The sequence below is a fragment of the Lycium barbarum genome, chromosome 5, assembly GCF_019175385.1.
Source record: "Lycium barbarum isolate Lr01 chromosome 5, ASM1917538v2, whole genome shotgun sequence".
In the NCBI taxonomy this organism is placed as follows: Eukaryota; Viridiplantae; Streptophyta; class Magnoliopsida; order Solanales; family Solanaceae; genus Lycium; species Lycium barbarum.
In genome coordinates this window covers 1162420-1233481 of record NC_083341.1, presented here as the reverse complement: position 1 = coordinate 1233481, position 71062 = coordinate 1162420, and the positions used below count along the sequence as shown (strand labels likewise).

The following is a 71062-nucleotide window of genomic DNA, read 5'->3' as shown; positions in this document are numbered from 1 at the left end:
CATCTATAAAACCCTGTGGGTCCTTATCCAGCTTTGACCCGAAAAATTCTGGAGGATTCAAACTCATAAAATCACGGGCCCTTGCACTAACTGCTCTATCGCCTGGACCCGCACTCTGTCGCTGAGCCTGAGCAACAACTAGCTGGATCAATAACTGAATAGCCTCGGTCATCTACTGGCCCAAAGCACCCGGTGGAGGATCGGAGGCACTGGAGCTGGAGTGGAGACGCCTTTATGCTCCTCTAATATAGGCAGAGTATGAGAAGCATGAGATGGAGCCTCATTATGGGACTCACCCTCTTCTATATTTACCGATGGCTCCGGTTCAATCTGCCTTCCTGTCACAGTCTTGCCCTTCTGGGCGGTTATTGCTTTCCACTTCATTGGCATCGCTGAAATCATAACGCACAACTAGGGAAAAGAAAAATCTTATAATATAGCTCTATCGCACGATCTATGAAGAAGAAGGACTGCCATTATTCCTAAATGTCCCGCAGCCTCTCGTTTATAAGTGTGGCGAGCTTCACACCCATAAATAAGACTCTACTGGACACGGCTTGTAGACACACCCTAGGACGGAACTGCTCTGATATCACTTTTGTCATGACCCAACTAAAGGGCCATGACGGGCTCCCAGAGCTAGCCCCCCGAGCACCACCTTTCAGAATTATCACTAACTCAACCTAAACATAGACCATTCTCAACACAAGCTTATCATGAGATGATCTTCAATCACTTCTCAAAATATACATATATGTACAAGCCCACGAGGCTACAAATGATATACAAGACATACGCTAAAGAAATCATAAAACATCTACTACCCACACATATGTATCTACGAGCCTCTAACTGGAGTACTGAAATCATAAGGACAGGACAGGACCCCACCATGCCCCAAATATATATACAAAAGAGGATACCAAGAAGCGGAAACTCCGGAGTAGTGAAGTGCTCCTGTATGACTGCTGATAAAGCTCCTAAGCGTTTGTGCCGTCTCCCTGTCTACTTGCGGGCATGAACGCAGCGTCCATAAAAGAAAGTACGTCAGTACGAATAATGTACTGAGTATGTAAGGCATGTATAACAACATAGTAAAGAAATAAGAGAGCATAAGATAAAGAGATAACCTGTAACTGATTGCCTTTTAAGGCGGAGTCATGCTTGCTAACTTTATATTTAAAACATCATCATATCATATATACATACATAAACTGCCCGACCATATAGTTATGGTGTGATCATCATTAGCCCGCGTCCGAGGTAACCATCTCATGCCGCCCACTAGTGGTGTCTGCCCGGCCAACTAGGCACGATGTAACTATCATCATAGCTGCCCACTTACGCTCACCATAGTGGTGTATGCTCAACCAACTAGGCATGGTGTAATCATACATATACATAACATAAAGCATGCATGAGGGCCCAAGTGAAAGCTACAACTCTATCGGGATGACGTAAGGTTGGTAACCTCCGATTACATTATGGATCAAACATCATCGCTAGGTCTCACCTTGAAGGAACTAGTATCATGAGGTGAGATGTCCAACAATGAATAACATTAAGGAGATTATGAAGTAAGATCATTAAGTTCATAATAGCATCAAGTCATAAGCTTTGGAATCTCTAGAAGTAAAATCATCATCAGCATTATCGTCAAACACATCTTATCTCTTTCTCATAAGAAGCTCTTAAGAATCTTCAACTTTCATCTTTTGGGATATAAGAAGGTCATGAAAGTATAGAAAGGAAATCATAATGTATAAGTCATGCCTTTGAAAGAAGGGGACTAGACTTAACATACCTTTTACGTCTCCTTAAGGACTCAACGATCTCCTTCCAAGTTCACAACTCTACATTCAAGAGAATTCGTGCTAAATTAGATCATTTAAGACATGCTTAAGTCTAAACTAAAGTGACTAAGAGCTAACGAAAACTGGCAGCATTTCCTTTGTTTCGAAAACTTCCTCCCTATAATAAATAACTCCCAAACATCAATAGCAACACCCACAGTACTATAATTAATAGGCTTCTTCAAGTTAAATATTGTTCATCCTCAAAACTCCTTTCAAAGTCATTTATAACCATAATTACAACACAACACCATGTTCATTCACATATAGTACTTTCCAACACCCTTAGTATCATTCATTACAAGATTATACTCATAGTTTGCTAAGAATCATGACTCATGTTAACTTTCTACTTAAAATCTCATTATTTCCATATTTAAGCTCATATTCTAGTTTCTTCTCTCATCCAAGTCTTTCAACCACTCAAATGCTTTTAATAACATGGAATGGATGTAAAACTCACCTTTGATCATGTAAGGATGAACTTTGGATGAATATACTTCCCTTGAGAGAAACCTTAACTTCAATACTAGAGGAATTCTTGACTTCTATCTGTTATATCCCGTATTCTGTACATTCGGATATTTCAAGATAATTGCGAGAAGTTAAGGGCAAGGATATATTTTGATCTTGCTTAATATACAAGTTGTTTATGAAAATTTTGATGTGGAAATATTAAGAAAGGCTAAGGGTAACAAGGAAAAATTACAAGATGGTTTATGGTAATATTGAGGAAGGCTAAGGGCAACTTTGGAATTAGGAAAATAATTTTCATGAATTACTAAACAAAAATATAAATAATAGTCTTGAAATAAAAAGGGGCCATGTGGTCGTCCAAGTTGGGGTGGGCCTTGGCCCACATGGATGAATTAAACATGTGTATATTAGAAGATTAAATAGCCATATTTCATCTTCATCCTTAGAAATTTCAAGAAACTTGGAGACAAAGAAAAAAAAAAGAAGGCCATTCGACCAAGCCAAGCAAAAATTGAACCCTTGATCAAAAATTATTTTCTTCTAAAATTCCTACTAATTGGAAGGTCCTCTTTAACGTGAGATAGTTGTTGGAGCAATTAAAGCACTCCTTGTTGCAAATTCATAACCCTAGCCAAGTGAAAAGGTGTGGTGAAAAGGTAAGGCTTAATCTTCTTTTATATGTTATGGATGATTGTGTATGTTGTAGTATGTAAAAGTGGATGAAATTCATGAAAATATGGATGTTATGTTGTGGCCGTGTATATATAGTGTTGTGGCCGTGTGGATATTGTGTAGTGTAGAAGAGAATGAATCAATTTTTCCTAGTATTTTGGTTGTTATTGTAATGGAATCTATGATGAGAATGAAAGTTTAACAATTCTAGTTGAAGTTGTAAGTGTTGGAGAGTTGTTTTAGAAGCTAATGTGATCTTAAAACCACTTCTTGTATTTATGGAAAATAATGTTGCTAGCATGTGAATTGTTGGTGAGGTTCATGAATTTGAAAGAAGGAAATGTGTTGTTATTGCTCTTGTTGCATTTGGAAGGTTTCGGGTGGAGTAGAGTTTTGGTTGGATTGTTTTGAATATTGTGCGGATTGTTTGAAATGTTCTTGAGTCTTGTTTAAATGACTTCGGATTAGTATTTGAGTATGCGAGCATTGGTGTTGGTTTGATTGTATGTAGTTGAAGTGAATGTAAACGGAATGCCGTTGAATTATGTTAAAGCGGGTTACTAATGTTAGAATGCGTTTTAAATTGATTGTTGGTATGGTTGGAATGATTGTTGGTATGGTTGTTGGTAAATTTGGCCGAGTTGAATTCTAGGGGTGGTTGTATTTACAGGGGAAATACTGCCGAAATTTCTGTAGACAAGTACTAGCTTAGGATTGAATTCCTAAGTACTCGTAGCTAACGTTTGGTATTTAATGACGTTATTGTAGATCTTGGGGAGTCCGAGACTTGAGTGGAGATTAGCTTAGGAAGCGAGCAAGGTATGTAAAGCCTAACCTTTCTTTCTTTTGGCATGTCCTAGTTGCAAGTAAGCTATGATACGAGCCTCGGGGTAACTCCATTCTTCAGATCCGAGCATGCCGGCGATTTTTATTCACTTCTTGATGTTAGTATTCCTAATATAGTCGAGCTATGGTTTTTGTGCCCTTTGTATGATTGGATAACAAATGTGAGTAGAGAATTTTTATTCTTAAAAGCCTTATGTCGAATGATGTCTCTAACTTTCTTAGACGAGCTCGGATCGCTCCGAAACATTCTTAGGGAGTTCTAAAGCGTATTATGGTTGTAACTTTCGTAGGCGGGCTCAGATTGGGTTGATACTCATTCGTGGTCCCCGACACTTACCTTCGTATAACTCTAACGACTTTTGAGAGGATTTCACATGATTATCGTCTTAACCCTCGAGCGTCGGTTAGTTTACTTATTTGTTGAGTCTAAAGTAATAATGTTTTTAAATTGCATATAGTTTCTCACTACTCTGCTCGTGCATACTGTATTTACTTCTTTCGTCGAGTCCCGGTCCGGTTTGTCATCGTGCGCACTATGTTATATTCGGCAGTATGATGTGTTACGGTTTCCCGAGTCCCTCGCTACAGGGCCGGGTGCCACTTATATACGGCGTTATGATGTGTTATGGCGTATGATGTGCTATGATGTTGTGATGTGTTTCGGGGTTGTACGGAGATATGAAATCTTCTGGAGTATGATGTGTTGTGGCGCCAGCGTCGGAGTGGCGACCACGTTCCTGAGCCCTATACATGATTTTGATATGCATTATTTGTGTTTCAAAAGTAAGCTTTTGGTATACTGATTTTTGTACTCATTCTCTATACCTCTTATTTCAGTTATGATCTTGATTACTGGATTTCATGCTTTACATACTCAGTACATATTTCGTACTGACCCCTTTTCTTCGGGGGCTGCGTTTCATGCCCGTAGGTACAGACGCTCGTTCTGGTGACCCGACAGTTTAGGACACCTATTCTGCTATTTTTGGAGTGCTCCTTTTGTTCTGGAGCCCACATTCTGGTATAGACTCTTTCGTTGCATATATGTATGTTTGTATATATTCAGGGGTACGGCGGGGCCTTGTCCCGTCATATGATTCTGTTGTCTGTATTAGAGTCCTGTACACATACATGTGGGTTGTGAATAGTTACTGTTCGGTTATGTTTGTGTGCTTGATGTCTTAAGCGGTCTCATTCGCTATGACAGCCCTAACGGCTTATATGTATTCCTGTATGTATATATTTTGGGGCGATGTGTTTTATGACAGCCTTGCCGGCTTTTGTGTGATATATTTGTTTATATGCGACCGCTTGAGACGATGTCTGACCTTCGTATCTGGATAAGCCATTTGTATGCCGATTTTAGTTAGTGGGTGTGTACGGGTGCCCAGCTCGGGCACTAGTTACGGCCCACGGGGTTGGGTCGTGACACTATCAACCCTAGTGATCCTCTTTTGCACTTGATCCTTTTGATTTTTGGTAATTAATCCTTGTTTTCTCTTGATATTGGGTGAATATAATGGAGGGAATATTCTAGAGCTCTCAAGACTTGTGGAGAAGGTGGAAACTGAAAAATAAGAACAAAGGTCGTCTGTTTATAACTAGAACTGAAAAGTTCCAGTGATGCGGTTCGATGAGCGTGTCAACGACCCGTCGACGTGTCGACTGTCCATCGACTTACTCCTGCAGATCTTTGATTGCAGAAACACATTGACGGTGCGTGATGACGGTCCGTCAACATGTCGACGGCCCGTCGACGCTGACTGATGTCTGCAGATCTCCCCGTTTCAGTTCAAATTGCGTCGATTCGATTCGTTCAACTTCTAATCCTGTAAGTTACCAGGAATACCTGCTGGTACATTTATACACGGGGTAAGACACTTTCTTTCCCCAAAACTCAGGCACGGGTCTCCATTCCTAGGGCGTACCCGACTAGGAACCATAAGTTCTATTATGACGAAAATGAGAGACGTAACACAATTAATCAACCTTTATCCCAGGAAGAGTTATCTCAGACAATATCTTACTTAGCCATGAACTAGTTAAAGGGTACACTAGGAAGCATATTTCTCCAAGATTTATGATCAAAATGGATATCTAGAAAGCTTATTATTCAGTTGAATGGTGCTTTATTCAACAAATTCTAACAGAACTTGGATTTCCTGATCAGGTAGTGAGGTGGATTATGTTGTGTGTGCAAACTATTAGCTATAGCTTCCAAATAAATGGTATTATATCAGACACCATGGCTGTAAAAAGAGGATTGCGACAAGGGGATCCCATGTCTCCCTACCTATTTGTCCTCCTAATGGAATACTTGAATAGATGTCTCAACATTTTACGAGAGGAACCTGACTTTAACTATCACCCTATATGTCAAAGGTTGGGGATTACCCACCTATGCTTTGCTGATGATCTCCTTTTGTTTACAAAGGGAGCTATAGGGTCTGTCCAGTTGCTGAGAGATAGGTTTACTATGTTCTGAGGCTTTAGGTTTGAAAGCAAACAGTCAGAAGAGCCAGGTTTACTTTAGTGGTGTGGAAGATTATACTAAGGAAGCAATCATTTCTTTGCTTAGATATGAGATAGGAGAGTTGTCGTTCAAGTACTTAGGTGTGCCATTATCTACAAAAAAAACTCACGATAGCACAATGTCAACCTTTGGTGGACAAGATGACTGCCAGAATCACATCTTAGATGGCTAGAGGATTGTCTTATGCAGGCAGGGTTCAAATGATCAGATCAGTCCTGTTTGGCATCCAGGCATATGGGTCTCAACTATTTCTCCTTCCCCAAAAGGTGATCAAGCTTATAGAGGCAACTTGTCAAGGCTACTTATGGACAGGAGAGGCTACTATATCTAGGAGGGCACTTGTAGCTTGGGAAAAGGTCTGTCTACCCAAAGTTGCAGGAGGGCTGAATTTTATCAACCTCATAATATGGAACCAATCAGCAATATGTAAGTTGCTATGGGCACTCAGTCAACAGAAGGAAAAGCTATGGATTACTTGGGTACACACGTACTATATCAAGCGCCAAGACTTGTTCACAATAGAAGTCCCTAAGCAAGCGTCTTGGATGGTTAGGAAAATTTTTCACATGAGGAAATTTTGGCCTGCACTTGCAAGCCAACAACCAGTACTGGGCAGGGGCAAGTTCCTGATCAAAGGGGCATATAAACTACTATCTGAAGCTGCTCCTGCTGTTCCATGGAGAGGACTGGTGTGCCATACTGTGGCCTGCCCAAAACATGTATTCATCTTATGGTTGGCTCTCCTTGGTAGGCCGAGAACAAAAGACTTACTACTGAAATGGGGCCTTAGTATAAATGGCACATGTGTACTATGCAATAGCCATCCCGAGACCATTGAGCGCCTCTATTTTGAGTGCCCATACTCTCAGGAGATCTGGTCGAAGGTGCTGCAATGGTTGGGCTGGCAGAGGGTCATTATTACATGGGAACTTGAGTGGCAATGGGTACTTCAACACAGCAAATCGAGAGCTCCCAAGAACGTACTACTGAAGGCTTGTTTTACAGCAGTTATGTATGAGATATGGTGTGAAATAAACTCCCGAGTCTTCCAAATTAAAAGCGTCACAAGAGATATGATGATACATACAATACAAACTGACATGTGCATACGAGTTAGGGAGAATAGGATACTATTTGATACTATTTATTCTTTATAGGAGAGCCGTTTCTTTGGTAACTATTGTTATAGCTAGGAGATATGAGATGAGCAACCGGGATGTGGTGCGCTCTGGTTCTGAATAGTGACTACTTTGGTGATTAATAAATCGTTAGTTAATTGCCAAAAAAAAAAAAAAAAAACTCTAGCAAGTTGATGTTCTTGATATGATAGTAAAAGTGGTGTGTAAATCGACCCTAAGCAAGATCCAAAGACGTTAATAAGTTCCTTAGAAGGATTAAAACCTAAATGATCGTCAAAGTACCATTAGAAGAACCTCGAGCATAGGAAGATGGAAGACTCAAATCATTCATTAGTTATCGTGATTGATTCGGAGTGACGAAGCTAGTCTTCCTCCTCCCCCTCAACTACTACGCCTCAATCGCAAGAGAAAACATAGATATTAACAATACAAAATTGCAAAAACCAGTAACTAGATGATTGAATATTTTTATCGTCTTATGCAGTAAAAAATAGTACTTGTTCATAATAGCTGCAGAACCAAAAACAAGCCATGCGGCAACAAATTTTCGCCTAGTAATACAATTCAATCACTGCCTTTTCTTGTACTGTGCCATTCAAAGCTAAAAACTGAACAGCAAGAATCTGTAACAACCATGTATAATATTGTTGAACACCAACTTCCTTGCGAAGATTCAATGAATCAAGATTTACACTTCTGAAGAGATGGCCTTGTATGTATGAGACTATGTATGAATTTCTGTACGAAGTCCTACGAACCTGTGAGTTGAAAAAAGGTTCTTCTACGACCCCAACATGACCGCATGAATCTCAGCCCAGCTAGAAATGGTATAGAGAACACCAGAGAGTCCGTTCCAACAAGATGATTCTTCTCCCGCAGCAAAAATCTTCTGTTTCTCAACAATACCAGGAAACAACGGAATAAAAGAAACACCAAAATAATCCCTGACTCTCTTCAGACTTGTGCTTGGATTAAGCACAATGCTGATATCTGCTTGCAGCAAGCAAAGCAAATCATTTGGGGAATCCCCAACCTGAACTGTCAGATTATTTTTGTCATTGTTGTAGTTATTCAAAATTTTCCTGCAGGCTTGAAGTTTGTCGATGGGGGTTTCGACTTTCTTAACAATTTCACCAGTGGATAGATTTTCTTCATGTATAAACTCATTTGCATGCACATTCAGAACATCAAGACCACCTGTTCAATACAAAGAATTACCATTAATTTGAAAACTAAAAAGGGACCCATTGCATCATTAGCAACTACGAAAAGGAAAAGTTTTCGGAAAGACTATGATCAACCGCAACTTACAAGTTTACCATAATAGAATTAAAAGGGTAATATCTTAACAGATTTGACTCCCTAGTAACAAGTCAAAGCATATGAAAACTTTTCTTCCAGATTGATTGTCTATGATGTCTACATCTTTGATAAAAAGGAAACGATAAACCAATGAAGGTACACATCACACAAACATCAGGACAGGAAAAAATTTAAACGATATAGGGAAAGAATAGAGGGGGGGAAGCAGTAGTAGATATGATGAACGGGGTATGTTTTACACGTAACGGAAGAAAGAAATTTAATTGTACGTGCACATGAGGAATTCCAAGACACGGGATTATGGGTGAAAAGGTATACTATTAGCAATTTACCCGACGAATGTTATTCCGAAAGACTTAATTTGTCCAACCAAAACACGATCAATGGCTATATTTTAAATACCTGATGAAAAGGCAGATCTAATAAGGTCACCACACCAACAATAGGAGAGCACATGAATGTCTGCATTCAACTGTTCATTTTGTATTATGCTCTGGAGAAAGCTTTTATAACCATCCTGGAGAAGCATCAGTTCCCCGGCTCGCTTTATGTCTTCAAGTTTCAAACCTTTCAATACCCCAGATTTACTCACCCTCGTGTTAGCTCTTTTCTCAAAATCCGAAAGCTGCTCAAGCACTTTATGCAGCCTTTCGTAATCAAAATTTTCGGCTGTGAAGAATAGGAATAAATTCTTAGAATCAAATTCATTGGGGACAGTTACATTTTTGGACCACTCAGAGAAATAATAACCAGCAAAATGTATAGGTTTTATATATTAAGTAAAAATAAACATATAATATACATAACATATACAAATTCATTTCAGCTGCACAGACAATATCAAGAGCAAGATTAAAGTGTTTTACCCTTTTCAGTGAGCAACATCGTGTCTATGCATTGCTCGTATTCTTCAGTATACTGCTTAGAAAGATCTCCCCATGTACTTCTCAGATCTGCTGACAGCATTCGAACAACCGTGCCAATATTTTCATCAGATTTTGGTGCTGATATAATTGCCATTTCTGCCAAGATGGCTGAAGAATTAACAACCGTGCATGTCTGATCGAAATTAAAGAATATCACAAGCCGGTATTCAGCAGGATTGTGCTCTCTCGATATAATAGGGATGACAGATTTCTGATCAAGTGGCTGCGCTAACGGGAACCCCAATACAAGTTTCATTGCTTTTTCATAAAGCTTCTCAATAATGTCGAGCTCCTCGCTTGTAAAAGTGACGCTTAGTTTATCCAACCACTCCTCATTTTGCAGAGCCAATTCCTATATTCAGAAAATAAGTGAGCCCAAGTGCAGTAAAAGTAGGGGTGGCAACCGGACCGGGCCAACTTTAGTGGGCTGGGTTGGGGGAGGAAAGGGGTGTCTGGCCCAGCACCCTACCCGGGTGGGGTTAAATGGGATTATACGGGCTGGGACGGATCATGAACCGGGTTTCTTAAAAAATGTTTTTTTTTTTTTTTTTTTTTAAGTAAAAGTGTATGACAAGCAAGGTACAGAAAAGCAACGAACTTCGAAACCTTGAGAACCATAACTGTCAACTATACTCTTATATGGATAAGTTGTTTCGCCCTGATCAAGAAACGGCAACAGCTCTTTACCAAGGTCGGCATAAAGCCTAACACAAGGAACCATAGCACCAAGAATATAATCTGCCAACTTAGTTCTCTCAAACGGTGTTGCAAGTGAATTAGCAGCTTTTACTCTTTCAACCTTGTCTGATGTTGTAGCCAGTAAGAAACCTGTGTACTTGACTGTTCCTGGGTTGACAGCGCACTGCTTGACCATATCGGAGTCCCACTGCTAAAAGTGATTCATGGCTTATTAGCTTATAGAGGTAACTTGGAAATACTTTGATATATATATATATATATATAGCACTTCACATATGCTATAGACACAAAGGGTAAATAGCATGTCTGACCTATATAAACAAATTTCCAGCACAAATATTAGCTACTAAGAGTCCACAAAGATTAAGTTGAACATTCAGCACTGATTTTATTAAGTCACAGCAGGAAATGCCGTGGAGTAGAACTATCATAGAAGCTTTACAGGATAGAACACAACGAAGAGATATTACCACTTTGCATAATGATATCATTTTATTTGATAATTGCTGTTGCAAAAAGGCGTGGGGCAGATGTTGGTCTAGTTTAAGCTTGTCTTTTGGAGCCCATTGACTTCAGACCGAATATAGTGAAACGATATGAGACGTCGAGACGCATCCACTTCACTAATACTACACGAGAAGCATCCATGAGAACAGTGTCGACATGCATTCAAGTATAGATCAAAAAGAAGGGTGTAAGCCCATATTTTAAACAACCTCTTTCTTTTTGGTTCCATCGTCAAGTTGGATAGACTTGATTAAACTCTAAATGGCTTCCACAGTTCTTTGTGAATGTCATTCAGACAGAGGTTAAAGTTAAACGACTCAGTATTTAAAATCACATATTTGCTGTACCAGCACATTCCCACAGGAAAAATTGTATTACAATTATTTTGATCAAAGATGAGAACCATAGGAGAATCATCTGCTATACAGAGTCAACTATTATACCAGAAATCCACCATAGAGTTATATATACTAAAATTACCTAATATCTTTAATAAGCAGCAAACAATCAATGTACTAAACTAGAATTAAAGGTGACCAAGAGAAAGAAGGTTATATCTTACTTGAATAACCGTATCATGATTCTTGAGTGCTTCAATGGCATTCTTCCGCATTTCACTGAGGCCGACCTTTGCATCATCATCATCAGTACTCTCTTCTGCAGCTTCATACCTGCAAAACATTTTTGTTTTTTTCTTAACCTTCCACAAACCTGATAGACAGAACAAAAATATTAAATAACTTATACATAGGTAATTACCAAAATCCATAGTAAAACAAATATATTCCCAACAAAAAACTCAACCATCTCTTCCCCATGCATGAATGATTAGCAGATGTTGAACATAAATTAATTATTTTCTTGCACATTCATTGGAAACCAAATCATAACCATGCCACAATCCAAAAAATCACATAAATTCATCCGGCTCTTAGTAAGTCCATTTCATTCCACCATAATAATCTAAAAAATAAGCAGCAAACAAGTTAAACTACAAAAATTACAAAGTGAAATACACCATTTCTTAGAACATTATCACCTAAACAAAGCTTAAGGGTTAAAAAAAAAAAAAAAAAAAAAAAGAAGAACAAGAAGACTACTCCATTTCCAATAAAAATCGCAGTTTCCGCTTCCCAAGATTCAAACTGAAAAACTAACATTTCAAGAAATATACATATCATTTCACCATTTTGATTACAAGTTACTCCATTTCAGTCCAAAGTTACTCCCTCCGTCCATTTTTAGTTGTCCACTATAATAAACATGGACGACCACTTTTACTTAACTAGTTTATGAAACCAAGATAAAATTTATCACTAAGTTCCTACTTTACCCTTGTTATTAACTATAATCATTTTTCAATGAATTTCTGAAGACATTGAATTTTTTATATTAATTATATTTAAAAGGGAGATATAGCAAACTTATCATTTTATTAATTACTCCCTTCATCTCAAATTATTTGTCATGATTATTAAAAATAGTTGTCTCAAGTTATTTTTCGTTTTAGAAGCTCAAGGCGTAATTAAATCTTTTTTCTCTATTATACCCTTAGTTGATTTTTTACATCAATGGTTATGACACATAAATAGAATAAACATTTAATAGAGAGAGATTATAATGTAGACATAAATAATTGTAAAGCAGGTCAAATAGTTGTCTCAAGTTATTTGTCGTTTTAGAAGTTCAAAGTATAATTAATTATTTTTTCTCTATTTTACCCTTAGTTGAATTTTTTCATTAATGGATATGACACATATATAGAGTAAATATTTAATAGAGAGAGATTATAACGTAGACACAAATAAGGATAAAGTAGGTCAAATAATTGTCTCAAGTTATTTTATCGTTTTAGAAGTTCAAGGCGTAATTAAATCTTTTTTCTCTATTATACCCTTAGTTGATTTTTTACATCAATGGATATGACACATAAATAGAATAAACATTTAATGGAAAGAGATTATAATGTAGACATAAATAAGGGTAAAGTATGTCAAATACTCTTCATAGGCGTGTAAAACAAAAAAAAGGACTGATGATTTGAGATAGAGGAAGTACTTCTTGAGGGTGTGCCAAGTCAAACATAGACGAGTAAAAATGATTTAACGGAGTACTCAATAAAAAATTTCTAAAAATGAAAGTAAAAAACATTTACGCTTTAGCAAATGCTTTGAGGTAGTAAGAATCTTGAGCTATAAAATGATGGAAACTTTCAAGTTTTAAAGTTTCAGAAGCTAAACAAACAATGAAAGGTGTATAAAGAGCAAATATCCTCTCTTTTTTTAAACTTTAACCAACATTTTTTTGCTATGTCCACAGTTTCTTCAATGGGTATATTTGTCATTGTTGAAACAGTGGAGAAAAAATGGTGGGTTTGTGGATTTCTTGAAATTTTGATCAAAGAAAAGCTTTGGAATTTGTAGGAAAAATGGAGTTCTTGAAATTTTGAGTTTAGTACTGTAGTGAGTGTTTTGGAATTTGGAGAATTGTACCATAAATAGTAAGGGGGTGATGATAATGACTTTGTCCAAAAAAAAAAAAAGGTGACAAAAGGTAGAGGGACACAAAAGGGTCAACAATGACAAATAAAATTATTATTTTTAATGTGAATTTTTGTACATAAATATTACTCTTCGTCTCAAAATAAGTGTCGTTTTTTTATTTCCGAGAATAATTTTAATATTTGAAAAATTAAGATTTAGATTATTGAAAACTATATGGACAGTATTATAAGTTGGAATTTTTCTCATTGATGGAAAACTACGTTTTAAAATGTTGGTTACGATTTATATAGTTTGAATCTTGAGAACCAAGAAGTGACAGATGATTTGACCGAGGGAGTACATAAATTGTATTTTTTATTATTAAAATATTTGAAAAGTGAAAACAACCCAAAAGTATGGTTTAGTGGTGATGAAATGAAATGAATATTATCGGAGATCAATGTTCGAATTTAGTAGAGCCGAAAAAGTTACGTAGTTTCTTTCAATTTGAATATGTCCAGCTATTGGTGATAGTCAGAATGTGCGTAAGTTGATCTGTATACTTGTGATAATTAAAATGTGTGTAAGCTGATCTGAATATCACTTTATAACAAATACTTGAATGACACCTGTTGTAAATGAAGAAAACGTGATTGAGGTTCAAATTTTAGTAGAAACAAAAAGAGTCACGTGATTTTTTTCAATTTGAATATGTCTAGATACTAGTGATCGTCTGAATATCTATAGCTGATATGTAAATTACTGTCATAACAATATCTGAATGAGAACCGTTGTGAATGAAAAAAATGAATTGAGATTGTGTCGATCTTATTTTACCTATCAGTTATTAAATTCATGTCAATTCTACTGTAATTAATATTGAAGTAGTGATATTACCTCTTTTTCCATTAATGACGGATGATGTTCGGCCAAAAAATACATATATTTAATCATTATTTGTCTCACATTTTACTACTTTTAATCATGTTTCATTTGAGATAAAGCGGTATGAAGATGAAGAAATTTGAACAAAAGCTGAAAATATAGAGTTGGGCGTGCCACCCAACGTGCCACGGCGGGTGGCACGGCCAGCCTGCAAAACCTTCAGAGACACACTTTTGGCGTGCCGCCAACGTGCCACCTTGGTGCCACGCCATTTCTCAATTTTTTAGGATTTGATTTTTAAAAGCCCAGGCCTTTACGTACCCCATAAATACACCCTTTGCGCGGTTTTTACGTACTTTATCTGCAGTTAACTAAAATGGAAACTCTAAAACTCCTATTTAGCTCCAAAATTACACAATAAGCAAAAAAAAAAAAAAACTTTCAAGTTTTAAAGCTCCAGAAGCTAAACAAACAATAAATGGAGTATAACGAGCAAAAATCCGCTCCTTTTTTAAACTTTAACCAACATATTTTTGCTATTTCCACAGTCTCTTCAATGGCTATATTCTTAAGTGCTGCCATTGTTGAGAAAAAATGGTGGCTTGTGGAGTTCTTGAAATTTTGATCAAAGAAAAGCGTTAGAATTTTGGGGAAAAAATGGAGTTCTTGAAACTTTTTGAGTTTACTGTAATGAGTGTTTTGGAATTCGGAGAGTTGATGTACTACAAATAACAAGGGGTTGATGATAATGACTTGGGTCCAAAAAAAAAAAAAAAATGTGGCAAAAGGTATCCAAAGGGTCAACAATGACAAATAAAATTATTTTTTTAATGTGAAGTTTTTGGACATCTATTTACTCATTCCGCCGCGAAATAAATATCGTTTTTCTATTTCTGAGAATAAATTTAACTAATTTTAATATTTTAAACATTAAAATTTAGGTAATTGAAGACTATATGGGGAGTATTATAAGTTGGAATTTTTCTCATGTCAATATGATGAAAATATGTGTTCTAAAATGTTGATTATGTTTTATATAGTTTGAATCTCGAGAAGCAAAAGTGACAAATAATTTGAGACGGAGGGAGTACATAAATTGTATTTTTATTATTAAAACATTTGAAAAGCGAAAACAAACCAAAAGTGTAGTTTAGTGGTGATGAAATGAATGAAGATTATCGGAGATGAAGGTTGGAATTTTAGTAGAGCTGAAAAGGTTACATAATTTTTTTCAATTTGAGTATGTCTAGATATTGATGATAGTCAGAATGTGTGTATTTTTTTTTCTTTTTTTTTTTTGTTTAAATGTGTATGTTGATCTGTATAATGGTGATAATCAAAAGATGTGTAAGCTGATTTGTGTACCACTTTATAACAATACTTGAATGAAACATGTTGTGAATTAAGAAAACGTGATTGAGGTTCAAATTTTTAGAAGAAACAAAAAAATTCACGTGATTTCTTTCAATTTGAATATATTTGGATATTAGTGATAGTTTGAATGTCTGTAGCTGATCTGTACATTACTGTCAAAACAATATTTGAATAAGAGTCGTTGTGAAAGCAAAAAGTGAATTGAGATTGTGTAGATCTTTAGTTTAACTACCTGTATTAAATTCATGTCAATTCGAATTAATATTGAAGTATTGATATTACCTCTTTTTCCATTAATGAAAGATGATGTTCGGTCAAAAAATACATATATTTAGTTATTATTTTTTTCACATTTAAGTACTTTTAATCGCGTTTAATTTGAGATAAATGGGGTGTGAAGATGAAGATATTTTGACAAAAGCTGAAAATATAGAGTTGGCGTGCCACCCAACATTCCACCTTGGTGCCACGCCAACGACATTAGAATTTGTCAATCTTTTTAGGATTAGGTTTTTAAAAGCCCCTCCTTTTGGTACCCTATAAATACATCTCTTGCGCAGTTTTTACATAACTTTCAACTTAGAGAGAACTTGGAGCTGCCGTGAAGGCCAGAATAAATGGGTTTTGCTTGGACCTGCCGTGAAGGCCAAAATAATTGGCTTTTGTTTTTTCTTCTTTGTAATACTCGTTTTTATGTTTTTATTCGGATGATTTGTTGCTTTTCCTCCATGTCTATGTGAACTTAAACTCTTTAGTTCTAGGGTTGAAAAAATACGTTCTAAAATGTTGGTTATGGTTTTATATAGTTTGAATCCCGAGAAGCAAAAAGTGACAAATAATTTGGGATTGAGGGAGTACATAAATTGTAGTTTTTTTATTATTAAAATATTTGAAAAATGAAAACAACCCAAAAGTATTGTTTAGCGATGATGAAACTAAAAGAAGATTATCCTAGATCAAGGTTCCAATTTTAGTAAAGATAAAAAAAAATGTAATTTCTTTCAATTTGAATCTGTCTGGATATTGGTGATAATCAGAATGTGTGTAAACAGATTTGTACATTACTATCAAAAAAAAAAAAAAATGAATGAGAATCAATATGAATGAAAAAATGAGATGACATTGCATAAATCTTTTGTTTAACTATCCGTTATTAAAATTCATGTCAATTCGAATTAATATTTACGTCGCAATATTATCTCTTTTCTCGTTAAGGATGGACTTCCTTTTTAGGCAAGAAGAACACTATTTGAATTAATACTAACAGAAAATATGACACTACTATTCTTGTTCGATATTGTTAGATTCCTTAAACACTGTTTTCTTATGGATTGATCAAATGAGTTACAACCGGAAATGAACTAAGTACAATGTATTTATACTAATGATGTCTAAGTATAGCAGCTAACTCTAACTAATTTGCCTAATCACTAGCTGACTGCTTATAACAAGTGTACCTAAGATCAATTTATACTAGTGACACACTGTTTCTCCAATCATAAAGCCCCCCCCCCCCCCGAAGCCTTTGTTTGTCTTTCAACAATCTAATTCAGATTAAAAAAATAAAAAATAAAAAAGGGGCCCCTTTGAAGTTGCGAAGGCCTATGCTATAGTAAGAAAAAAAATACGTTGAGGTTACGAAGGGTATTTATACATACATTATATGATATAACATGTAACATGAAGGAAGAAAATGTATGCATCACATAGAATGAGAAGGTTTTGACCCATAACAATGTTCATAGAAGCAGAAGCGAAACTAGAATTTTAAATTTATGAGTTCTGAATTTTAGAAAGCGTCACTTATTGAGTTCTTGATAAATTATTTATACATATTAAGTGGACTCTTTTAACACAAATACGGAATTTGAGCCAAAGCTGTTGGCTTCTGACCCGTAAGCAAAGCTGTAGCTCCACCCCTACTTAGAAGTACTTTAAAACTGCATAAAGGGTTCTTCATTTGAGCCACCTCAACTTTAGTACTGCTTATAGTAACTTCGTCCTATATATATACACAACAAATAGAGGGCATTGAACATAGTACAAAGGGCTGCTCTAAATCATGCAGGACATTGATCAATTTTAAGAATCCCAAAAGCACCAATAAAATGTATACAATACGTATAATAAGATCACACATATTTTGAACCCATTGAATTTAGATACTGAATTCGCCTCTGAGCCTACCACCTTTCGTCCCCGAACCAGTTGTTTTTCTCTTTCGGTCCTGTTGGCCCTGCTTCGCCATAGAGTTCAGTTGGAAATAGCTCGACGAGACTCTCAACTGAAAATCTGAAAAAAGAAGGAAGGTGGTTGATTATCTCATCCACTTCATATCCCGATTTGTATTCAATGGTCGGACCCCATTCCCTCATGTATTGTAACCATGGAGGTTCTACGACAGTTCCTTCTCCAAGATACTCAGCAGCAATGATTTGATACTTACTGCTAGAGTCTACACAGTATTTGCTTTTAGCACAATCATTCCTCACTCCAATACCAAGTTTAGTAGAGCCTTGAATGTAACAACCGGGATGTGGGAAACTCGCGTGGCCATTTCTCGATGCATATACGACTGACTTATTCCCCTTGATGAACTCCAAATCACGTGCATCAACCCATTCACCGCCACTATGTTCTGAGAAATAGACACTCCAGAGCTCCCCTGAAAAGTTGCTAATACGAAGAGTATAATGCTCCCAATCACCAACATGCTCGCCTACTTTGTTCATCGAAAGATTTAACAAACCTACTTTAAGTGTAGCCGGTCCATTGAAAGGGCAAAAAATCCACATTGCAATATCTGTGAACGTTCCTCCTCCAGCCGGTTTAACATGGACATATAGCTCCGCAGTGTCAATTTTACCACATTTGACAGTATGTCTATTTTCTACGTCTTTACTAGGCAAATCAAGCCAATATTTCCCATCATTTCGTCCGCCCGCAGGTAAATTCGAGCCTTTTGACTCAATAGCAATACCGTTGTCCTTACCGTCTTTAAATAGAAGCGCACCATTTTTGAAGAACCACGGAACGGATGAGGGCAAATAAGTTTCATCTGGATGGAAGTAAACCGTAGGTCCATAGTGCTTGATGAGAGCATCAATTTGCTCAAGATTTGGCATTGCCTGTAGAGACGAGTCGAGATTTTTCAAACATGCAACAGTGAGGTCATCGCCTTTAGTGAAACTCGTACTACAGAAGAACGTCCCGACAGAAACGCCTCTACATAACATGCCCCTCTTGCAAGGTCTAGTTTTCCAAACTTGAAATTGGCTCTTTGAAAAAAGAGAATTCGAACTAAAAACAACTTCACATGCCTCACATTTCTCTGTAAGATCAGCGCGAACACATCTAACTTCATCAACATTCGGTTCGGTAGGTTCAACAGTAGCCACAAATCCCATTGGTTTATAACCAACTGGTGCATTTGGAAGCCAAACATAACCAACTTCCTTATAAAGGGCGTTCGCGCTATAAACTAAAGTGTAGTTCATTGGCTTCTCAAGAGCAGGAAGCGATTTTTTCGACTTCTGGTTAGGAGATAAATCTTTGACGGCTAAAACATAGCCGGTTATGTTCTTCTCACCATCTGGCTGACAGTAGTGGCCGACGATCGAGAATCCTTGTGGAATTTCATCTGGTTTATAGAAGGAAACTGATTTTGATTTTCCAAATAATGGGTTACAATTCCAAATTTTCTTGAACTTGGTAATTTGAACAACTTCAATTTCACCTAGGCTGACTTTTCCTTTAGCAAATCCTTTACCTTCACAAGGACAATATTCCCATTAAAGCAAACTGAAAAACCATAAGCAGAAGTTTTAACTGTCAAAGTGTTTGTCTTTTAACACCTTCTCTCTTCTCTTTTAGAAATACTTGATACCTATGTTGCTCGGAATCTTCAAAAATGCGGGCAGGTGCGTGCTGGATCCTCCAAAAGTAGTGCATTTTTTGGGGGATCGTACACGACTGCGGCAACATTTCTGGAGAGTCCGAGCAATATAGCTTGATAAAGACAATATGGCATAAATTTCTCAATTTGACTGTTCCTAATATCCTTTTACCCAATTCAGCAAAAATTGAAGATGGCACATCAATTTAACAGTAGAATCTCCTTCCACAACTCAAAGTTCAATACATAAATAGCAAGAAAGGACTTTCAACACTTCACCAGAAGAAAAAAAAAGAAGTCATCAGGAAATTATAAGCTCCAAAATTTTCTTTTTTTCACATAAATGATCACTCATTCACTTCACAGAGATTCTTGCCCCATAAAAATGTGAACTTTACAACAACTACGCCTAAATCCCAAGCAAAGTTAAGGTCGGCTACATGAACCCTCATTGACCATGTTTCTTCATTTAAATTATCTTAGTCCAACATTATACAGAATAAAAATAGAGTTTTTTAAAAAAAAATACTACTAGCAATAAGAGTTTATTTTCTACTTGCATAAAAATGTGAACTTTATTAACCATAAAATGTCAATTTTTCATTTTTAGCCAAAGTCAACCATAGAACTAAATCCAAACAAGTTGGGGTCGGCTATATAAGCATTCATCAATCATGTTTCTCCATTTAAATTATCTCAAGCAAATTATACTAGAAATTATTTTATATTGGCATAAAAATATGAACTTCATTAACAAAAAGATCAATTCTTCATTTTCAGCCTCAGTAAATCATAAAAATGTAAACTTTACAACAACAACAACAAGGCCTCAATCCCTATGAACATCATGTCTCCTCATTTTATAATCATCTCAGGTCAAATATTATACAGAGTAAAAATACTATTAGAAGTTATTTTCTACTGGCATAAAAATGTGAACTTTATTTACAAATAGATCAATTCTTGATTTTTAGCTCCAGTCAACCATAGAACTAAAGAGAGACAAAGAAAGTCAACTGTGAACTTACTGAAACACAGATCTTCAGTTATAGATAATAAGACAATAATAAAAAAATAAAAAAATAAAAAACTCTTTTTTAGTACCAACCAAAAATATCAAGACATTACCTTGAGGCCATTGTGGAAGTGGTGAAGGCAAAGTAAAGCTCTGTGGTTCAGTTTCAACATAGTTGTAATCACTGACATTATCCCAACACCAACACTCACTCCCAAACATTTCTCAAAAAACAAAAAAAAAGCTAATTTTTTTTTTTTTTTTAAGAAAAAAAACCCCACTAAAAGTTTATCAAGATTGTGCTATCAGCTGACTAGAAACACTTAAAAGTATACTTTCTTTTTTGTAATAAGAAACAACAAGAAAAAACTCGGTTAAATTTGGTTAATGGGAGAATAAGGATAGGAATCAGTAGGAAAATTTGTAATACTTAGGGAAGTTTTTCCTTTTTTTGAGGAAAAGTTTGAGTAGGAAGAGAGCAATAATACAGGGAAGACACAGAAAAGAGAATGAGGGGTGGGTGGGGGCTGCAGCTTTTTAATTTATCAATTAAGAGAAATGTCAGTTTCATGTTACAGCTGTCTGCTGTTGCTTGGTATAGTTGGAGTTTTATTTTTCTTGATTTTGTAAATTTTTCTTTTGGTCAACTATCACTATTATAAGTTTTCTACGGTAAGAACCAAGAAATTACTTTGAAGCTCGACTAATATGAATTTGAGTAAAAAAAATTACTTTGAAGGTAAAATCTCCCTACTAAAGACAATTTCATTTTCAGGAGTCTCGATCGGTCCAGCTTTGGAGTAGCCTCATGACTCGCCCGGTTGACTTGGTCGAGACTATTAACCTAGCTCGTAAATGGTCTACAAATAGTTTCATAGGTTGCCTCTTTTTGAGATATTTATTTAGCAGATGACTCTCGATATATTTCTATTAGAATTATGGATCTTTTAAAACATGATTGAAAAATCTCCTTTGACCAAATTGAAATATTTATGAGGGAACGTTAGACCATTGTCTAAAATTTTGTAGATGTTAAACGAGTATCTACAACTTTTAAATATAGAGACAAAATCCAAATAGTAACCTAAGAAGGAACATTGACGATAATCAAACAAAAAATTAGACAACTCTACCAAGTAAGGACTGAATTGAGGGTCTCACCGGCCTATTTTAACTACTTTACTCATAAATTCGAACTCGAGATTTCTAAATAAAGAAAGTCTAATTTTAGTTAAGCTAAAACGTTTATTTGTGGACAAAGAGAACAAGGTAGACATGATTTTTGTGCTAACAAGAAAAGTATTTATATTCTTCTACTTGTAATAATAGTGATAAATAATGCTCCCTCCGTTTCAAATTATATGAACCCATTTGACTGGGCACGACATTTAAGAAAGATGGAAGACTTTTGAAATTTGTAGTTCAAAATAAGCCTTGAAAATTTGTGTGATTATAAATCATTCATAAAGTAAATTTGTTTTCAAATTAGAAAAGAGATCATTTTTTTGACACGAACTAAAAACGAAATAGGTTCAAATAAATTGGAAAAAAAAGAGTAGTAAATAAGTAAAATAGAAAGGTGACTTATTCACAAGGAAATATGAAAAGCATATTCTGCTTTAGTTTCTGTCAGCTATGACTTTTCAACATATGGACCACATGGTACGTATTAATCAGAATGGAACTTTGAAAAATTGTTTGTTTATCCGAATTACTTCCCTAATATTTTTATATCTTCAAAGACTTTTTCTACAACTATTCTTCCACGTGTTTCGTGCCCTTCTATTTGTATTATTTGTGTATTTAAAAAAAGATTTACTTTACAGTTATTTTTGTGAATATGTATTTATTATTAAGAACCACTTGACTAGAAAATTAACAGTTTACTTAATCTAAAGCAGACCATGCAAGAACAAATTTTTGGTGCTTTAAACTAAAGGCTGATTTGTTTAGGTTGCTATTTAGATTTTATTTTATGTTTAGAAGTTAGTGTAAATATAATCTTGAAAAAATACCTTTTCGGATATATATATATGTCAACTCTAACTATCTTCTAACGTTTCAATAATTAACAAAATTTTAGACCGTAACATTTTCTCCTATGATTTTCAATTAGCTCAAAAGTGATCTTTAGATCGTGATTTAAAATTCATAAGTTGCATGAGAAATTAAAAGAAATAATCATTATAGAACAGTTTTCCCTTGGCGAAAATTTTAGTAAATGAAATGCCGCAAAATATTCTCTAGTCTTTTTTAAAAAACTTTTAACTACTCATTGAACAAATTTACAGAAAAGCTTTACTGGACAAATATACCCAAAAAAGGGTAGAGGAAATTCATAAATTAAGATAGTTGTAACTTGTACGTCGATGAGAAAAAGACAACTCGTTATTGGTGTCCAATTTTCCAAATGCTTAGTGTACATATGAAAATGACTCTTTCTTGCTATCTTTATGACCATATTTGTATTATTCCAATTTAGATCCATCTGCCATCTAATCCTAGATAGGACTATTTAGTGTTGGACCATCATATCCACAAGACGTGGAAAAATTAAATAATCTAGCATACGAAACATGCATTTGCAAATGAAAAGAAGTACAGATAAAAATTTCATATCCAAGAAGAAATAATTGAGAGCCCGTTTGGATTGGCTTATAAGTTGGCTTATAAGCTGTTTTCAGCTTTTTTGAGTGTTTGGCTGGCCAGCTTAAAGTCATTTTATGCTTAAAATAAGCTCAAAAAAATAATTGGACCCATTTGACTTAGTTTATCTAAAGCAGCTTATAAGCTGAAAACAGCTTATAAGCCAAAAAAAATAAGTTGGACTATCTCAACTTATTTTTTTCAGCTTATAAGCTGCAAACAGCTTTAAGCTGTAAGCCAATCCAAACGGGCTCTGAGTGGGTTTAGGTTGTTGATCTCCACTATAGTCTCTTTATACTCAATTTTTTTGTGCTTAGCGTAGGCCACTTTATAAATGTGGATAAAAAAATTATAATTAATATGGTCGAAGGGATTGATTAGTGTTATGTATGTATTTCTCTAACTTTATCACTAAAAAAGCATGTATTAGCTATGAAATTATCGCTAATAGCCTAATTTGTCACGAAATAGCTCGTAGCTAATAAGATTTTTTGATAATTCATCACTAATTTATTATATATTTAGTGACGAATATTTATTGTTTAGTGATAAAAGTTACCATCGCTAACATGTTTAAAAAAAATAGTGGTCATGTTTTCAATTTATCTCTTTTAAGTCCGATGTTAATCTCGGGCATAAAACAGATAAAGTATTAATTAACTGTACAAATTATAGACAAAAACAACAGATTCATTGCAAAAAGAATTACTACAAATAAAATTAGCCCCCTATGGGACAAGAACTCATAAGATTTTGAACAACATTAAATTTAGTCTGTAACATTTTACAGGTACTAAAATAAGGTTGTTTTCTCATGCTGAATTTGTCTCACTAGACCATTTTTTCCTACCTTTGTTGCTAGTGTTAGGAATCCTACTATAACTCCCAGGATTATTGTTGTTGTTGTTATTGTTCCCTCCACAAACAATTCTGAATTCAATACCATATGCATTTCCAAAGCAAGAAAACAACCCTCCTCCCTCGGAATTTCGCCGTGAATGTCCGCTGATCACCGCCTGTGATTGCGCTGCCGCCATCTCCTTCCTCCATTTCTCCCTACTTGATGATGTTAACCCTTTTGCATATGCTTCCTCTGCTGTCAAATCCTCTAATATTATTGAGCTTTCTCCATCCTCCATTTCCTTTGGTTGGTTTTGCACTTGTAGTGGTGGCTCTGGTAGTCGTGCTGGTTGTGATGGTAGTTGGTATCTATTGAAAAACATAATAAAAGTAAGTAAAAGTGTCATTTCTTCAAACGCTTATGCTTTTAGATGAAGTGATCACATAATTGAACATTATATTTGAGCCGTCAAAGGTGTTGAGTTTAAGGCTCATCGTTAGGATTATTTGCAGCATATGACCTTTTTTAGGCTAGTATTTAGACTATGTCCCCCGTTAGATTAACGGGTTAAATCTCGCCTTTAAGAAGTAATTGCATTTTTTTTTTTTGCGCAGATTCCCCTTCATTTGGGCTTGTCTTTAACTTTTGCCCTTTGCCTTTACAAATTCTGTTTTAAGGCAGAATTTTGCAAATCTGACCATGTAAGGCAGAATTTGGGCCTTAAGGTAGAATTTGCATGGGCAGAATTCTGCCTTACGAAATTCTACCTTAAGGCAGAATTTGCAAAGGCGGAGGGAAAAAATTAAAGACCACCCCCAGCCAAGGGAAATCCAGCAAATTGCCCCATTTTTTCCCCTTTTTGTGGACAAATTCAGTTCATTGGGCTAATATATGACATAATTTAAACAATAGCCTCCTAAAAGGTCATTTGTACACGTAGTAATGGTGTGGGCTAGTCATTTTTCAGCCCTAAGATAAAGGAAATATAATAAGCATTGTTATGGAGTTATAAATTTTATGTGAAACTTCATAATAATATTCTAAAGTTTCACTAGAAATTCCATAATAATGACTATTTTTCAATTACAAATGTTAAAAAGTGGTATTTTTCAATTTTATCTTTTGTGCACAAGCTCCTTATCACCACCAATTATCAAGTTTACACGTGATTGGCTCACGAAAGGAAATTGGGAATACAAGATAATATCGAAGATATAATAAAGTAATTAAGAAGCTTTTATATGATATAGTCGTACAATTCAACAACGATACCTTTTAGCGGCTATCTCAGCTGCAACGATGGAAGCTGAGGGACCGACATCCGAGCATAACTCTGAACCATTTAACATAGAGCCGTTCGCCATTGAACCATTACAAATGGAGCCGCCTTTGTTAGGGAAATCTTCATTATTAGCCTCCGAATACCCTAAACTAAAAGATCTCCATAAATGTACTTTGTCATTTATTTCCCTTTGTTTCTCATCATCAACTTCTTGATAATTTTCATTCATTTTCTTGTCCAATATATCCCTATAATCCAAAGAAGAAGGGTTCATAATTTCCTTGCAAACTAGTGGCATACTTCTCATCGAACTTTCAAGAATAGTCACTCCCATGTTGAGAATTCCTTGTGGAATTCCTGATGGCCTTCTAATTTGTAAAGCAACAAATCTTTTTCCATTTGCATTTTGGAATTTAACAAAAGGGTTGATGAGATTGTTTAATAGAACATGAATTGTACCAACTAGCACATCTCTAAACCAAGAAACAGTGTAAATTTCAACATGGACTGCAGAATCCTCTGCATATAGGAACTCATCATTGACCTGTTAATAAAAAAAATGGAATAAAGAAAGTTAGAAAAGTTGAAAAATTTATGGCTTTAAGGATACAACAAATTGAAGTCGCTTTGTATACTAAAAAACTAGCTTAGCCGTTTTTCATTGAAGGACGAAATTTTCAGAGTTGAAAAAGATCATCCAGAATAGTCATCTTGTTTTACGAACAGACCTCTTTTAAGTTTAAAATTAAAATTTATATTTATATTCAATTTTGTTAGATGAAACATTAATATCATACATATATATTACAAACATGGCGGAGCTAGAACTACAAAAAGAATTGGAATTAGTGATTGATAACTTTTGTTTGTTAAACAATAAAAATCCGTCACTAATCCTATTTAACGACGGATTATCAAAAAGATTGTTAGCCACGGAGCAAATTTAAAGATATAGCAACGACAAATTTTATAGCTAATTCATTTTTCTTCTGTAGTAATTTAGGTAGATGCAAGGGGTTCAATTGGTTCTAGAAAATTATGCTGCGCAAATACGCAAAAACTGATTTGTTTTTCTTCTCATAAAATGTTGAATCCCCTTAATTAATTAAATCAAGAAAGGATTCTAATATACGATCAAAAGGGGTTTAAATATTACTTTAGGTCACATGTTGAAATATATTCTGGATATAACATTCTTGTATCCTTTTAAATCCACCCGTTTGAATTCCTGACTCCGCACATGACTTTAAGACTATATATATATTAATTGAAAAAACCTTGAAGGAGAACTTGTCATTCCATGTCGGGTTGTTGTGACCTTCATTATCAATTCTTGTGCTTCTTTTTCTATTAGGATTGATCCATGTGAGGGCATAAGTACGTAGAGATTTGGATACAGGAGCTAAATCTTGGGCAGAAATGAGGCTAATTTCAAGAATGTGACAATTATTGCTAGGGGCAAAATTATTATTAAGTGAAGGTTGATAAGAGAGAGAGGAGGATTCTGGTGTAGGGATATTGTTGCTGGTGGGGTCCATTGTTGAATTATTGCCGCCGTCAGTGGCGGCGACGAGGAGGAGATGGTGGTGGAGATTGGCAATGGCATCAAGAAGAAGGAGGAGGAGAAACTCGGAAATAATGTGTATGTTAGTTTTGTTTGAGTTTTTTGCATGCATGGATGCAAATTTTGTGGCGATTCTTTAGGGGCTTTTGTGTGTTTTGGACCATTCTAGTGTTCGCGGTCAACGTTTGTCTATTAGCCATATCTTTTTTTTTTTTTTTTCATCCGGCGTTCGATATCTGTTTTGGAGATCCGACCCGATTAATTCGAATTCACACTGCGTTGTGCCCATTAAAGAGGGAACCGCTAGCTCCAAAAAAATTCACCTATTGTGCATTTTGGGACAATTGTTTAATATATCATCCTCTTTTTATTTATCTTGTAACTTATGGACTTTTTAGATGACGGTCTAAAGACTTCTTTAATTTTGAGAAAATCAAAAATCTTATGAGAATACATTAGATCATAATATAAAATTTAATTGATTTTAGATTTTAGACAATAATCTAGTATTTTTTAAGTCTCAAGGATTATATTTGCACAACTTTTAAAAATTGGAACAAAATCGAAACGAATGGTGGCCTTAAAAGAAGGGATATGTTGTTATTGTTGAAAGGCGTCACACGGATAAATTAAGGTGGGACATGAGGATTTAACGAAGTATGGATAAATTTGGCTTTCTTTAGAGTATAAGGGCAAATGTGGCCCCAAAGTTGGATAGCAAGGGAAAATATGTTGAAAAAAAATATAATGAAGGGCAACTATAACCTATTTGTGAAAGTACACAAGCAAATCGGACTATCTTCTGTTTGCATAAATCAGCCTCATGTGTTCGGTACCTACTTTGGAGCTCCGGTCCGATTAATCAGTATTTCGCCACGTAAGGCTCACTAAAAGATAAAGTGCTCCATATCAGATATTTTCTATTCTCATGACTCGAAGGCAAGACCTCTAATTAAAGATTGACGGATGATTTTCATCCAACCATATTCCTTGGGGTCCATTAGCCATATCAAATTAATGAATATAAGCTAATTATATGCGCAATGTAAAAAAAATTTAAAGCATCAATGAATTTTTCCATATGTGATAGGTTAGTTATCATTTTTATCATATTACTATTAATGCTTATAAACAATTTTACTTATTTTACCTACTAAATGATCTGATAGTGTAAATAGCTTTTTTTTATAACCGGATAAAAATTAAACTCAAAACTTAACATAGTTTGGTCTTACTTCTATAATCTGTTGGTGTTTGCACAACTTTATGTTTTGAAGAATTTTTGTAATATTGTAGTACCTCCAAGGTTAAAAGAGAAAAAGGAAGAAAGAAAGAGATATAAACCTAACCTATATAGAGATCAGGAGAAATTAATTAACACGAACAAAAGCAAAACCAGAAAGTAAAAATTGCACTATATCCATTTATTATACCATCAAGTTAGTCAAGTACAATCACACATCTAAAAGAAAGAAGAAATTGAATAAAGAATTTATAAATATATATATACATAATAAGGGAAATAATGTAGGAGATAAGAACTAAATTTCTCTATTGAATAAATTAAACCCACTCAGTTTCGTATCTTGTGACTACCCCATTGATTAAGTTCAAACCCACTCTCCATCTTGGTTCACCAATAATCTGCAGAAAATAAAATATTCCATGTTTAATTAAATGAGTGCAAATGCATAACGTGTAAATATGGGTGCGTCAAGAAGTCATGTTAGGTAAGGAATAAAATACTGGCATATACGTAATTTACATTTGAAGGACACTATAATATCATGGATCGGTGAGACTTTGTTTCCTTAGGAAAAGGTAAAATACATCAACACACTTAAACTGTACACAAAATGTTGAGTTCACACTCAAACTATACATGCGACCTGTTACACACTTGAACATTTAAAAAATGAATTTAATATCACCCTAACACACAAATAACAAGTCACACGATGGGAGGTATTTTATAATCGCGTCATATCATTGCCACGTCACCGCCTCATCATATACTATATCATTAAAAAAAAAAAAATCCATGTCATCCCAATTGCTTCTCCTTCATTGTACGCCATCAATCCACCATTAAACCACACCATAACCAAACTCACACCTCCACCACAAAAAATAAAAGGACCCACCAAACTTAAAATTTATTTTGACCGAAGAAAACAAAGATGGTGTTGGAGGTTGCCGCGACGTCAGTCCAAAGTTGTGGTGGAGAGTGAGCCACCAAAAATTGAAGTGGGAAAGTGGTCTGACCACTTGGATTTGATAATCGAAAAATTCATCATTAGCGTGATGACCCAGAAAATGCCACCATTGTTTCTCTCTAGATAGTGTCCTTTGAGCTTGTCAAAAAGAACCATAGCTGAAACTACTAGTAATTTGCTACATATATATTTGGATTTTTTTTGGGGGGGTTTTGAACAACGAAGGAGTTCGAAAGTCAATTTGGTTTGCTAAAAATTGTTGAAGCTAATTGGATCATCCCATTGGAACATCTGCTTCTTGTCCACCATTAATGGAGCTTCAGAAAGTCAATTGGGTTTGCTAAAAATTGTTGAAGCTAATTCGTGATTAGATGCTGACTTTAGGAGAAGGATATTTGAAACTGAAAAATGTAAACCATTGAATCTAAGGTTGAGAAAGCTCAGAGAAAAACAGTTCGCCATTTTTGAAGCTCAAAGCTTCGAGTTCGAATTTTCGGGTTGCCACAAACGAAATCCTATTTAAATGGGTAATATCTCAAAAGATCCGAATCAACAAGTGGAATCCGAAACAAGAAATTTTGGGCTGTTTGGTTGAGGATTGAGGTGTATTTGGTTGGGTTTAACAATAGCTATTCTACGAAGAAGATAGTTTGGTGAGGAAGGGTGGGGATTATAAAAATATGTATTTTGTAATTAAAAAAAGAAAATAATAAATAAATTTTAATTAAAACGCGCCTATTTTTCAATTATTTTTATAATTTGTGCCACATCAGCCCGTCGAGTGGTATTAAATTCACTTTTTAGATGTTCAGGTGTGTAATAGGTCGCCTGTATAGTTTGAGTGTGAACTCGACATTTTAGGTATAGTTTAAGTGGGATTTGATGTATTTTGCCTAAGGAAAAAGGTATTTCTTGTCCTTAATTAGTATTTTTGAGGTTTTCATCTAGTGTTCGGTATTCGCTTTGGAACGTTGACTATTTGGATTCGCGTAATGTAAGGCCGGAAATCAAAGTGGGTCTTGGATTACGGGTGAAACCCAATTTTTTTTTTTAAAAAAGCATTCTTAAAATGTGAGATTTGTGATTTTAAAAATAAGACTGATTACTTGCCACATATTTTGTTCGGATTTTTTTTAGAAATGCTGATGGGTGCGTGCCGGATCCTACAAAAGCATTGCAATTTTATCTGACATGGATGCGACATCATTTTTAAAAATATTCAAGCAACACAACGAAAGATAAAGTTAAAGTCTGTGTATATCCTACCCCTTTCAAACCCTCTTTGTGATATTACACTAAGTATATTATTGTTGTTTTATTTGTTGTTAACATAACCTGCTACAAAATAGAAATATTGACAACTTAAAGCTTACCATCATCCTTCTTGCCACAAGACTTCATGAAGTAAAAAACTGCACCTAACAAAATAGCAGCCAATATGCCTCCTGCTACGATTGCTGCCAATTTCTGTGTACCTTCCTTAGATCCTTTCCCTATCAAGAAAAATATATGCACAAGGTGATGATCCAAAAAAAGAAAAAAAAAATGGTTCCTTCATTTCTATGCGAAAATTAAAATTCTAAATTAGAATCTAAGTAATATTATGCAAAAGAATCTGAACATCTAATTAAAACCTTAAAGCTAGAGGTGAAGCTACCTATTGATAAAATAGTTAAACGAAATTCTTTCTTATTGAAAAACTATACAGCACGAATAAAATAAACATATTTTTCATGTGTGTGTGTATATATATATTGTTGAATTTCCTTGACATAAGGACGGTTTTTAAAATTGCTTTATGCAAAACAAAAACAAATCAAAAAACAAAAGACAAAAAGGGAACTGGATTATTTTTTTTACTGAAACGGGATGGTGTTCAGACTCCAGAAAATGCAGTACCTTCATGAGAAATCTTATATTTACCATAGTTATAGCTCAAATAACATCCATCCAAATACACTTCACCAGCTAAAGAATATGCACATTCATCATGAACAATTTGCACTGCTTTGTGCACACATTCACCACAATCACAACCACCTAAATTCCCAACACATTGTGCCATGACATGAACTTTTCCATAACTCAAATCACAAAATCCATTTCCATTCATTCCACAGCTCTCAATTTCAGCAAATGCATAGCTCATTTCCTCCAAAAAGCTACGCGAATTCGCCTTTTTTCTGCTGCAGACCTGGAGGTAAATGGCAAAATCAACTCATTTTTAGATAATCCGTCCGACCACTAAAATTTAAATAGGTCGGGTTACATAATGACTGAACGACCTGTTTGTTGACTTAACCTTATGAGTTGAACTCGAAATGATCGGTCAAACGTGTCAAAGTAGAAGTAGCACTGACAGGCCACTTTTCGGCACTATTTTTAAAAAATAACCATTGTCGTGGAATTTCAAATTCTATAGGTGAAGTTTCATGATAATGGTTATTTTTCAATTACAGTGATTGAAAAGTGGCTACTTGTGAATTTTATCCCGAGCCAAAATAAGGTAAACAACCGAAGTAAGATGCAATTCAAGCTCGAACATACAAAATTAATTTGAAGATGGCAAAATGATCAATTTGGAAAACCAAAAACACTTTTTTAAACAACCATCATCAGGGAAAAGTTTTTCACTTTTTCTTTTCAAAAAATAAAACATTTTTTCCAAAAAGTGGAAGAAGAAATCATTTCGCCATTTTTAAATGCCACCGAAGAATTACGTATTTTTTGAAGAATTTAAACGTATAATTCAAGAAAAAAATATTAGCTTTTACATTTTTAAAATAGAAAAGGAGGAGAGGTCGGGTCATGCTGAATAGCTCGGGTTATACCCTGTTGTTTGACATATTTTGACCCGTTCAAATTTGATCCAACACACCCATTTGCCACCTCTGCACTAACCTTATGAAGCATTTGAAGCTTAGAAATCTCCCTTTCTTCCTCTGCCTTGTAATCCAAATAACAGCCAGAGAGTTGAACTCTAGCAGGGAGTCTTTCTCCACAAAAATGGCTATAAATGTCAACAAGTCTATTTGTGCAAATATGACATTCATTGTAATTAAGGTCATTTCTGCACTGAAATAATCCCAAGATGGCTATATTTTCATCCCCGGCATAAGTCTCAAAAAACTTTGATTCTAAGGACTTATCAAGAAATTCTTGAAATAGAGATGAAGCAATTGATAACTTTGAAATACTATCATAATTTTGGAATGTTTGGTTTTGAGTAATACATGTTGTGAAAACTAATTGATGTAAATCTATCTTATTGGAGTTAGCTGATTGTAACATCAAATTAAGAAGGAATATTTTGAGGAGGAATTGATAATAATGAAGGTAAGATGAAGGATTTGATGATGAAAAATATCCCATTTGGGAGAATCAATTAATTTTGATGTTAAAAGTTTATTAACAAAAGCAATAAGGCTTAAGTATGTACAGTAATATATATTACGATGTAGGTAGGAAAATATTATCCACAATCCGTATTATATCAACAGAAGAGGATGGAACATTTGCTATGGGTTCAATTAAACTCAGTAAGAAATTACAAAAAAATCACTAAAGTTTTAAAAATACATCAGTAAGAGAGTGTTCCACTGTCGAGAGAAGCCTTTGCACGAGCAGTGGTAGACGAAGCGGAAGAGGAAATGTCGGCTTGAGTAGCGGAAACATTGGCGAGAATCCAATGCTCCATCACCTAAGGGTTCCTATAGAAGATTTATCCAAACAGGGTGAGTTAGGACCTAAGATCAACTGAAAGGCATAGTCAATGGACAACATGTGAATATTATTCCTGTACTACATCTTGTTAGCCCTGAGGGATAGAGAAGGCTAGCTATGTTAGCCGAAAGATGATTATCGATTCAAGAACGTTAGCTGTCCTGTAAATTTCGAACTGATAATTCCATAAGCGCAATATAGATTCAATGCTAAGATTTTAAAGGTTGAACTGATCAAGTTTAAATCCTGAATCCGCCTATGTATCCTTCAATAAGCACATGGCATGTGTCTTCACATAAACTATTATCACTTTACCATAAATAATTAATACATATTATCATTAATTATGAGTCCAAGTAAATATATAGTTCACACTAAGATAAATAAATTTGAAATCTTGTTTATCCTAGAAGGTTTCTTCTTTTTGCCTTTTTCCTGCCTAACCCCATCTAACCTAATATATAAAGTAGAAATGACAAAGAACAAGTATTGCATTTGCTGACCTAATTTTATTATATAAAGAAATGAAACTCTATGAGACAATATGCATTTTCTGATAGTTTATGTATCAATTATATCCAAATAATATTTACCACATTAATGTAACTCCTATTAAAGACATAAGAAAAGATTTTGCACAAAATTAACATAACCCCTATTAAACAAGAAAAAAAAAGATATATTACAAGAAAAAAAGACATCTACCATAAATATATCTCCCTTTTTCCTCAACTAATTCCTCAAAAAATGCTAATAATGGTTGACTAAAAAAAGATTCTTTTTTTCCTAATCTCTTCCATCCTTATTTTCTTTTTATACTAGCAATTTTATTTTTTTACCTTTCCTTTTTCTAGTGTCTTTATTTCTTTTCTTATACTAGCAATTTTTTTAAAATTCAAATTTGGATATTATATATATTATTTTAACAAATTACAAATTTGATTAGTAGTTTGTATTTTCTACTCCAAAGACATACACGATAATCCATATATTAGCCGTATATGTCAAATATGTTGCACATATTTAAATAGTATGTAATTATGTATAGTAGATTTTGTTTAGTTACATGTATTAATTGAACATATGCTATCCATATATTTGACATAATATAATATAAACAGTATATATGATATATTAGTGCAATATTTACATTAGGTAAACACAGTCGTTATATAATATAGCATCATATAATAAATGTATAATTTACAGAATAATCCATTCAACATTAAAATAGAATTTTATGAAAATAATTTATCACAAATTCCCTAGAGCAACCTCATTAAAGAGGGAAGATAATTTTTTTATTTATGAATGAGAGAGGAGAGAGGAGGGGGGGGGGGGGGGGGGGGGGATTGTGGAAGAGTGAGGAAAGAAGAAATGTAATAATTAAAAAACATATTGATGGAAATTAACCTCATATTTATTTTGAAAATGCTATATCTGTTATAAAACTTGCTATATTTTTAATATTTAAAAAGATATGTTATTCTTGTATTGATTTCTCACTAACTGATGTGATGGGTAAACAACTGAATTTTTTTTCACTTAAAAGCTCCTTATATCAAGTTATGTGTGGATTTTGCTCATTGGATTTCCTTGCCCAACAATTTGATCCATAATTCTCCTACAAAAATTAACATAACAATTATAAGCAATTATCATTTGAAAAAAAAAATAAGTTAAACATCCTAAAACTAGCTAATCCTTCAAACCTTACACTCGGCGGACTCCAAACTTGCACGAATTGCATTTTGAATATTTCATGCTCATTCTTCAAATCCTGATATTGTTGCAATAAAATTTGGTACTCTAATAACAAAATCATTATCATGTTCCCCCATCAATTAAATGAAATACACAGCTTTGTGATCGAGTTAGAGACCAAATGAGAGCATCCAAGAAGCGCCAAAACGTTTCCAGATAAATGTGATTTCGAATAAAAACAAACTTAATTCATAACAACACATTTGTTGTCTTTCTTCTCCATCCTGTGAGCAACAACAGATGTTATTGCATCGGCATAATCAGAGGGCACACTTTGTTCCTCCTGGCTGTTGATCTATACGTAGATAAAAGCACAAAGAGGTGTCAAACTGCATAACAAATTAAAGAAATTAATGCAATCCAAGAAAAAATGGCAGCATGGTGTACTAAGCTCCTGCTATGAGCGGGGTCCGGGAAAAGATTGGTCAGGAAGGATCTATTGTACGCACAATCCAAGAAAATAACATAAATGTTAACCTAAAAGAATTATCCAAAAGAGTTAACAAGAATACAGATAGTATACGAAAAGAAAAAAATTGCATATTAGGCCAAGCAAATCATGAAAGCTGGATATGAAAACAGCGTAAAGATTGATATCTCTGGCTAAATTTCCAATTTCACAGTTCTTCCTTGAAAGAACTTTCTAATGCAACAAGATGCCAGCAAATTTAGAAAGAAGTAGTGTGAAGCCAAGCTTGGCATGAACCACACAGCTAAATAACAACAACATATTCAGTGTTGTATTACAAGCAGGGGCGGTGCCAAATGGTGGGAAGGGGGATCGAAAAATTACACTACATATACTAGGTTAAATTTATTTTTTATGTATATGTACTGGACGTTGAACTCCCTTCGCTTCTTTGTGTGTTTACCTTTTATATTTTGAACTCCTTAATTGAAAATCCTAGCTTCGCCACTGCCTACATGTGGGGTCTGAGGAGGGCAGATTGTATGCAAACCTTATCTCTACCTCGAGGAGATTGAGAGTTTGTTAATGAAAGACCCTCGACTCAAGTAACACATAACAAGACAGCTTGAAAAAGACAATACAACAGTAAACAAGGCATAACAAATAAGACAAAGCAAATAATAGAGAAAGCGTAACATTGCATTCAAAACAGCATAACGTGACAACCTAAGCACAAGAAACAATATGTAGTAACAGTACAAGAAACAACATTTAGTAGTAGTAATCTAAGGACAAGAAACTACTAGAATAATGCTAATAATATCTACCCATCAAGCCTATCCCGTAGAGGAGCGAGACAATGCTCAACTGCCTTCTAAATTTATGAATTATGCCTGGTGCTTTGAAATTGGGGCAAAATTGTAGCAGTCGAGAACATAATTTGACTAATGATCATGTTGTAACCGCCGTTGCATTCTCATCCTATTATATCTGTGAAAAATTGTTGTATGTGTTTGTTAAATTGTTTCACTTCAATTTCCACCACGTCCTTATAATATCCCACTTAATTGGAAACACCCTTAAGTTTGTCAAACCTAGTGAGGCATAAGTTCTTTAGGACACGAAAAATAACTTGTAAATATTATGATGTGAAAATATAAACTTATGTCCCGCGAAAAAGTTAAAAAGTAAAGACCAACACAAAATATGGCCAAAAATGCAAATGCCCAAAGCATCTCTTTATTAGATGACTGGGCTGTACCGAGAAATGGGCCTATGAGACCCAATTAACTAGGCCATTGAGAATGTTGGGCCTACATAATTAATTCATTAAAATAACAACAACATATTCAGTATAATCCCATAAGTAGGGTCTAGAAGCGTAGGGTGAACATAAACATTACTTCAACCTTGGAAGGTAGAGATGTTGTTTCCGATAGACTCTCGGAAATTCATCAAAATAGTGTAGGCAATTTTCCGGTTATTCACGCAAAATGTTCCTTTTCAGATAACCACTTAGATTTTGTCCCTATTTTTAGAGTTGTGCAAAAATAGCTTTTGAAAATTATCCTTCCAATTAACATTAGATTCAGGTTAATATTCTCATATATTGCTCAACCTTACAAACAAAACATTACAATGTCATATTAGACCGTGATCTTATTGTATTCTCATAAAAAAAAAAAAATTCAAAAAGAGATCTTTAGACCGTGATTAAAAAGTCAAATTCCAAAAAATAAAATAAAAAGTGATTTACTAAATAATTATCCAAAAAGGGACAATAGATGAAAATTTCACCCATTTGCCGATAACATGAACTTCCTATATTTCATTAAGATCTGATTTACCGTTTAAATTCCACAAACTGACGACATAAAGAGATGTCAAATACTAGTACATATAAATTTACACGTTATAACAAGCCAAATCATAAATCGCAACTGAGAAAGCGTTTAATTGCTGATTAGTTTTTTTCTTTAATAAAAAGAGTTCATATTTGAAGCAAGCTGGTTGTGACTTGTGACGTTTCAATACTCATCATTGATTAATATTATTAATTAATGATAATAGGACATCTCTAGAATCTCTAACTCACTATATTATTGAGTCCATTTCGAAAAAGAAAAAAAAATGTCTATTGCTTTTCTATGGTGTACCAAAAGCACCACAATCATTTTTCTTTACAAAGAGACCTAATAATATATATAAAGTAGAAAGGACAAACAAAAAAGTATTGCATTTGCTGACCTAATTTTTATATGTATAAAGAAATGACAATGAAAGAATATGCATTTGCTGCTTTTCCCTTTCCCCATTCCTTCCTTGACTATAAGATCTTTTCTTCCTTAATCAAACGTCTCATATTATAGCGCGGATTTAGAGGTTCGGTTACGGGTTACATGAACCTAATAGTTATTATCCAGATCTCATATATATCAAGAAGTTTATTAAATATTTACATTTATTGTGAAGCCAGTTATGTAGTATTAACTTGAAGACGTTTGCAAGAATTCATAAACTTTAAATTCTGAGTCTGTCTACGTCGGATCCAAATTTTGGTAATACGTTTCCGGAATTCATAAACTTTAAATTCCGCTATTCGGGTGTTATCATCGAGAAGCAAAGGCTACAGTTCAAGAATCACAAACTACTGATTTATGTTATCTTTGTTGTATTTGCCTGAGGGTAGGTTAGAGGGTTGCTCTGATGCAGACTGATGCAGACTGACTTCCTCCAAGATCATGTATGTGAAACAACAATTTATTACGATTGAAAGAAGAGCGAATATAAGAATCTTCGAATCAAAGAGCCTAAATTTGTAGATAATCAATAAATTACGGATATAGACTAGTTATACCAAAAGAAGTACTGTATTTATAAGTTGTGTTTAGATTAGTGAATATTTTTTTTTTTTTTTTTTGGGGGTACTTTGATGGGCTAGCTGTTTGAATCTTGAATATATGGATAAGTATTCATCCAATAGAAACCATGTAATTAGCAGCAAATTATTTGCAATGATACACCATCAAATTGGATAAAGTTACTTACTAATTATTATAATGTTAGACTCCATTGCTGAAAAAGACGTGACAAGCTATAATAAAATTAATCTAAGTAGATATTACTCAATGAGATTCTCGATAGACCCATTTAAACTATCAACATTAACAGCCTAAAACAGACGAATATAAAATTAGCGTCATTATTCAAAATCAGCGTCATATGATCCTACTCTTTTTTGATTGATAATTTTGTCAATTAATCCTTACTATAGGATCAAAATAATGGAGAAGGCGACTATAAAAAATTTCACAAAATTGTGGACCTCTTTTTGTGAGCCATATTAGAAGGCCTACTTTAATCTGGGACCCCGCATTGACACATAAAAAATAATATTATAATCTCAACTCTCATTTGGTTACCACTAATTGCCATTTGCACAAGCAAACGAAAACGTAATCACAACAAGTGGTCCACCCATACGAAAGGGAAGCATTCGACTTGAGTTTTAAAAATAAACTCGTCATTAATAGAAAATGCTTTATTGTTAAAATGAGATCCGCCAATGTGAATTCGGATTAATGAATTATAAAATGAGTACCAGACACCGAATAAAAAACAAAAATAATTAGTGATCCATAATAAATTGAGAAGAAACCCACCTGAAAAAATGTGTGATACACATAATTTCTTTTACATTAAATATTCAAATATTGAAATACGTATGAGTCAATTCATAGGCCATAGCAAGGATTCATCATGATCAATACAGAGATGGAGAAAATGACATAAAAGTTAAATCACTTTTTTTTCTTGAAATAATTTGTTAAAATTGTTTTCATAGGAGTATTACTTAAGATCATAATCTCTTCTAACCGTGCATACCTAGCGTAAAAAATTGCACTTGAAAGAAAAAAAATCCTTACACAAATAATATGACCATTAAGTTCTACTCATATAAGCTATAGTTTATTTTAGTTCCAATATTTAAGTTTGTTAAAGATTTATATGAGTATAATATATAAAAAAAGAAAAGAAAAAGATAACAACTTCTATTATCAGGAAAATTAATTTGCATATTATATATTAGGCAATGAAGAATTTAAATGGAATGATATGCATAGAGAAAATCATATACAATCAAACTATTCTATAATAACGTCATTTATCCGAATATTTTCTTAGTTGTTATAGCGAAATTCTATTATAGAGAAAATAAGATATAATGTAATATCAAAATAGTTTCTGATTTTTTTTTAACGTTATAGTGAAAGAATAGTACTCCATCTGTCTCAATTTATGTGATACTTTTTTTTTTTTTTTTTTATAATAACGTCTTTGCAGGTTTTTTTAATTTTTTTTAATAGTTTTATAACAAAATGCTACTATAGAAAACATATAATATAACGTGATATCAAAATAGGTTCTAAATTATTTCGATCATCATAGTGAAGGAATAATACTCCCCATGTCTCAATTTATGTGATATTTTTCGTTTTCGAGAGTCAAACAAGAAAATTTTGGACCCCGATTTATTCGTATGCTCTTTAAATATTTTAAATTTTTAATTATTCTGCCTTATGTAATTTCTAAATATGTATTTTTTCAAAAAACTTAAAGATTATATATGTAAATTCGGTGTCAAAATAAAATAGTTTTGACTTTCAAAATTCAAACCGTACCACACAAATTGAGACACGGGGAGAAACTTATATAGAGAGTTCTTATTATAGATGATGTGTTACACATTACTCATAAAAATAAAACTTTTTGTTCTTTAAAAACAACTTTTAGAATTAAATTAATCACACGCAAGTGTATATTAGAAACAAAAAAGCTGAGATAATCCAACATTTCATCTGTCATCATTCATCATCATAAAATCAATCATTCACTCAAATACTTTTTCATAAATTGGAATCTTTCTATAAAATAACATATCCCCACAAATTTTCCAAAGTCTTTTTTTTTTCTTTCATTTTTTTCTCTTAAGTCCACCATTTTTCAAGAACTAAACCAATTCTTGATTTATAAGGTTCATATTCTTATCTTTTACTTGAACCCCATGTTGAATTTTCAGTTGAATGTATGTGATCAGTGTTGTGTTAATGGTGTTATATGCTTATGGAGTTCAATTTTGTTTTCTATATTTATTTATTTATGTTGTGTTTGTATGATTGAATTTGCTTTAAATGAACTTGTAGGCTTTTGAAGTTTGGATATTTAAGGTTCATATTCTTACCTTTTATCTGAACCCCATGTTGGAAATTCAGCCTTAGGGTGTGTTTGGTATGAAGAAAAATGTTTTCCAAAACATTTTGACCAACCAAACACACCCTTAGTTTCAGTTGAATCTTGAGTTTACTTTGTCTATGTATGCATGTGATCAATCTTGTTAAAATGGTGTTATATGCTTATGGAGTTCAATTTTGTTTTCTCTTTTTGTACTAATGTTGTGTTTGTATGATTTGAATATGCTTTAACTGAACTTGTAGGCTTTTGAAAGTTTGGATATTTAAGGTTCATATTTTATCTGAACCCCATGTGGAATTTCAGCCTTACGGTGTGTTTGGTATGAAGAAAAATGTTTTCCAAAACATTTTGACCAACCAAACACACCCTTAGTTTCAGTTGAATCTTGAGTTTACTTTGTCTATATATGCATGTGATCAATCTTGTTGAAATGGTGTTATATGCTTATGGAGTTCAATTTTCTTTTCTTTTTTTGTACTTATGTTGTTGTTTGTATGATTTGAATTTGCTTTAATCGAACTTGTAGGCTTTTGAAAGTTTGGATTTTTAAGGTTCATATTTTATCTGAACCCCATGTGGAAGTTCAGCCTTAGGGTGTGTTTGGTATGAAGGAAAATGTTTTTTCAAAACATTTTGACCAACCAAACATGGGAAAATTGGAAAACATTGGAAAATATTTTTTCCTCCATACCAAACGCACCCTTAGTTTCAGTTGAATCTTGAGTTTACTTTGTCTATGTATGCATGTATTCAATCTTGTTAAAATGGTGTTATATGCTTATGGAGTTCAATTTTGTTTTCTTCTTTTATTTATGTTGTGTTTGTATGATTTGAGTTTGCTTTAATTGAACTGGGTTTTTGATAATTTTCAGAAAAGTTTGCAACTTTTTGTTGTAGGCTTTTGAAGTTTGGATTTTAAGGTTCAGTTTCTTACCTTTTACATGAACACCATGTGGATATTTCAGCTTTAGTTTCAGTTGAATGTATGTGATTAATTGTGTTATATACTTATGGAGTTCAATTTTGTTTCCTTTTTGTACTGATGTTGTGTTTGTATGATTTGAATTTGCTATATTTGAATTGGGTTTTTGATAATTTTCAGAAAAGTTTGCAACTTTTTGTTGTAGGCTTTTGAAGTTTAGATTTTTAGGTTCATATTCTTATCTTTTACATGAACCCCATGTGGAATTTCAGCCTTATTTTCAGTTGAATCTTGAGTACTTTGTCAATGTATGTATGTGATCAATCTTGTTAAAATGGTGTTATTTTGCTTATGGAGACCCTTTTTTTTAAGCCTTAGTTTCAGTTGAATCTTGAGTTCTGTTTCCTTTTGTGTGTATGTGATCAATCCTGTATAAAATGGTGTTATTTGTTTATGGAGTCCTTTTTTTTTTCTTCTCTTTTTTGATTTCTATTGTGCTTTTATGGTTTGAATTTGCTTTAATTGAACTAGGTTGTTGATAATTTTCAGAAAAGGTAGCAACTTTTTGAATTTTGGATTTAGTTTGTCCTTGGGGAGCTCGCTCAAGTTGATTCTTTGGTTCCTCTTTGCTCATTTCTTTTCTTTGGTTTTCAATCTTTAGGCTATAAAAATGATGAGTGGGTAATATTGTTTAAAGCGAAAAAGGCGTATCTCCGGCTGTGTTGATGGAGGTTGGTGCTATGAATCAATTGATTGGAAGCTGTCATTGGCGTTGGTTTAGTTATAATTGTAGGTTTTTTCTTTTTTTTTGGTCATTTGGGGCTAGGTTACTAGTTACCTTACTTGCTTATGAGTTGTATGCCAATAAAAAATGCAGAGAAGTAACGGAAGAAAAAGGGACCAAATAGAGTGGACTACTTAGTAGTAGTTCTTGTTGTCGCACTACTTACCTTACTTAACATGATTTCCTTATATATGTCTAGAAATCTTTGTCTTTTAGAGCCTGTCTTATCAATATAGCTGCCGTTTTCCTTGTTTCTATGACTTTGATGACTAACCTTCTATTAGAATATTATTCCTTTCTAAAATGGATTTTACAGTGGAAAAGAGTTTCGGGTCATATGTTTGTTTGCTCTATTCTCACATTATGAGCAAACGGAGTTCAAGAAAAAAAGATTTGGAGCTAAAAATTCTAAGGCACTCGGTCAATTCCCAGTTGAGGCAAGAAACAATAGGTGATTTCTTCTCATATGTCCAAGCCTTGGTTGATGTATTTACCCGGTATCTGTGCTGGCGGGAGGTAGTAGGTGCCCCGTGGAATTAGTCGAGGTGCGCGTAAGCTGGCCCAGACACCACGGTTATAAAAAAATAATTCTAAGGGTCGCGGTTCCCAAATTCAATTAACTTGAGAGTAAGGAGAATCATGATATCAAGAGAATCTTAAAGGGTTGTGACATTGTTTACTTCTCTGTTGTGAATTCCGGTAGAAATGGAATTTGTGGAGTGTATTGACATATATGGCCGTATCCTATATCAGTATCTTTTGTGTTCTGCTAGAAATTGAAATCTTGTAGTGGAATTGACCATACTAGGTTAGCTTATAATAGTTTAATCTGATAGCATTGAACGATGTTATTATCATAAGATATGAGGTACTATGATATATTGGTGAATTTAGAATATTTGCAGTGCAACACACCCATAAGTATTCATCAGAGAAACTACAGAATTGTTGAAGCCAAAAAAGAAACATACATAGCCTTAAACACAAATGTATAATGTATTTTTCTAGCTTTTTGGTGTAACATGGCCTCTGTAAATGACGTAGATTTTTATGTTAGATATGATCGGGGCTTTGCGCTCACTGTAATTTTTGACGCACTGTCTTAGTGCGGTCATATCAATTATAAAATATCATTTCTTAAAGAGAGAAGTATTAATCTTTAACTTGGGATCTTGAGGCTTTAGATTTTCCGATGCATTTAGCCTATCTTTGGCAGCGGTTACAATATAAGTTTGGCAGCTACAAGAAGGTTATTATTCTTTATGATATTGTTCTGTGGTTAAAAACATAGCTCAAAGATTATTGATGTTGGACAAATGTAGGTTCCAGTATTCGCAATTGACATAACACTAAACACAATATTCCACCAGAATAAGGCTTATATGATAGCTGCATTAGGACTGAAAGAACAGGTACTTAATTAAATTGGTGAAGTAGGGCTGTAAAGTTGCCATTATTCAGTGAACAGCAATCAGAGAATGGTTGAATTTTGCTTCCTTTTTTTTCTGTTGTGTTTTGTTTTGATTGTTTTAGTCTAATGTACATATGAACAAAGCCCAAATATTGTGTGTGAATTTGTCACCTTTCATCAACAATCTCTAAGTTCTCTTCATTTCCTTGTAATTTTTGTGACTTAACTATAGCTTAATATTCCTTAAGGTTTTAGGGTCGGTTGCAGCCCTGTTCTTTTTGCTGGTTTGTGGATAATAGAATTTTTTCTCACAATTGCTCTAAGTATATCTTTCTTTATTAGTAACTATCTACTTCCAGCTTTATGATCATATTTCGCATCAAGAGTTCACAGTGCTGTAGTATTTTCATCTCTCAAGTGCTTTTTACTCCGTGAAACGCCTCGAATTCCCCCCCATTGTCATCCTTCAATTTTTTTTGTTTCTTATTGTGAATGGTCATATCATGATTGGATAAGGAGTCGGCCATCAATTATTATTATTATTTTTGGGTCTTCAGTGGAAGTCAGATGCTTTGATTGTGAATAGTCATGTCAAATTCTCTAGTTAATAGATATATGAGATTTATAATTTTCTAAATCAGTTTCAGTCATACTCAAATTTCATTGATGTAAGGTTTGTCTTTCTGGCCACAGATGTACGGCGTACAAGGTTGAGAACCATCATCTTAAAATTCGTCTTTTAACTGAGCAGCACAACGTAGCGAGTCCATACTGTTGTGCTAATCGTAAATTTATTGATTCAATTTATGGAACAAAATGAACATCCGCCGTGCATTATGTATTCAAAGATCTAGTGAAGCACAACACAGTAACATGGGTGTCTCTGGAGCTATGTCGACATCTTTATCCATTTTGCCGTCATTGGAAGAGAAGCATCTGAAAGTTCCAGATTCTCTTCATGTGCTCACAGAAAAAGAGCAAACTAAGAGTGGAACAGTGGGGCATCAATTGTCTTCCACTTCTGGACCCCACAGAGATTTTCACTTTTCTCCAACCTCTTCTCAAGAAAGTAGACGACATAATTACCCATTTATTTCAAGTGAAGCTTCTGCTGCAACCTGCCGATCTTCACTCTCGTGTACACATTCAACATCATTGGATAATTACCCCATGGGGAACAACAATAATTCCTGGGGAAAAGATGCATATCATGACACTATCGATTTTCCTACGACTGTTCCTGTTCAGAATGGCCAAGTCGAAAGCCTTGCAGCTAAGAGATCTGATTGGCAGGAGTGGGCTGATCAGCTAATTAATGATGATGATGTTTTGGGTTCGAGTTGGAGCGATATTCTTGTTGATGTTAATCCTCCAGATTCAGAACCTAAGGTTCATTCCTTAACCTTTCGTGCTAATGTTTCCACATTTGATGTTCTTTTATGCTGAACAGATGTTATAGTTTTCAAATTTATGATCCCAAGCATAACAATAACTACTGTGTCTCTTATTGATAATATTTATGCTAGATGTTTTCTGATGATAGACTTATAGGCTGTTTGGACAAACTCCCAAAATTTCTTTATTTTGAAAGTGCTATTCGTCAGAAATGTTTTTTAGAAAAGTAATTTTGGAGAATTTTGAAGCTCACTTTTGCCAATAGTTCTAGAACAGTAATTTGCGCTTTGACCAAGGTTCCAGAAGTGCTTTTCGGGAAAAAAATTCAACTTCTGCTACTACTCAAAGCACATATTTTTTCCTAAAAGCTTGGCCAAACACCTCAACTCTCTAAAAATAAACACTTCTCTCCAAAAAAAAAAAAAAAGCACTTTAGGCTTCCCAGAAGCTTGGCCAAAGGCTTAATTCTCAATAACTGCTAAGTTTGCTTCTATTTTTACTGAGAGGGCTCATTGTAGATTCAGTTACTTCTTGCTCCACCTTTAACATTTTTTGGTCATATCCCATTCTTATTCCCTTTCCCTGCTCTTTTGTTCCATTTTATTACTTTTTTCCTTTGCTATGTTAAACTGTGTAGGAGCTTCTTGTTGACATCCACTTTTAGTAAGTTACCATAGGCGGAAAAAAAGTGTTTGGTTTCCAAACTTAATCTTTTAGATGCATATTCTTTTACTGGGAATGTCTTTCTGCCTCCTCTTTTTTCTGCTTTATGTACATGAAGCAAAATTCAGAATTGTTGTTACACAAACAGATTTGTTACTTCCTTGTTCATATATCACTGATGTTCCCTTTGGTCACCATCTTAGTGGACTATGTTTAAAAGCTATTTTTTTATTGGTATCTAAAAGCTATTGACTCGTTTAGTCCTTTATTTCAACACTTCTTTGCAAAGGAACAACTCCTGATTGTATGATACGAGTTCCTTGTTTCCTTTCTATTTTATTTGACATTGATTTCTCATTTCTCGTATCAGTTTCTGGGAGCATCTGAAGTTCTTGCTTGTCAGCCCCATACTCTTCCTCCTGCTCCACCTCTGGCTGCATCGTCAGGGCAAAGTTGTCCAGTTGGTAGCCCGTCTTCTTCCACAGCACTAACAAAGCCTCGCATGCGTTGGACACCTGAGCTTCACGAAGTCTTTGTAGAAGCTATCAGTAAGCTTGGTGGTAGCGAAAGTGTGTGGCCTCTTTGGTTCTGTGTTCTGTTTCTCTTTTTTAGCGATTATGAGGATTAAGAGTTAATGATAACATTATTATATCTGATTCATGAATTTGACTTTATAGAAGCTACACCAAAGGGAGTCTTGAAGCTCATGAACGTTGAAGGCCTAACCATCTATCATGTCAAAAGCCACTTGCAGGTATAATATATCCTCCTCATTAACCTTTCTCCAACTGCATTGAGGAGTGAAAATTTATTTACCTTATACATTTTATTTTGAATTTCAGAAATATAGAACTGCCAGATACAAACCAGAACCCGCGGAAGGTGGAAATTTCTCTCTGATTAGTTGATAAACTTTTGCATCTGTCAATGTTTCAGCTTACATCTTGCTAAAACGAAAAACATGCATGTTATATCGCTCATACTGGCGTTTCCTGCCTCTCTAGTTTCTTGTGCATGTCTCAAATTGATGCCCAACTGTGAATAAACTTAGGGAAGCTAAGTTGAATTTGCTGATGGTCTAGTGGACATTCTCACAGTTTTTGAAAGAAGAAAAAATTGAGATTGATGGAGATTGTAATCTGTTCATTGCAGGAACACCGGAAAAGAATCCCACTAGTGTGACAGAGATGCCATCTTTGGACCTAAAAACGTAAGTCTTTTTTTTTTTTTAGGGACCTAAAACCATAAGTCTTTGCCATCACACTATGCATATCTGTATATTATGCAGCCACCACATCTTGGATATCTGTTCGTTATGGGCATGACGTAAACATGATGTCATATGAGCAAAAGTTTCTTTGATTGTCATTTTTTACTGCAAATCCATGTAACAATGTGTTATTTTACCACTGCAGATTTCACTCCCTCCACCTTTTTAAAATTTTAATTTGACTAGCCAAAAATTAAGGATAAAGTTTAATTTCCATAAAATTTTATGAAAAATTCAGTCCAAAAGTAGAAGTGAAGATCATCTTTTACAAACTTTGACATTTATATGCAAAGTTTGTCCATATGGTGTAGAAGAATCGTACAGAAAGACCAGAAAGTATTTCAAAGTTCATATGAAGTTCTTGCGACAGCAGTATAAAAAGTCAATTTAATTCTGGTTGCATTTTTCGTTTCTTGGATAAAGCAGTTGAAGTTCTTTTCTGTTGTGACCGACTGTTAAAACTTATCTGGTTTCCTTTAATAGGACCATGGGAATAACAGAAGCACTAAGATTGCAGATGGAAGTCCAAAAGCAGCTTCATGAACAACTTGAGGTGCGTAAATTATCAAAGTCTCCTGCATTACTCGTGTGTCTATTCTTGCACCTGTTTTCATTGTCAAATCAGAAGTCAAAGCCTCTGGATAATTGAGAACTTAAACCTCAAAAATTACATCCAAGTTTTATCACTATTTCAGCAACAGCTTGATGTATTCTACACATCCGGTGCGATCCTGCTGTTAGTTGGTCATTATCCATGGCATAAGTAGCTGACAAAATATCTGCATTACTTATGTGGCGGGTAGTTAGAAGCTTTGCTGAGTGATACTACTTGAATTAGACCCTAAGTTGACATCTGTAATTTCATCAAACATCAAATTTTAGGGATTTATAATCACAGCGCCTAGAACAAATGAAAGAAAATTGCTTCTCTCTCAATTTGGAGCCTGTGTTGCTCGACTCAGGCGCACATCTGATCTTCCAAAAATAGTACATTTTTAAGGATATGAGGCAGATTAATGTTTCCCTTCCACCAGATACTTGTTACCTCCCACCAGCATAGATACCGGGTAACTATGTCCACTAAAGGCTGAGGCAGATTCATGTTTCCCTTCAATTATAGGGAGGTTTTAGAGGGCCGAGGGTGTCAAACCATAGCTTTTCCTGAATAAAATTCCATGCGACCCCATGTCCGAACTGTTTCCATGCTGCCCTACTAAACTCTTGACTATGCAAGTTAATCGATTGTAAACAGGTCTTAGTTATTCCGTTTAAAAAGCAGGTCCTAATGGGTGAGCTACCATTGTTGTTACTATATAGTTCGGCAAAAACCATCAGTCTGGCTCAAACCGTGTACTTGTAGTTAAAAATTTCACTTATTTGTATAAACAGTCTACACAGAACCCAATAAGTAAAAAAGATTGTGATCCAAAACGCATAAACAAAAAATTCTAGCCCTGCTTCTGGTCCTAGTTGTTTATCAGAAGAATAGATCACCTGAGGAGCCAGGAAAATATCCTTTCTTGTCCATCTGATGATATTTAACGTGTCTGGAAATGCATTATTTTTACTGTTCAATCTCCATTTCCTTTTTCCTGTTTTCTAGAGTCTTTGATCACCTCCAATGATGATTGTCCCATGACTTGTATTTTCTATCAACTGTGGTTATGAAAAAAAATATCAAGTATATTTATAATTTGAACATATCCCTTTCCTCAGATCCAAAGAAAGTTGCAGTTGCGGATCGAAGAACAGGGTAAATACCTCGAAATGATGTTTGAGAAGACAAAGGACATTGGGAAAGATTTAAAAGTATCATCATCAAAAACAGATGGACTTCCTTCACCATCAACCGAGACGAAGCATTCGCCTCCTGATAACAAATCAGAAGCACTCGGGAAGGATCCTGTTAGTTTGAACGATCGTTCAAGTTCAGTAGGGAACTCACCGGACAATAAAGCTTGTGAAGATCATGATTCCGATGGTAGAGACTCGTGTTCACCTCCATCGAAACGAGCAAAAACTGATGAAAAATTAGCTCTTCATGAATCTTGACAGACTCATTTGTAATATGTATGTGAATTGTCTTTGCGAATGTTGTCGATTTGATGAAAGCTTCTAGCTTAAACATAATTGTGTCTTTTTTGCTTGTTCCACTCCTTCCGCCCCCCCCCCCCCCCCCCCCACCCAAGGGATTGACTTTGTTGTTCTCTAATCACAGGATGACTCGAACCACCATATCGTAAGTTACGAGTATGCTAATAGACAAAGGATCTTTCAGTATTATGAAAGTAGCTTGTTTGCCGTACTGATTGTTTCATTGAATGTACCGGTCATCATTCTATATAGGCTTAATACAGACGGAGACACCTACGTTGCCACAATTTTCTATTTAAACACCTCAAGTAGGTCTCATTCTGATTAAACATCTGTAGTTAGGGGTGTTCAATGAAAATCCAAGCCAAACCTTCGGAAAAAAACGACATTTTTTTTGGTTTGCTTTTTAATTTTAGAAATTGACGACATCTGGTTCCATTTTGGTTTTAAACAGAAAAAAAAAAAAAAAAAACTGAGAAAACTGAACCAAATCGACTTGTATCAATTTGTTTGTCTTCCCTTTTTAGCCCGTTGAAAAAATGCATCTTTTATTTTTTGACAACTCTTTATTTTCAACTTTTCACATGACATGTTTTAGACCACAATATTAAGGGACATTTTAGTATATTCTACATATTTGTAGAATGTACAAATTGAAACATACAGAGTAACTTTTTTCAAACTTAAAGGATCATAACTGTTAATTATATACTTATAAGGAACTATTTGAGCCTCACCTCAAACATAAGAACTATTTTGTCAGTTTCTCTTTTTATCTTTCTGCTTAGGAGCCTCAAAACCCCTCATTTATTTTGCTGAAACTAATCCGACAATAAATAAAGGTTACCTGATTATGTAAAATATTGTTTACATTGAATATGCTAAACAGCACAAGATACAACACATAAGGAAACACTACATGCATTATAATTTATACTCATATGTCTTCACTCAATCATCTTAGAATTATTAGATAGAAAACTAACACGTAAATTAGGAAAAAGAGGCAACCGATGACACAAACAGTAACAGCAAGACCAGCTGAATGTGCCAAAGTAGCATACAAACCAGTTATAAATGCAATTACAACTGCTGACATTGAGAAAAACTGCAAAGTCATTGCAACCACATAAATGTTTATCAGAACTGTCATCTCTTCACTGGTCGTTGGTTGATACAATGCCATGATGAAGTAGCTGAACACAGAGCCAGCGGAGCATACAAAGCGATGGCATCGATAATAACGAATGCACGGAATGCTGTGTCCCTGGTAAGAATCGCCATCCCTTTATTAGGGCTATCGAGGTCGCTCTCAAAACCTCCCGGCAATGTGAAACCGGCTGCAAAGGTGACCGTCACTAGTAGTGTAGCCACAACTAGGTGCATTTGAGTTGCATGATTAATAATATAGTCATACTGCTTTCTTTCATGATCACCCATTTGTCTATGACGAATAACTAACCACGCCATCCCTTTATTAGGGCTATTGATCTTTTTTATGGACAGGTGACCTAACCTACCTCTTCCTCCTATCAGAGCTATCTAACCTCTATTGTCTTGCTAGCCCCGAATACATTAACCGTGCTTGCAAAACCATTATATAGAAAAGGATAATTATATTAAACTCTTCTTGATTAATCTCCAAAGGAGAAATTAAACGCCATTGTTTTCCTTTGACCAAAAGAAAGGAATTTGTTCTTTGCCCTGACCAGCAGAAAGGGATATATTTCCCGTGAAACAGAAAATATTATTCCTTGACAAAGAGTTTATATTATGTCGTAAAGAACTTTTACGCTATCAGGTTATATTGACATGCAATAACAGGTAACTCTCCTGGTCAAGCATGATATGATAACATGAAAAATAGAATAACAACATGCAACAATTGATTAAATTGACAATAACAGTATTAGAACATACAGGGGGGCGGATCCACTGTGTTGGTTATGGGTTCACCATATGAATCCAATAGCTTTTTCCTAGATCATGTATATATATATAGTAAGAAATCATTAAATCATCATATTATATCATCATCATACTATTCTAAAAGTGGGAAGACCTTAAGTTAAAAATTTAAATTACCAAAATGTCCATTAAAACATTAAACGACATTTTTACCCTTACAATAAAGTACTATTTTATCAACACTTATGTACAAAAAGGTAAATATAAATTCTAGTGAAGATAATAATAATAAAAAAAAAAGTCAGATTAGTGAAAAGCAAACGTGGGACTTAAAATTAATAGCAATTAGTATAGCAAAAATAATGAACATGTCGTTTGTCAATGCAAACGTGGAACTCAAATTAATAGCAATCAGTATAGCAATAATAATGAAAATGTCATTTCTCATGTTACTGCAAGTATGCAACATCTGCGGAAGAACACCAAGAGATATACCATTATATAGTTGTTGAATTATCTTTTCATTAAAAAAAAACCATCAGATAGTACTTAATAATTAAGTTTTTATAAGTGAACTTTGAAATCAATTTGTTGTTAACACAAGTTTTTTTTTTTTTTTTTTACCTTCTATGAGCATTCATAAAATATGTTCTTGAAAGACCAAATATTATTGTAAAATTGAGAAATTATAACACCGTTAAAATATTAAAATTTAATCCTTCATAAAAACTACATTAATCAACAATCTCTTCATTGGAATTTAAAACGGAAGATTTTAAAGAGTTGCATTGAACAATTTCATGAATTACTCATTCAAACCAGTACATGAACCAATTAACTCGTATTAATGATCAATTTTCTTTTCGTTTCTGTAAAAATCAAGAGAATTTGAAAAGTTTCATTAAATAATTTAATATAGAATTTTGAACTTGAACTTAGAATTTTGAATGTCAATAAGTTTTATATCTCATGCATGTTAGTAATTCAAATAAAGTCCAAACCAAAACAAACTCAACACTAATGCTAACAAAAGAAATTCAATTCTACCACTAGGAATGACAATAATGTTAGACATCTATTATTTAGTTTTGCATAATTCGTTTAGAGAGTGAAAATATATAACTTAATTTTTTTTCTTCCATACTTATTTTTAGCATGACTTAATATTTTTATATTATGGTCATTTTCTTTATGGCTTATTAGGGGGCAGCCCGGTGCACTAAGCTCCCGCTATGCGCGGGGTTCGGGGAAGGGCCGGACCACAAGGGTCTATTGTACGCAGCCTTACCTTGCATTTCTGCAAGAGGCCGTTTCCACGGCTCGAACCCGTGACCTCCTGGTCACATAGCAACAACTTTACCAGTTACGCCAAGGCTCCCCTTCTCTTTATGACTTATTAATTAGTAATATTTATTTTAACCGATTTTATTATCTTTTTTGGTTGAATATTTTAACACTATGCGATCACTCATCTCACATTTTGTGTCATTTTCTTAAGAAACACCTTAATTGACTAAAGAAATATTTGAAGTAAAAGTTATATGTTTTGTATGAATACTTTTCCTGAAAAAAAAACTGAAAAATCCGAGAAAACCGAATAACCCGAGAAAACCCGAGGTTGAAAAACCCGAAGTTTATTGATTTGGTTTGGTGTATAAATTTAAAAACTCGAAGCTTTGGTTTGATATTTAAAAAAATCGAATTAGCCCGGTCCATGTACACCCCTACCATCAAATCTAACTAATACAGTTGGGCAAATAGTTGACGGAGAATAAAAGTATTAACATTTTGCAAATTCAAAGGATCAAAACTTTTAATTATTCCCTCCGTTCACTTTTACTTGTTCACTTTGAACTTTTCACGTTGTTTAAGAAATAATAAATGAAGTGCATAATTCATCAATGTGCCCATATTAATTAGTGCCTATTTTTATTAGATTTGAAAAATGGTTTGAAGTAGTAATTAATACTATGGATAAAACAGACAAAATAAAATTGTCTTCTCTTGATATGTTAAAAGTGACAAGTAAAAGTAAAAATCTATTTTTTGAAATATTGGACAAGTAAAAGTGAACGGAGGGAGTATATACTTAAGGAACTGTTTGAGCCTAACCTCAAACACAAGAGACAATTGTCATTTTCTCTTATTATTTTTCTGCTTAATGTTTGACTCTTAAATTACACGTGTGTTTTTAGTATCAATTTACGTGGCTGACTGATAAATCCATAAAGAAACAAGAAGAGCAGAGCCTCGCAACAATAAAGAAGAAGAAAATATTCCGTTAAGTAAAGTTGTTGGAAATTTGCTGCTATTATTTCAGTTTGCTAATAAATGCCATTATTTTGGTAAGTTTCATCTGTAACGAATTTGGGTTGATATAAAATTATTTACCTTGATTAGTTCAATGACACTAGTAGTATTGTAGTGCTAATATAATCTCAGCGATAAATCATGACAGCCAAAAAGAAAAAGAAAAAAAAAGAATAAATTGTTTGGTTTTTTTAAACCCGAGAAGCTACGCTATAGCTCTGGAGCAGGTTCTTCGACTGGATCAATGCATGTATGAACCCTAAAAAAATCCCGAAGGTCTAGTCTAGAAAAAACCCGGATTTTGTTGGGTTAGCTTTTTGGTAGGAAAGGCGGTCACAGGAAGAAATGCCCTACCAATGAATAGATTAGTCTACTAACGTCAACAATCTCTTTCTTCATATACGAGACCGTCTGCTTTTATATCCTAAACTATAGATATAAAGTAAAAAAAAAAGATAGATATTCCCATGGTAGGAATAGGACAGTTGCACTGGGAAATTTACATAAATGTACTCTTCGGCCATCTAGTTTACTAAACATGGCCGGAGTGTACACAACCTATACACTTCAGCTGTATATGTTGTGTATAGGTATGTATATTATATGTGTATATATATATATATATATATATATATATATATATATATATATATATATATGTTACATTGTATGTATGTATAGATATGTATATTACATTATATTATACTAGTGTCACTAGGCCCATGCTAAGCCCGGCCCAATACTAACATTGAAAATAATTTAAAATTACCTTTTATTTTTTCTTTGTGACATTAAGTTAATGGGGAGTAGTTCGACATTTTCTAGAACTCCTGGAAACTAAATCATAATATAAAAGTTAAAATAAGAATTTTTATTTATTTTTAAATAAATTCATGATATAAGATCTCTTCTCTTTTTTATTTCATTAAATGCTTTTGAGAATATACTGTCTTAAATATTTCAAATTGAACTTTATCATATTTTGAATTAATTTCACTTAATTTTTTTGAATTAAAACAATTTTGACTAACCAATTATTGCAAAAAGATATTTGAGTGTTCAAGAAACAACCTCAAATAAATAAAGAAACTATGACTTATTAATAGTGGATAAGTGACGTTATAATTAATGAGAAATGAACTACTGCATTACAAAGCAACATTCTATTGACGAAACTAATCATTTGTTTGCAAATGAATTTCTTCTTTATTTTTTTTTATATCACTAGGTATTTCAATATCTATTGTTGAAATTCAACATTAAATAGACCAATTCACTCTTTTTCCAAAACATTCCAAGGAGAAAGAACAAATACGATGATTGATTTTAAGCTCAAATTAGTAAACAACACAAAATTATATTCATTGATTTTATTAGCTATCCTAAAAACACTACTTTCAATAGCAAGCTCGCCATATAAGAACTCAACAAATTATAGCAATGTAAAATTCTGAACTCTATAGAGGAGTGCTACAAGGAATATTGTTAGTGGAATATATAGTGTTTGAGCTTAACATAGGAGACTAAGATCTATAAATATACTTCTAAATTTCTATGCTAGTGATACCCATCTCAGAAGACGGAAGCATTAAGCAATGAATATGCACAATAGCTAATATATCTTTGTAGATTTATTATGGTATAGTGTAATATGTTTCTTGATTCCTTCCACCTCATTATGTGCAGGTATTACTATTTGGGTAGTCAAACGGATTTTCTTTTATTATATTTTTCTATTTTTAAAAAAAATATTTTTAATTACTAACTATGTGGACTTATAGTATTTTGAATTATTAAAATAAAATTTATATATTTGAAAACTACACAAAAAAATATATGAATTAGTAGTTATTTTATTTCTTGAATGGTTGCACTCCTACTTTAATCATTATATTTTTTTAAGATTACTTTTTTTGTTGACAAAAGCTTGTAAATAAAATAATACAAACATCACATATTTGTTTACCACGTAGAAAATTAGTGACTAAACATCAGTATATTCAACGCAAAAAAGCAGGTGTCGGGGGGGGGGGGGGGGGGGGAGGGTGGGTATTGAATTAGGGTCTTGCAAAATATCTCAAAAGTATTTTTATTTACCAAATTATGTGATGACAATTAATATAATATTAAACTAAATTAAGGGCAAGAGGAATAAGACAAAATTTTAAAGTTGAAGACCAAATCAACAACACATGTCACTTCAAAAGGTAACTCTAGAAAATTACAAAAATGATCCTTTGAGGGTTCATTCTTGCTTATATATAAAAGTAATGCATAGATATGTATGTTACATTATACGTATGTATAGTATATGTATAGTATATGTATATTTAGTATAACGTGTGGGATATACAAAAAAAATCGACAAACCGTACCAAACCGATAATCCGAATCAAACCGAGAAACAAATCTGACTAGTTGACTTAGTTTGGTATAGGAAAAAATAAATCAGCCATAATTGTTTTGCTTTGGTTTTAACCAAAAAAAAAGTCAAAAAAAAAAAAAATCAAACCGAACCGAACTAAATTGTACATGTATACAAATTTTTAATATATTTATACATATAAGATTTACTTATAATGTAATTTATATATATTTCTTAAGTTTTCTCATAGTTTTTGTCTTTTAACGTATTATTTCAAACTTGGACATAGAATTTTAAATGTTCCAATAAGTTTTATTGCCCATTGATGTTAGTAACTCAAATAAAATTCATACTAAAACCAAATCAATATAAATGCTTATAACAAAAGTAATTCAATCCTAACACTAAGAATGATAATAATGTTGAATATATATTCTTCAGTTTTGCATTGTCAATTTAGGCAATAAAATAAATAACTTAATTTTTTTCTTTGTCATGTAATTAATACTTATTATTCGTACTTATTTTAGCATGACTTAGTATTTTTAGATGATAATCATTTTCATTGTGCCTTATTACTTAGCAATATTTATTTTATGCTATTTCATTGTCTTTTTTGTTGAATATTTTATTATAATGTCATCACTCATTTCACATTTTTGTTATTTCTTAGATGTATAGTTGCATCTCACTAGAACTAAAGAAATATTTGAAGTAAAAATTATTTTGTGTGATTTACTTGAAAATTATAGTATTGGTTTGTTTTGGTTTATCGATTTAAAAATCTGACATAATTGATTTTGTTTGGTTTTTGAAAAACTCATATCAACTCGGTCCCTGTACACTCGTAGTATAAAATATATGTTATCTATACACTGCACATATTTTATAAACTACATGACCGAATAAAATCTGGCCGTAATTTTCCTATTTCGGTAAGTTTCATATGTTGTTAATTTGGGTCAGTAAGCTTTGCATCAGTTTCATAAACAATTGTTGTTATCCACATTGATATTCTTTCAATTGTAACTAATATATAGTTTCACTAAAAGAAATTAAAGAGATACGCGAAAATTAGCAAAACCCCAAAAAATCCTTATCTTCTTATCAAGGCAAGCACCAAATCCCTTTCTTCACGGTTCATCAAGAATCTAATTAGATTTTCTATATAATGTTTCATCCAGAGAAAGCAAAATACTCACAAGATCATAATTTTGGGAGATTTTTGACAAATGCCCAAAAACAATAACATACCCAGTGTAATCTCTTACGTGGAATCCAGGAAGGATAGTGTGCACGCAGACCTTACCCCTATCTTGGAAAGTAGAGATGTTGTTTCTGAAAGACCCTCGGCTCAAGGAAAGGCATTTCAAAGCAGTTCGGAAAAAGAAAATAATAGATTTGGACAAATACCGAAATCCAAAAAAAATAAAAATAGCCAAAGGCGGAGGTAGAGTGGTCAACACAGTCAGGTGGACCCATGTAGTAATATTTGATGCTCGAGCACCCATCAATCGTGGCGGATACTTTATGTAGACTTATAGAAAATATTGAAATTTTAGAATAAAATAATAAATAGCACCCAGGAAACAATGAAAGATCTTGGTAGTCTGGTTAAAAAGTGGTAGTTTTTAGGCTAAGTCAGGGAGGAGCTGAGTTTGGATTCTACTCAAAGCAATATATTTTTTGTTGATTTTAAAGTGAGAACACAGGCCCATTGAATCCAGGGTCGGCCACTGAACACAGTCCTCCATGTGGAAGTCCTATATGGCCTTAAGATTACTCCATTTTGTTGGAGGCGGAGGTAGCGTTGAAGTACGAATTTGGCATAAGTTAGTAATTCGGTCCTAGTTTGTATTTGTCTTAAAAAAGGCATGTACTACGCGCAAACTAATTTGGAACTCAATAGTTCGAAGGGGCTAGAATTCATAACCTATATATTTCAAATGTTGGATCGGCCTCTACATCTTTTTATGCCTTCAATAACAAGAAAATATAACGTGTGCTTCACATAGCAAGAGGTGTATTTGAGATTTTAGATCTATGAGTTCAATTTTTAAAGTTTTTAGCATTGAATCCATCATACATAATGTACTCTAAATTGCATTTTAGTAGATTCATACACGTAATTTTAATTATGCACGGACAACACTAAATTCAAATGAACACGCTACCTAAAAGCTGCATCCCCAGCATGCAACAGCTAATGAAGGGCATAGTTTAAAAAAAGAACAAGAAAGAAAAAAATAAAGAGAGAGAAACAAAAGAGTATTACCATAGGTTACTTCTTCAACACCAACGTAAATTGTCTCCCAAAAATGAAAAGGCAAAGCTAGTAGTAAAAGAACAAAAAGAAAAAAGAAAGAGAAAAAAAAAGATTATCAGCATAGATTGCTTCTTCAACATCAAAGTGAATTGTCTCCAAAAAAAAAAAAAGGCAAAGCTAGTACTAAAAGAGAGAGAGAAAAAAAAAAAAAGATTGTCATCATAGATTTCTTCTTCAACACCAAAGTAATTGTCTCCAAAAAAGAAAAAGACAAAGCCAGTAGTAAAAGAACAAAAAGAAAAAAGAAAGAGAAAAAAATGATTGAAAAAAAAAATATTGTTACCATAGATTGCTTCTCCAACACCAAAGTGAATTGTCTCCCTAAAAGAAAAAGGCAAAACCAGTAGTAAAAGAACAAAAAGAAAAAAGAAAGAGAAAAAAAAAAAAAAAAAACAAGAGATTGTTACCATAGATTGCTTCTTCAACACCAAAGTGAATTGTCTACAAAAAAACAAAAAGGCAAAGCCTAGTAAAAGAACAAAAAGAAAAAAGAAAGAGAGAAAAACAAGAGATTATCACCATAGATTGCTTCTGCAACACCAAAGTGATTTGTCTCCCAAAAAGAAAAAGGCAAAGCCAACAGTAAAATAACAAAATGAAAAAAGAAAGAAAAATAAAAAAAATTATCACCATAGATTGCTTCTTTAACACCAAAGTGAATTGTCTTCCAAAAAGAAAAAGGCAAAGTCAGTAGTAAAAGAACAAATAGAAAAAACAAAGAGATAGAACAAACAAGATATTATCACCATAGATTGCTTATTCTACACCAAAGTGAATTGTCTCCCAAAAAGAAAAAAGCAAAGCCAATAGTAAAAGAACAAAAAGAAAAAAGAAAGAGGAAAAAAAGATATTATCATCTTAGATTGCTTATTTAACAACACAGTGATTTGTCTCCCAAAAAGAAAAAGGAAAAGCCAGTAGTAAAATAACAAAAAGAAAAAAGAAAGAAAACAAAAAAAACAAGATATTATCACATATATTGATTCTTCAACACCAAAGTGATTTGTCTCCCAAAAAGAAAAGGACAAAGCCAGCAGTAAAAGAAAAAAAATAAAAAATAAAGACAAAAAAAATGGATATTATCACCATAGGTTGCTTCTTCAACATCAAAGTGAATTGTCTCCCATAAAGGAAAAAGGCAAATCCAGTAGTAAAAGAACAAAATGAAAAAAGAAAGAGGAAAAAAAAAGAGCTTGTCACCATAGATTGCTTCTACAACACCAAAGTGATTTGTCTCCCAAAAATAAAAAGGCAAAGCCAGAAGTAAAATAACAAAATGAAAAAAGAAAGAGAAAAAAAAATTATCACTATAGATTGCTTCTTCAACACCAAAGTGAATTGTCTTTCAAAAAGAAAAAGACAAAGCCAGCAATAAAAGGACAAAAAGAAAAAAGGAGATAGAACAAACTAGAGATTATCACAAAAGATTGTTTATTCTACAACAAAGTGAATTGTCTCCCAAAAAGAACAAGGCAAAGCCAATAGTAAAAGAACAAAAAGAAAAAAAAAGGAAAAAATAAAAGATTTTGAAAAAAAAAAGATATTATCACCATAGATTGCTTATTCAACAACACAGTGGATTATCTACCAAAAAAAAAAAGGCAAAGCCAGTAGTAAAATAACAAAAAGATTAAAGAAAGAGAAAAAAAAAAGAGATTATCACCATAGATTACTTCTTCAACACCAAAGTGAATTGTCTTCCAAAAAGAAAAAGACAATGCATGTAGTAAAAGAACAAAATGAAAAAGAAAGAGAAAAAAAAACAAGAGATTATCACCATAAATTGATTCTTCAACACTAAAGTGATTTGTCTCCCAAGAAGAAAAAGACAAAGCCAGTAGTAAAAGAACAAAAATAAAAAAGAATGAGAAAAAAAACAAGAGATTATCACCATAAATTGCTTCTTCAACACCAAAGTGAATTGTCCCGATAAAGAAAAAGGCAATTCCAGTAGTAAAAGAATAATAATAAAAAAAAGAAACAGAGAAAAAACAACTATCACCATAGGTTGCTTCTTCAACACCAAAGTGAATTGTCTCCTAAAAAGAAAAAAGCAAAGCTTGTAGTAAAAGATCAAAAATAAAATTGAAAGAAAAAAAAAAAAAGAGATTATCACCATGGATTGCCTCTTCAACACCAAAGTGAATTGTCTCCCTAAAAGAAAAAGACAAAGCCAGTAGTAAAAGAACAAAAAGAAAAAAGAAAGAGGAAAAAAAAAACAAGAGGTTGTCACCATAGATTGCTTCTTCAACACCAAATTGAATTGTCTACCAAAAAGAAAAAAACAAAGCCAGTAGTAAAAGATAAAAAAGAAAAAAGAAAGAGAAAAAAAAAAAGAGATTATCACCATCGATTGCTTCTTCAACACCAAAGTGAACTGTCTCCAAAAAAGAAAAAGGCAAAGCCCGTAGTAAAAGATCAAAAAGAAAAAAGAAAGAGAAAAAAAAAATTATCACCATAGATTGCTTCTGCAAAACTAAAGTGAATTGTCTCTGAAAAAGAAAAAGGCAAAGTCAATAGTAAAAGAACAAAAAGAAAGACAAAAAAACCAAGAGATTATCACCATAGGTTACTGTTCAGCACCAAAGTGATTGTCTCCCCAAAAAAAAAAAAAAGAGAAGGAAAAAATTAGCAGTAAAGGAACAAAAAGAAAAAAGAAAGAGAGAGAAAAAAAAAAAAAAAGAGAGAGATTATCACCATAGCTTGATTTTTCAATATTAAAGTGAATTGTCTCCCAAAAAGGAAAAAGGCAAAGCCAGTAGTAAAAGAACAAAAAGAAAAAAGAAAGAGAAAAAAAACAAGAGACTGTAACCATAAAACAAGAGATTATAACTATAGATTGCTTCTTCAACACCAAAGTAAATTGTCTCCCAAAAAGAAAAAGGCAAAGCCAGTAGTAAAAGAATAAAAAAAAAGAGAGAAAAAAAAACAAAAGATTACCACCATAGATTGCTTATTCTACAAAAGGTGAATTGTCTCCCAAGAAGAAAAAAGGCAAAGCCAGTAGTAAGAGAACAAAAAGAAAAGAAAAAGACAAAAAAAAAACAAGAGATTACCACCATAGATTATTTATTCACCATACTTTCAGGGAGGGAAACAAGCTGGCTGATTTTTTATCTAACATTGCTTTTGATTTTGCAGGTACATCAGAGTTTTATAATTCTTTTGAACTGCCTAGTGTAGGGAGAAAAATCCTCAACCTAAACAAGCAACAGGTACCCAACTTAAGAATCAGAAATTCAAGAAATGGAAGACCCAGTGGAATGTGATGTGATAATGTAATTCAGCTATTGATAACTCTCCAAGGTATGGTATTAGCTTTTAAGCTCATTCTGTTGAAGAGTTAACAATAATTGAAGAGCAGAACTCATATCAATTTCAAAAGGAAAGTTATGAAGTTGAATTGAGAAACAATTTTGGGATCCTATGAACTTTTGAGATTCCATCTGGTTAGTACAGTAACTGATAAATTTTGTCTAGAATTAGTTCATCTGAGAGCCTGGAGGCATACTCCTGGTGGTTGTTAACCAAGTCCCTGGTGAGAGCTTGAGGGGCATATATTTGGGGTCAACCAAAGGCTGATAAGTGCTTTTTTAGACAAAGTTAACAGTTTCAGTTAGCTACAGAGAGGGATAATACATATTTCAGTCTTTTCGGTAGAGATATTATTCATAAATCTAGGATTCACCAAAACACAATGCAAACAGATGTATATAGTAATAGAACAGGAATGAAGACATAGCAGAGCTAAAATTGAGGTTCTATTTAAGGACCCGATTAGGTGATAATCATGTCTAATCTATGATATGAATCAAGAGAAGATTGAAATCGGAAAGCCTCTTTACCTTCTGGTGTGAGAGAAATCTGGAAATCGTATTTTCTTCATCGATGGGGACGGATCTTGGTGTATAATTGAATATCGATTGAAGAGGAGCTGCAATAGCTAATGACAAGCTGGAAATCATACTTTCTTCATCGATGGGGACGGATCTTTGTGTATAATAGAAGATAGATTGAAGAGGAGCTGAAGTAGCTGATTTTTGAACATTGAATCTTCACAAGCTGGTATTGTTCTTCGTCGATGGGGGCAGATCTTGGTGGATTAGTGAAGATTGACTGAAGACAAGCTGAAGAAGAGGATCGATTTAGGGTGTTTATTTTTTGTTGTTGCTGTCCTTTTGTTGGTGTCTGAACTTTTAGACTTTGGTCTTTATTTACCATAAATAAAATATATCACACTAAGCTGTGGCTTAGTGGTTCCTAAAAAAAATAGATTATTTATTCACCACCAAAGTGATTGTCTCCCAAAAAAAAAAGGCGAACTCTGTAGTAAAAGAACAAAAAGAAAAAAGAAAGAGAGAAAACAATGTAAAGATTATCACTGTAGATTGCTTCCTCAACACCAAAGTGAATTGTCTCCTAAAAAGAAAACGGCAAAACCTGTAATAAAAGATCAAAAAGAAAATAGAAAGGGAAAAAACAAAGATTATCACCATAGATTGCTTCTTCAACACCAACATAATTGTCTACCAAGATGAAAAAGGCAAAGCCAGTAGTAAAAGAACAAATAAAAAAAAGAAAGAGAAAAAAAAGATATTATCACCATAGATTGTTTCTTCAACACCAAAGTAAATTTTCTCCCAAAAAGAAAAAGACAAAGCTAATAGTAAAAGAACAAAAAGAAAAAAGAAAGAGGAAAAAAAGAAGATATTATCACCATAGATTGCTTATTCAACAAAATAGTGATTTGTCCCCCAAAAAGAAAAAAGAAAAGCTAGTAGTAAAATAACAAAAAGAAAAAAGAAAGAGAACAAAAAAAAAAACAAGAGATTATCACCGTAGATTACTTCTTCAACACCAAAGTAAATTGTCTCCCAAAATGAAAAAGGCAAAGCAAGTAGTAAAAGAAAGAAAAAGAAAAAAGAAAGAGAAAAAAAGATATTATCACCATATATTGCTTCTTTAACATCAAAGTGAATTGTCTTCCAAAAAGAAAAAGGCAAAGACAGTAGTAAAAGAACAAAAAAGAAAGTGAAACAAAAAAAAAAACGTAAAGTTAGTAGTAAAAGAACAAAAAGAGAAAAGAAATATACAAAAAGAAGAAGAAGAGATTATCACCATAGATTGCTTCTTCAACACCAAAGTAAATTGTCTATCAAAAAGAACAAAGCAAAGCCAGTATTAGAAGAACAAAAAGAAAAAGAAAGAGAAAAAAAAAACAAGAGATTGTCACCATAGATTGCTTCTTCAACACCAAAGTCAATTATCTATCAAAAAGAACAAAGCAAAGCCAGTATTAGAAGAACAAAAAGAAAAAGAAAGAGAAAAAAAAAACAAGAGATTGTCACCATAGATTGCTTCTTCAACACCAAAGTCAATTATCTATCAAAAAGAACAAAGCAAAGCCAGTATTAGAAGAACAAAAAGAAAAAAGAAAGAGAGAAAAAAAACAAGAGATTGTCACCATAGATTGCTTCTTCAATACCAAAGTGATTTGCCTTCCAAAAAGAAAAAAGCAAAGCCAGTAGTAAAAAACAAAAAGAATAGAGAAAGAGAAAACAAAACAAAAAAAAGATTATCAACATAGCTTGCTTTTTCAATACCAAAGTGAATTGTCTTCCAAAAAAAAAAAGACAAAGCCAGTAGTAAAAGAACAAAAAGAAAAAAGAAATAGAAAAAAAAAGAGGTTGTCACCATCGATTACTTCTTCGACACCAAAATGAATTGTCTCCTAAAAAGAAAAAAGCAAAGCTAACAGTAAAAGAGCAAAAAGAAAAAAAGAAAGGGGAAAAAAAGAGATTATCACCATAAATTGCTTATTCAACACCAAAGTGAATTGTTTCCCAAAAGAAAAAGGCAAAGCCACTAGTAAAAAAATCAAACAAAAAAAAAACTGAAAAGAAAAACAAATGATTATCACCATACATTACTTATTCAAAACACAAAAGTGATTTGTCTCTCAAAAAGTAAAAGACAAAGCCAGTTGTAAAATAACCAAATGAAATAAGAAAGAGAAAAATAAAAAAGAGATTATTACTATAGATTGTTTCTTCAATACCAAAGTGAATTGTATCCCAAAAAGAAAAAGGCTAAGTCAATAGTAAAAGAACAAAAAGAAACAGAAAAAAAATAAGAGGTTGTCACTATAGATTGGTGCTTCAACATCTAAGTGAATTGTCTTCCAAAAAGAAAAAGGCAAAGCCAGTAATAAAAGAACAAAAATAAAAAACAAAGAAAAACAAACAAGAGATTATCAACATGAATTGCTTTTTCAACACCAAAGTGAACTGTGTCGCAAAAAGAAAAAGTCAAAGTCTGTTGTAAAAGATCAAAAAGAAAAAAGAAAGAGAAAAAAAAAAGATTATCACCATAGATTGTTTCTTCAATACTAAAGTGAATTATCTCCGAAAAAGAAAAAGGCAAAGTCAGTCGTAAAAGAACCAAAGAGAGAGAGAGAGAGAAAAAAAAATGAGATTGTCACCATAGATTGCTTATTCTACAATAAAGTGAATTGTCCCCAAAAAAGAAAAAAGGCAAAGCTAGTAGTAAAAGAACAAACAAAAAAAAAGAAGAGATTATCACCATAGATTACTTCTTCATAGCCAAAGTGATTGTCTCCAAAAAAAAAAAAAAGAGGCAAAGTCAGTAGTAAAAGAACAAAAAGAAAGACAAAAAAAAAATGAAGAGATTATCACCATAGATTTCTTCTTCAACACCAAAGTGAATGGTCTCCCAAAAAGACAAAAGACAAAAGACAAAGCCAGCAGTTAAAGAACAAAAAAAAAAAAAAGAAATAGAAAAAAAAAATAGAGGTTGCCACTGTAGATTACTTCATCAATATTAAAGTGAATTGTCTCCTATAAAGAAAAAACAAAGCCAGTAGTAAAGAACAAAAAGAAAAAAGAAAGAGAAAAAAAGAAGAGGAGATTATCATCATAGATTTTTATTCAAACACCAAAGTGAATTGTCTCTTAAAAAGAAAAAAGCAAAGCAAGTAGTAAAATAACAAAAAGAAAAAAGAAAAAGAAATTGTCACCTTAGATTGCTTCTTCAACACCAAAGTGAATTGTATCCCAAAAAAAAAAAAAGGCAAAGCCAGTAGTAACAGAACAATAAGAAAAAAGAAAGACAAACAAAAAGAAATTATAACCATAGATTGTTTCTTCTACATCAAAGTAAATTGTCTCTCAAAAAGAAAAAAGGCAAAGCCAATAGTAAAAGAACAAAAAGAAAAAAGAAAGAGAAAAAGAAAAAAGACAAGAGGTTATCACCATAGGTTGCTTCTTCAGCACCAAAGTGACTTGTCTCCCGAAAAAAGAAAAAGGCAAAGCCAGTAGTAAAAAAACAGAAAAGAAAAAGGAAAGATTAAAAAAAAAAAAGATTATCACCATAGATTGCTTCTTCAACACCAAAGTGAATTGTCTCCCAAAAAGAAAAAAGGCAAAGCCAGTAGTAAAAGAGCAAAAAGAAAAAAGAAAGAGAAAAAAATAAAATAAAAGGTGTTCACTATAGATTGCTTCTTCAACACTAAAGTGAATTGTCTCCCAAAAAGAAAAAAGCAAAGCGGGTGGTAAAATAACAAAAAGAATAAAAAAAAAAAATGGTTGTCACCATAAATTGCTTCTTCAACAACAAAGTGAATTATCTCCCAAAAAAGAAAAGGCAAAGTCAGTAGTAAAAGAATAAAAATAAAAAAGAAAGAGAAAAAAGAAACAAGAGATTATCACCATAGATTATTTTTTTTAACACCAAAGTGAATAGTCTCTCAAAAAGAAAAAGGCAAAGCCAGTAATAAAATAACAAAAAGAAAAAAGAAAGAGAGAAAAAAAGAAAAGATTATCACCATAGATTGCTTGTTCAACATCAAAGTGAATTATCTAACAAAAAGAAAAAGGCAAAGCAAGAAGTAAAAGTACAAAAAGAAAAAAGAAAGAGTAAAAAAAAAAAAATAACAAGAGATTATCACCATATATTACTTCTTCAAAACCGTAGCAAATTGTCTCCTAAAAAGCAAATGACAAAGCTTGTAGTAAAAGAACAAAAAACGGGTTCACTCTGTTGATTATGGGTTCACGACATTTAATTATTGTTTTATAAGATGTAATTAATGATATTAATGGGTGTCAAAAATTGTGGGGAATGTCTTTTTCTTACGAAAATTTGGAGAGTGCTTTTCCAAAATCATTGACTTAATTATGATTAGTATACTTGTTAGTGTAATAAAATTTTGGTCTTTAAAAATTAAATAGAACACACGTCTCTCATTTAGATGTGTACTTGATGAAATGAAGAGAAAAAGTAATAGAGACGAGCTAGATCCCCTTTCATGTGGGTCCGCCTCTGAATGCAACATCAGCGGAAGAAACCCAAGAGATATACCATTATATAGTTGTTGAATTATCTTTTCATTAAAAAACCATCAGACAGTACGTAATAATTAAGTTCAATTTCATAAACCTACGTTAATCAACAATCTCTTCATTGGAATTAAAACGGAAGATTTTAAAGAGTTGCATTGAACAATTTCATGAATTACTCATTCAAACCAGCACATGAACCAATTAACTCATATTAATGATTTATTTTCTTTTCGTTTCTGTAAAAATCAAGAGAATTTGAAGAGTTTCATTAAATAATTTAACATAGACTAAAATCATTTAACAAATTAAATGCAAATTAAATCTATCTATTAAAGGTACATTACATCCTACTGCTATAAAATGTCTAGCAAACTGGAACTGCTATAAAGAATTGCTGCTTTGTTTCGACTCTTTATTATGCACATATCATTGGTGGCTATGCAATGCCAGAATCATAGGGGCATATGAAAAGAAGTCGCTTCAAGATAACATTACAATATATTGATATTGGTGGAAAAAGGAATCTTGAATAAGACATTGGTATGGACAAGCGATATTGATTCCTTCCAACTTAATTACTCTCGAGAAGATTTAAGATAGATATCTAGGTGAGGTATATATTATATGTGTAGCAATTTTCTCTGTTTTCACTGGCTCCTCCCTCTCCCTGTCCCCTCTAAATATTGATGTATCTTTTCCTTTTTTGCACTTTAATATTTAGCTAAAATAGACAGGTTTAATTAACATGCATTATTCTTATGAAAATAATATTTCATTATACTTTCTGGTGGTTTTGTTTTCCTATTGGAATATCTTGTATTGTGAAATTTTTACTTTTAAAATTTGTCTTTTGTTACGTTTAGATAACATATTCCAATAATCTTGTGTGTGTTTATGCAAAATCTTGTACACGTGTCCAAGAAATAGTAGATCTAATAAGTTTGAGCTTAACAATATATTAAGTCAGCCGAACAGACTCACTATGCATCAATTTAAGCTTGTTATCTTTTGCCTTCAAATTTCGTGTTAATCATCACAGATATGTTATATTTATGTCATTTTAAAAAGTTTTTAATAATTGACACACTATATATGTGTAACACACGTGTCCAAAAACTAGTATATATGTGTGCAACGCACGTGTCCAAAAACTAGTATATATGTGTGCAACGCACGTGTCCAAAAACTAATATATATGTGTGTTATTTTACTTTCTCTTTGTGTGTGTTGTTGGGGAAGGGGGTTGAGCAACTTTCTTTGTTTCTCTTTTTGCAACTGTGATCAGACTTGAGCCTAACATGTCTTATATTTTGTGCTGAAATAGGTGTTGTAAAGTCAAGAGCAACCACTCTCAAGCAAAAAATAGACAGGTGTCCCCTCTCTAGCTTCTTCTTTTGTATTTCTTTCCTGTAGCATGTACTTTCTTTTTCTTGTTCAGCGTAAATTTCAGATTTTTCATGGATCCCTTGTTTAATTTGTTTCTCAGGAAGGCTGAAAAGTTCGCAGAGGCAACAAAACCACTTTATCTGCTGGGGTCTTTATAGCTAGAATCTCTCATCTGCAGTTTACAAGGATCGTTTGGTTTATAGTCTAGTTATGCAGAGATTATACTGCAAGGGTTGTCTAAGTGGAGACTAATAATGCAGGGATTAGCATACAGTAAATAATAATGCAGGGATTACTATGTAAGGAACAACAATATATACACGGATTACTGGATGTGGATTGCCTAAATTAAAGACATTTTTGCTCTTGATGCTCTTATTCACACTTATCCCACATTATATCCGGTATAAAATGAGACATAGATTTTCTGTAAGCTATACCGGAATTTAATACCGCACACCAAACACTGCATTAGTAGAGATTAAATTTTCTTATACTTCAAACGAAACAAAGAGTTTCATAAGATGTTACTCTGTGAGAAAAAAAAAAAGTGAATTAATCTGTCCAAATCAGAACCACTTAATTAGTTTCAATGCCTTGTAATATAATTCCCTCAAGAAAAATGAACACTTACTGAACGTTTCACGATGTAGGCCAACTTTGTGTACCCAAATATTTCATTCAGTTCATACAATTCAATTTTTCATACTTCTCTTTCTCCAGGGGCAGGGATGCAGCTTATTAGTTAGAGATTCATCTGAACCGAGTTTATCAACCCGAAAAATATGACCAACCACAACAACTACACCTCAGTCAAGTGAACCCCAACAACTGAATCCAACATTTTCAACCCCAAAAATGCAATAAGTTGCTAATTTTTAACCTATATTATATTCTGAACCCAAGTATACTAAGTTCAGTGCTACAAATATTAGAGGTTGATTGCATCAAGTTTAAATCCTGGATCTGTCTCTATCTTTATCTATGTGATTGTCAGGACAGCACATAGATGTATATATGTTTCAGTCCACATTTAATCTTATTAAGCCGGTAACTCTAGGCTTAGAATGTCTTTGAGGAGTTCCTTATATATATATATACACACACACATACCGGGACTTTCACTTAAACATCCTGTGAAGCTTCAAGCTAGACAGATTTCCATTTTGCAAATTTTTTGTTTATTTGTTTTTGTTTTTTTGCTTGATGCAAACAAGGATGTCTCTGAATCACAATTGATGTACTAATATAATATGGGAGGTTGTACTCTTAAAGTTTAAGCTGCTAAAAACGGTTTCAAGTTTACAATTTGGTGGATTAACCCAAGATGTACCTATGTTTAGCCAAAAGTTCAAGTACATTCCTGAAATCTAACAGATTCTAAAAAAGTTCTGGAAAATGACAGCTTTCTTTCTGTTAGTATCCTGTGTTCATAAAGGTAAAATTGAAAACCGATAAAACTGAAAAATAGAAAAGCAGAAGCTTCAAGTAAAAAATCCAAGCCCATAGAATTTATTTGTGTCCTTAAAGAGTTTAATTTCTCACTGTACTCGAGGTTTTGGATTACTTCCTCCCAGGATAGAACGGATATACTTGCCGTAGGATTAATGGCACCTCAAATGCCTACGACTTCGTCAAACTCAATCGACAATGACAAATCACACAAAGACTCAATTTTGTTTGTAAGAAAATATGTAGAATAATTGCAGAATTTTCGATGCAGAAAACTCAGGCTAGTCCTCTGAATTTATAGCCAACAAAGGGTAGTGTGAACGGATACTATTGTGCCTTATCGGAAAAATCACAACCTATATGTGAAAAAATGCTATTCAAATTACATCTTTTCTCCTGGTGTCTTTTCAGAAAAACACCTCTTCATTTCCCATTCACACTCACAAAACCCAACACTTTCAACTCAAACAAAAGTTAGAAACTAATAGAAGAGCCACGTGCACACGTTTGTAACTTACTCTATAGTAAGGCATCTTACATTAATTTATTAAAATAAAAACCATGAAAGTATTATACAATAAGTAACCCACAAGTACATATACTCTATCCCCTGCTTCCAAGAACATAAGTAACCAACAAGAACATAATGAAAGAGGTACAACTGATGACACAGACAGTAACGGCAAGACCAACTGAATGTGCTAAAGTAGCATACATACCAGTAAGAAATGCAATTACAACGGCTGACATTGCCAAAAGCTGCAAAAAACTGCGATCTTATAAAGTCGCATCACAACCCTCAATTCTGGTTCAGATATTACACTTGCTGCCATAGCGAAGTAAGTAAAAACAGCAGCAGCTGAAGATGTAAAGGCGATGGCATCCGTAACAACAAATGCACGAAACGCTGTTCTCCTTAATAGAATCGCCATCCCTTTATTAGGGCTATTGGTATCGCTCTCAAAACCTCCTGGCAATGTGAATCCAGCTGTGAAGGTGACTGTCATTATTAGAGTGGCAACAACTAAATGTATTTGAGCTGCCTGCATAATCTTTTCGTGCTGTTTTTCATCTCCCTTACCTTCGCCCATTGTTGCCTTGCATATCAAAGCCAAGTGGTTCTATCATAATAACATTGACTTTGACTGAGTCATCATCAACTCCAAATTACCCAAGTAGTTCTATTATAATTATATTGAATTAATGTGCCAGGCTGGTACATGAACGTGCAGAATTGTATGTGTATATTGAAGTCTTTGATGAATGTTGATATTAAAACATCTTAAAAAGCATGCCATACTGGTCCATGAACTTGTAGAAGTATACTCCCTTCTACCAAAAAAGATTGTCTTACTTTCTGTATTAGTTTGTTTCCAAAAAAATTGACATATTTTTATATTTAAAAATAATTTAACTTTATAAATTGATTTACTATCACATAAATATCTAAGACTTGTTTTGAATTATATATTTCGTGCTAAATCAAATCAACACAATTTTTTTTAGGACAGAGAAAGCATTTATTAATGAAGTCTTCGTTGAGTCTTTGTATTAGAATATAATATTAAGATACCAGGTTGGTCCATTGTTATATGGTGTGTAGACAGCTGACACTATTGACATTAATGTCTTTGTTTTAGAATCCATAATATACATATGGCCACTGGCCAGCATAAATTTTGTAGAGTCAAAAAGTAAATAAAACCAGAAAAGCAGATAACTTTTTCTACTAATAAAAATTGATTAATCTAAACATTTTTTGTCGGATTTGTTTTACATTCGAACATCTTGAACTGCCATACTAGTTCATCAACTTGCAGAACTATATATTCTCAGTAAAGTCTTGGTTAAATGGAAAAAGTTCAAAATTTTCCCTCAACTATTTTATTTACTATTGTTTAATTATACCATCTGTTAGAAAATGGCAGCAAAAAGCCAAAAATACCTGCTTATCAGCATACACAATGTATATTATAAATTTCAGCACTTGTATCCAAACAAATAACTGTTTATTTATAAGATTAATTTCAACACGTGATGCTAATAAGCTATTTTTAATCAGCTAACTCAAACGGGTTCTTAATTTAGAAT

At 33.3% G+C, this 71062-nt stretch overlaps 6 protein-coding genes and 1 long non-coding RNA gene across 18 annotated transcripts; 1 reads left to right on the top strand and 6 right to left on the bottom strand.

The window, feature by feature from the left end:
* Positions 1–7975: 7975 nt before the first annotated feature.
* On the bottom strand, positions 7976–13461 carry LOC132640041 (bifunctional TH2 protein, mitochondrial-like). 7 transcript variants are annotated; one of them, XM_060356454.1, is made up of 6 exons: positions 13131–13461; positions 11538–11686; positions 10368–10658; positions 9710–10121; positions 9246–9512; positions 7976–8717 (listed from the first exon to the last, which is right to left on the bottom strand). In XM_060356454.1, the coding sequence occupies exons 2-6, from the start codon at positions 11655–11657 to the stop codon at positions 8302–8304; spliced, it is 1506 nt and encodes a 501-aa protein (XP_060212437.1). In that variant the 5' UTR covers positions 11658–11686; positions 13131–13461; the 3' UTR covers positions 7976–8301. The 7 variants fall into 7 exon arrangements, with proteins under 7 accessions (XP_060212437.1, XP_060212438.1, XP_060212439.1 ...); XM_060356455.1 differs by having other exon boundaries at positions 10368–10655; XM_060356456.1 differs by having other exon boundaries at positions 11538–11646; positions 13131–13460.
* A 4242-nt stretch (positions 13462–17703) lies between these two features.
* On the bottom strand, positions 17704–21145 carry LOC132640040 (hypothetical protein At1g04090-like). Its single transcript, XM_060356453.1, has 2 exons — positions 20741–21145; positions 17704–19486 (listed from the first exon to the last, which is right to left on the bottom strand). The coding sequence occupies exons 1-2, from the start codon at positions 20847–20849 to the stop codon at positions 17901–17903; spliced, it is 1695 nt and encodes a 564-aa protein (XP_060212436.1). The 5' UTR covers positions 20850–21145; the 3' UTR covers positions 17704–17900.
* A 2727-nt stretch (positions 21146–23872) lies between these two features.
* LOC132642157 (uncharacterized) lies at positions 23873–27434 on the bottom strand. The gene is made up of 3 exons (XM_060359420.1): positions 26674–27434; positions 25387–25940; positions 23873–24482 (listed from the first exon to the last, which is right to left on the bottom strand). Exons 1-3 carry the CDS (start codon positions 27070–27072, stop codon positions 24086–24088), a joined length of 1350 nt encoding a protein of 449 aa, XP_060215403.1. The 5' UTR covers positions 27073–27434; the 3' UTR covers positions 23873–24085.
* A 1025-nt stretch (positions 27435–28459) lies between these two features.
* On the bottom strand, positions 28460–32556 carry LOC132642156 (plasmodesmata-located protein 4-like). Its single transcript, XM_060359419.1, has 4 exons — positions 32078–32556; positions 31076–31370; positions 30550–30669; positions 28460–28604 (listed from the first exon to the last, which is right to left on the bottom strand). Exons 1-4 carry the CDS (start codon positions 32546–32548, stop codon positions 28594–28596), a joined length of 897 nt encoding a protein of 298 aa, XP_060215402.1. The 5' UTR covers positions 32549–32556; the 3' UTR covers positions 28460–28593.
* Positions 32557–39947: 7391 nt separating this feature from the next.
* Positions 39948–48900, top strand: LOC132640039 (protein PHOSPHATE STARVATION RESPONSE 1-like). 6 transcript variants are annotated; one of them, XM_060356450.1, is made up of 10 exons: positions 39951–40107; positions 41909–41978; positions 42348–42482; positions 44136–44831; positions 45871–46069; positions 46178–46254; positions 46343–46382; positions 46653–46710; positions 47254–47323; positions 48487–48900. In XM_060356450.1, the coding sequence occupies exons 4-10, from the start codon at positions 44259–44261 to the stop codon at positions 48820–48822; spliced, it is 1353 nt and encodes a 450-aa protein (XP_060212433.1). In that variant the 5' UTR covers positions 39951–40107; positions 41909–41978; positions 42348–42482; positions 44136–44258; the 3' UTR covers positions 48823–48900. The 6 variants fall into 6 exon arrangements, with proteins under 6 accessions (XP_060212430.1, XP_060212433.1, XP_060212432.1 ...); XM_060356449.1 differs by lacking the exon at positions 41909–41978; XM_060356451.1 differs by lacking the exon at positions 42348–42482.
* A 797-nt stretch (positions 48901–49697) lies between these two features.
* On the bottom strand, positions 49698–66117 carry LOC132640038 (uncharacterized). The gene is made up of 2 exons (XR_009582145.1): positions 61619–66117; positions 49698–50843 (listed from the first exon to the last, which is right to left on the bottom strand). It is a non-coding gene; the product is annotated as an uncharacterized LOC132640038 (long non-coding RNA).
* Positions 66118–69471: 3354 nt separating this feature from the next.
* On the bottom strand, positions 69472–70258 carry LOC132640037 (protein ACCELERATED CELL DEATH 6-like). Its single transcript, XM_060356446.1, has one exon. It carries the CDS (start codon positions 70060–70062, stop codon positions 69706–69708), a length of 357 nt encoding a protein of 118 aa, XP_060212429.1. The 5' UTR covers positions 70063–70258; the 3' UTR covers positions 69472–69705.
* Positions 70259–71062: the final 804 nt, after the last annotated feature.

What these genes read in the sequence shown, in the direction of transcription:
- LOC132642156 (XM_060359419.1), bottom strand. Translation starts at nt 32,548, where the DNA reads ATGGGATATTTTTCATCATCAAATCCTTCATCTTACCTTCATTATTAT. An exon ending in AGCTTCAAATGCTTCATAAG is followed by an intron (nt 31,371 to 32,077) that starts GTTAGTGCAGAG and finishes ATTTACCTCCAG; the next exon opens with GTCTGCAGCAGAAAAAAGGC. An exon ending in ATATAAGATTTCTCATGAAG is followed by an intron (nt 30,670 to 31,075) that starts GTACTGCATTTT and finishes TTTTCTTGATAG; the next exon opens with GGAAAGGATCTAAGGAAGGT.
- LOC132640041 (XM_060356454.1), bottom strand. Translation starts at nt 11,657, where the DNA reads ATGTTTTGCAGGTATGAAGCTGCAGAAGAGAGTACTGATGATGATGAT. An exon ending in GATGTTGCTCACTGAAAAGG is followed by an intron (nt 9,513 to 9,709) that starts GTAAAACACTTT and finishes TATTCTTCACAG; the next exon opens with CCGAAAATTTTGATTACGAA. An exon ending in TAGATCTGCCTTTTCATCAG is followed by an intron (nt 8,718 to 9,245) that starts GTATTTAAAATA and finishes TGTATTGAACAG; the next exon opens with GTGGTCTTGATGTTCTGAAT.
- LOC132640039 (XM_060356447.1), top strand. Translation starts at nt 44,259, where the DNA reads ATGAACATCCGCCGTGCATTATGTATTCAAAGATCTAGTGAAGCACAA. An exon ending in CTCCAGATTCAGAACCTAAG is followed by an intron (nt 44,832 to 45,870) that starts GTTCATTCCTTA and finishes TTCTCGTATCAG; the next exon opens with TTTCTGGGAGCATCTGAAGT. An exon ending in CCATCTTTGGACCTAAAAAC is followed by an intron (nt 46,711 to 47,253) that starts GTAAGTCTTTTT and finishes TTCCTTTAATAG; the next exon opens with GACCATGGGAATAACAGAAG.
- LOC132642157 (XM_060359420.1), bottom strand. Translation starts at nt 27,072, where the DNA reads ATGCATGCAAAAAACTCAAACAAAACTAACATACACATTATTTCCGAG. An exon ending in ATGACAAGTTCTCCTTCAAG is followed by an intron (nt 25,941 to 26,673) that starts GTTTTTTCAATT and finishes TTTTATTAACAG; the next exon opens with GTCAATGATGAGTTCCTATA. An exon ending in GCTGAGATAGCCGCTAAAAG is followed by an intron (nt 24,483 to 25,386) that starts GTATCGTTGTTG and finishes GTTTTTCAATAG; the next exon opens with ATACCAACTACCATCACAAC.
- LOC132640040 (XM_060356453.1), bottom strand. Translation starts at nt 20,849, where the DNA reads ATGTTTGGGAGTGAGTGTTGGTGTTGGGATAATGTCAGTGATTACAAC. An exon ending in ACTTCCACAATGGCCTCAAG is followed by an intron (nt 19,487 to 20,740) that starts GTAATGTCTTGA and finishes GTCCTTGTGAAG; the next exon opens with GTAAAGGATTTGCTAAAGGA.
- LOC132640037 (XM_060356446.1), bottom strand. Translation starts at nt 70,062, where the DNA reads ATGGGCGAAGGTAAGGGAGATGAAAAACAGCACGAAAAGATTATGCAG.